Here is a 72,089-nt window from a genome sequence, read left to right on the forward strand (position 1 = left end):
CAGCAGGAAGAACAGACTAATCATTTTAAGAGTTTGGCGGCATCCCGCGAGGAGGCCGTTGGTGCTGCTTCCAAAGAAGTGATTCTTCTATCTTCGTTGTTATCCAAGCCCACCAGCGGACGACAGTTATTATGCATAAGGCTCGGTGTCAATTGGCTGAGGAGACAAACAAGATGCTGGAGAAGATTGAGCTTGGCCTTAAGACCGAGCATGGCCTCGTGAAGAGCTATCCGCGTCGTCCAGTACCTGCCTCCTTGCCTGGCTCCTCGGGACCCTCATCTGGTGGGAGCGTCCCTTCAACTCTTCGGAACAACCCTGCTGATGGGGCGGCATCATCTAAGTAGAGACCGCGGCATCATTAGCCTTCCGTTAGATTTTGCTAGTATTTTGTAAAAAGAATATTTTTGATGTGTATTCCTTGTATTGGCCTTGCCGCTTTTTGTAACCAACCTTTATGAAATGGATCATTTTTTGATATACCTGCAATATCAGTTTGTTGTTTATTTTAAGCATTGTGAGGAAGGACACTAAAAACAAAAGAAGAGTTTTTTAAGTGTTTGGGTGCGATACCGAAGGGAGGTACCTTCGTGATCGTCTTGAGACCTGTCACCCCGCTGGCGAACCCTTGGCCAGAGGATTCCCAGACGGTGGGGGTCGAGGCAACGTTCTAGGATATGGGGTAAAATATTTACATACACCCATTCCGTCGACCCGTTGCCTTAAGATTGGTTGGGTATCTCTTTCTGCTGGGTGCCTTCTCCCCGGTCTTACACTTATGGACACTGATGGGGAGCCCTGAGAGATTGTAGTTGACTACTTTCCCCAATATTGTTGATAGTTTTGTTTACTCGAATTTCAGAAGCTTGTTTGATTGATAGGTTGAGGCTTGCTACTCCTCGTCCAGAGATAGAAACATGTAGAGCGGTTACGCTGCCTTCTTCTTCTGGTTCTTCACGCAGATGCAAAGCTGCGTTGCACCTATGGGTAGTATGGTTTGAGCCACTTAGCATTCCAAGGATGTCGGAGAACTCGCCTTTCAGATTGCGAAGATGGTAGGAACCGTTCCCGCAATGTCGTGTATTATAAAAGGTCCTCCCCACGTAGGTGCTAGCTTTCCCCATTTCTTTTCTCGTTGATACTGTGGGATTGTTCTTAGCACATACTGCCCCTCTACAAAATTTCGAAGTTTTACCTTTTTGTTGTACTCCCTTGCTAGTCTTCGTTGATAATTTTCCATCTTCTGCAATGCTGCTTCCCTTCTTCCTTCCAGGTCGTCCAATCTCCAACATCATGTCTGTTGTGAGATTTTTCTCCCATGCTTCAGTCTTTGTGGTTGGCATGAGGATCTCTGTTGGGATGACCGCTTCAGCTCCATAAGTGAGGAGAAACGGGGATTCCCCAGTGGCAGATCTTCGTGTTGTCCTGTATGCCCATAACACATTGTGCAACTGTTCACACCATCGCCCCTTATGTTCGTCTAATTGCTTTTTGAGGATAAGGGCGAGGGTCTTGTTAGTGGCTTCCGCTTGTCCGTTGCTTTGAGGGTATATGGGGGTGGATTTGTTCTTCCTTATTTTGAAAGTATCGAAGAGCATGTCTATATTTTTCCCTTGTAGCTGCTTACCATTATCGGACACGATTTCTGCTGGTATGCCGAACCTGCAAATGATTTTGGAATATGAAAGTAAACACATCCACGTCTCTGATCCTGGCTAAGGCTTTAGCTTCCACCCATTTACTGAATAGTCCGTGGCTACTATCAAAAATCGTCTTTTCCCTGATCCCCGATGAAAGGCCCGACGATATCTATGCCCCATTTTGCAAATGGCCACGGGCTACCTACAGAATTTAACGTTGTTGCTGGCGCGTGTATCTTTTTGGCGAAACGCTGACATTCTTCACATCGTCGGGACATTCTTGCGGCATCCTGTATCATTGTGGGCCAGTAATATCCTTGCATTTTTGCTTTGTCGGCTAGTGATCTCATGCCGCTATGATTCCCTGCGTCCATAATGGATGTCGTTTAGAATTCGATGCCCCTCTTTCTGGACAAGCAGCGTAGTAACGGTCCGAGGAAGGATTTCTTGTACAGGATTCCATCCCGAAGGTCATATCTTCCTGCTTTGGAGAGTATTTTCCTGGCTTGTTTATGATCCGCGGGTAAAGTTCCTTCTTGGAGAAACGCATGGATCACCTTTCTCCAATCATCTTCGTTGCTGAAATCTTCGTCTTGATTTGCTCTTGACAGGATGTCTTCTTCGTCAAAATCGTTATGGATGTCTTCTCCTACCTGGTCTTCGATATTTTCTTCCACTGTATCTTGATTGGTAGCGAAGGAGAATTGTGATGCAATCGAAGGCTCGTATACCCTTGTTATCTTAATAGCTTCGACGCTTTTGTCCTTCAGCATGGATGATATATAGCTAGGGCATCCGCGTGCCTGAGATCCCTTCTGCATAAGTGCCGGAACTTGATGTTGGAATTTGTGATGCCAATGTTTGGACCAAGGCCATGTAAGCTGAGAGGGTGTCGTCGTACACATTGTACTCGAGCCCTATTTGCCGTATGACAAGCTGTGAATCACTTGTCAGTCTTACATCGGTTACCCCCATTTCTATTATTAAACGGAGGGCATGTACGACTGCCTCGTATTCGACGATGTTGTTAGTATGCTCTTTGAATTCTAACCTGAGTGCCTGTACGATCCTTTCTCCGGTTGGGGTGGTGATGACGATGCCTATTCCTGCTCCTTCCTTATTTTTGGACCATCGACGAAGACTTCCCATTGTCTTTGACTCGCGGGTTCGAGGATATCCATTGATCCTTGCTTTCTTCCTCGGCTTCTGGTATTCCCTCAATCTCTCTCGTCGTTGTCCAGGGGGAGGTCTGCTAAGAAATCCGCCAAAACTTGGGATTTTCGGGAATGTTGAATTTCATGATGATGTTGAATTGATCCAGGTGGGTGTTCCACTTGGCTATTCTGCCCACTTTTCCTGCGCTTTTAAGAGACTGCTTCCAGTGGTGCTTTGCATGGGACCCGGATGAAGTGAGTTAGGAAGTAGGTTCTCAGCTTTTGAGTAGCCCATACCAATGCTAGGATAAGTTGTTCGATCTTCGTGTAGTTCCTTTCCGCAGAATTGAGGGTCTTACTGACATAAAGATAGGCTGTTCTATCTTCGTATTGGTTTTGACCAACACTGCGCTAACTGCGTCTTCTGTTGCTGCTATGTACAATGCCAAAACCTCATCAGGATCCGGCTTCTGCAGGATCGGAATTGAAGCTAGGTGTTCTTTGATTTTTTGGAAGGCTTCTTCGCATTCTGCGGTCCATTCAAACTTGCTCCCTTTTTTGAGAATATTGAAGAAATGTTTGCATTTGTCCGAGGATCGGGCAATAAATCTGCCCAAGGCTGCTATGGACCCATTGAGCTTCTGCACTTCTTTTAAATTCTTCGGGGATGGCATTTCTACTATGGCCTGAATCTTCACTGGGTCTACCTCAATGCCCCTTTTTGTTACCAGATATCCGAGGAATTTCCCGAGGTGACACCGAAAGTGCATTTCTCTGGATTTACTTTCATGTGATGTTTCCTCATTGCTTCGAAGATATCTCTCAGATCCTGGTGGTGATCTTTGCGCAGCTTACTTTTGACGAGCATATCGTCAACGTAGACTTCTAAGGTACTACCAATCCATGGCCTGAAGATAGCATCGACCATTCTTTGGTATTTCCCCTGCGTTTCGAAGTCCGAAGGGCATTCTAGTGTAGCAATAAAGGCCATGTGGGGTGTAGAACGCTGTGTGGCTGATCTTCTTCTGCCAGGGCTACTTGGTTGTAGCCAGAATGTCCATCCATGAATGACAGTTCTTCATATCCTTCTACTGCTTCACCAGCTGATCTATGCTTGGCAGGGGATAGCTGTCCTTTGGACATGCCTTGTTGAGGTTAGTAAAATCGATGCATATCCTAACCCCTCCATTTTTCTTAGGAACGACGACCATGTTGGAGATCCATGTAGGGTACTTGACTTCCTTGATGAAACCCGCGTCTAGTAGTTTCCGAAGTTCTTTTTCCACTGCCTTATGATACTCTGGTGCAACTTTTCTATTTTCTGCCTGAAGGGGCGTGCCTGGTTTGATGTGCAGCTCGTGTTGGATTACTTTCGGGTCAATCCCCGGCATATCTCCTAGTTTCCAGGCGAATATATCCGCGTATTTTTAAGTAATTTGGTTAGAGAATCTTCTCTTCTTTCGTCCATTATGGTCCCTACTTTGATCATCTTCGGGTTTTCTTCCGTTCCTATGTTGATTTCTTTTACGGGCTCTACTGGCGTGAACACCGGCTTCGGCCCGAGGACTGGGACGTTCTTTGATTGCTATTTGGTATGTTTCTGTCCTTCGTTGGCTGCTGAAGTACCTGTCTCTGTGTTTAGGACATTATCATCTTTGTCAAACCCCTTCCTGTAGTTTCCTTGAGGAACAGGTCTATGGCCTTTCTTTCGCGGCTTCTTTATTTTTAATTCTTCGGGTTTTTCGCTGCTCTTCTTGTTCGTTGTTGATACGATCCTGAGTGGCTTGGCACTCTCTTGCAGAGACCCGATCTCCCTTGATTTCCATCACTCCCTCAGGTGTAGGGAATCTGAGATATTGGTAGTAAGTTGCCGCAACTCCCTTGAGTTTATGTAACCATTTTCGTCCAATAATGGCGTTGTAGGGGGATGGGCGTCAACCACGCTGAATCGTGTTTCTACTTTCATGGGTCGGCGTTAACCTGCAACACGATGTCCCCAATGGCTTCGTGGGTGCTCCGTTGAATCCGTAGATGGTGTAATAAGAGGTCATTAGTTGTTCTTCATGGAGCTTCATTCGTTTGAATGCGTCGTAGAATAGAACGTTCACTGAGCTTCCCCCGTCTATGAGGATCTTTTTAAGGTTACATCCACCACTGGTAGTGTGAGGACAGGGGGTCGTTATGGTCTTCCATATCTTCTTCGATATCTTCAGCATCGAAGATAATAGGTGAGTCCATCCACTCTTCGTGCTCGTCCACCTCTACCCCATCGATCTTATACAATTCTCATCGGTCCTCGAACTGCTTCCGTAACCTCTTTCCTATTGTGCTGTAAGTGAGGGCCCTGCGGCTTCAGAACACGAGATGGTGTGATTGTGCGGTTTCCTCTGGAAGTTGGACTGGCTTGGTTCGTTTGGATCTATCCTCGGCAATATCCTTTCGTATGTAATGTTTGAGCTCGCCAGCATCAATCAATTTTTGGATCATTATTTTGAGGTTTTTACATTTTTCGGTCTGGTGTCCGTTGAAGCAGTGATATTCACAGTAATCTTTAGACTTCTCAGTTCTTGGGGGCTGTTTTCCCTTAGACCATGGCCACTCCATTTTCCCTTCCTTTGATCTCTCGCAGGATCCGAGCATAGCTAGCATTGAGCTTCGTGTAAACTTGATCTTCGAATTTTCGATCGTCTTTTCGTCGTTCATCCCTTCGTTCCTTCCTATCTTCGTGAGGCCGTTCCACTGAGCAATTCCTTTTGGCCCCATTGGTTTGTTCTGCGGAATTGGTACGGTGAGACCTCTGCGGGTACGCCCTCGGGTTTTCACGCTGGATTTCTTCAAGACGAGCGTGCTTTTCAATAATTATTCGAAGATCTCCCTCTGTCTTAGGCACGCTTCCATGAATCTCAACAAATAGTGGACTCATTCGGTCTAATCCCCACTTGTAGCAGTTGATACTTACCACTGGGTCCACACTTCCTATGGCTTGGCAGATCTTGTGCCATCTGTTAGTGTATTCCCTCGTGGTTTCCTTGTAGCCAATTGCCAGCGAAAAGAGCTTATCCATTCCGGTGTTAACAACCTTGTTGTACATGTAAGTTCTTAAGAACTTTTCTGCGAGTTGGTCGTAGGAGTGGATGGAGTCTGGCAGCAGATTATCAAACCAAGACAATGCCGATCCCTTCAGGCTTGATGGGAAGTATCTACAGAGTACGGCGTCTTTCTGAATCCATCTAGCTAGGACACGGTTATAATACCGAATATGTGCAGCGGGATCGCTGGATCCGTCATAGCATTCGAACGTCGGGACAGGGCACTTCAGCGGAATAGGGGTGTTGGCCAGGCGATGAGTTAGGGGCGTGGAGTTAGCCTCTCTCATGACCTCTTCTAACCTTCCCTCGCCTTGTCTACTTTTTAATTGCCTGATCTCTGCCATCATCTCATCACGCAGCTCTTCCATCGCGCGGTGGTGCCCTACGCTCTTCTGCTCATGATAGTCTGACTCTCCGTCATTATAATCCGGGTCGGATGCGCTACTTCCCCTATCCGCGTCTCCATTAGCTGCCACGATGACTCTTCGGTCTCGATTTGGTTCTGGTGCCTTTGAATTTGCTTCATCAAGTTGTTGGCTGGTCTTCGTGCTTTGGGAAATCCGGTCTTTTAAATCTTGGTTTTCTCTGGCCAGCAGAGCTACTACATCTGCGTAAACCTGCTGGCTCTTCTTCAATTCTTCAAGCTCAGCCATCAATCGATGTGATTGGTTTGACCCCTGATTGAGAGTCCCATCTTGTGCTACTACGGCCATGGTGCCACCTTCTTCTACGGTTTGCACTAAGGGGGGTAGAGGTTCATCTTCGATTGTTGGCATTTCCAGATCGGGCCGAGTGCCCATCTGCGGTGTTAAAGCCGCCGGCACAGTTTGATTCTGATCGTTTGTTGATGGCATTCCGAAGGTTGGCGGGTGCGCGGTTGATGTGTTCCGGATTCATCCACCCTTTCTTTTGGTTGGTGAAATTGATTCGTAGAAAGAGTTTTGCTGGCTTCCGCAGCCTTTGGGGTTTCCGCTGCCGTACTGTACTTTGTTGCCGCTGCTCTGAGGGCCGCGGCTGCAACGGAGTTAGCGTTCATAGGTGAAGTGATCTCCGCAGTATCCTGCCTCTGACTAGTCATTTTTGATTTGTCTCCTTTATGCTTGCTCCGGGTGATGACCGGGGTTGTCCTTGGTGCTTCCTTTGACGAGGCTTTGGATTTTCCTGCTTCCTGCATCTTTTCCATCGTGGGTCCGTTTGTCGTTTTCTTTCTGCACAAGGGAATTTCAAACAGCGAGAAACAGAAATGTCCGTGCGGATCGGGTTAGTTTGCGAAATACCTTACTCCAAGACAGGGAAAAACTGCCCGAGGGCCACGTGAAAGGATCCCTTTGAAAATGCACGTAGATCTTTTTGAAAATTTTCGAAAACCCACCGGAAAGACAGGTCCGTACGAGATCTAAAAAAATGTAAATCCATGGATCTAAGCAATAAATCTTTTAACCAGCTTAAATTGCTTTGAATATGGTAAAGTTTAACAAAAGGTAAATACTGCTAGAGCTAATGAAGCAGAGCAATCATGTGCTAGTTTAAGATGAAATCACAGGATAAGATAAATCTTTTACCGGGACGAAGTCCCTGTTTCTAGCGCCAAATTATGAACACGTAAATCATGAAGGCATCTATATGTTCACTAACAATGTTTGCACTCTAGGTACATACTCGCACTGATGATACGATTGCATTGATTCCTTGGCTCAAAACCTTCGGGTTTATCATAGCCTCATCTAATAATATCGCGAGAGGCGTTTACGCAGGGGAAGATAAATAAAACGAAGTATAAAAGTAAAACTCATGGAACATTCGGCGAATATAAAGTGCTGGAATGTAAATAAGACTGGGATTTACGTGGTTCAGCACTAAGGCCTACATCCACGGGGTTGTTTCACTATGTACTTGATGATTACAGAGATAGTCGAGTGACTTTGGAGTTTACATAGATCTGTATATTGTAAAGGACAAACTTACACTCATAGTCCTTATCTCTCTCCTTCTCTCCCTCCTTTTTCCGATCCCCTCACTCTTGGTGGAGAGGGGGTATTTATAGGGCTAGAGTGTGGGACCCATTTCTGAGGGCCGTTGGAACCTTATCTTCTTGTGCTTTGTGTCCATCACGCGTAGGTCTTTGTTCATTGCTTGATCACGCACATTCATCCTCGTTCGTTCCACGGGCTGGTCGACACGTACACTGCTCAGAGTGTTTAATGCGGGTGGTTGAGGCGCCTGTTCGTGTCAGACAAGTGTCTTCTGCCCCTGTCACGTCCATGTCAGTCGACCTTTTCTTCACCGTTGATCTTGGCTTCTTTTGGGGATGAGATAAAGTAACTCTTCGGGAGTTATTTGGTGCTCCGCAGTACATCGTGTTTTTGATACATCTCTTATCTTCTTCCCTTGGATTTGTTCGAGCAAAGATCCGACGTCCACGAGATGGGCTTCTTGGATGTGGGCGTGTGTCATCATGTTTTGATGGCTTGGTCCGCATGCTCTCCACGTGTCTTCCTACATACACGTGTTTAATGGTGAAATATGTACACACACGGGTCACAAAGCCTGTAGCCTTATACATGTTCGACGTTTTTAGGATCCTACCCCCAAGAGTCGAGGGGATTTTTTTTTACTTAAGGAGATTTTCTTGCCGGGGAATACAGATCTTATCTCGTGCATGCCAGTACACATACAATTGGGCAAGCAAGATATACAGTTTTCAAATAAATGATATAGAATAAGACAAACATAGATAGTTCACTTTCAACAACAAGGAAAAACAATTTCCCAATAGATGATAATTTTGCACCTTTAGATGTTCAAACACCAATAACGTTTGGTAACAACTATCTCAAAAGTCTTGTTACCAAGAAAGGCTTCTTCATTCCGATCAAGTATTATTCGACGATGGATCTACAGATTCACAAGTACGCACTTATGGTAACAACCTAAGTACATTGTGCTGATTCATTTGTTGTCATAATTAAGGTGGGTGATATCAATTCACTTATAGAGTCTAAAAGAGAAACCGGAAAGAGTTATAGTAACAAAGATAATTAAACGACTATTAAAAATCTCTTCGTTTTGAACCATTGAGTTTATTCAAAATATTTTATTTTTCTTTCGAGCAAACATAATTGAAAGGCAATAGGAGGGGACAAAACTACAATCTTCAGGTAATCTAATTCTTTAAATCAGGCGACAGAAGCATGAAGTTTAGTTGCATAAAAAAAATGTTTCATGGAACCTCCTGAAGAGGGTTACACCCTCTTTTGCTGTGATAGAGCCTCTTTTGGAAATCCTGAAAATATAGGATTTGGTGTTGTTGTAAGGAATAACATCATTCGGGTGATTGGTATAATGTCTGGAGGTATTGGTATAGCCACTAACTGTTTGGCTGAAGTATATGCAGTATTATGTGCTCTTGAATGGGTTGTTCTTCTGAAAATCAGCAAAGTGATAATTAGATCAGACTTCAAGCCAGTGACTGGCGAATTCAACAGAGGATTTGTGTCATGGTATATTAAAATATGATAGTTGAAGGCGATTCAGAAATTAGACGAGGTTAAATTTGAACATTGTTTTAGAGAAATTACTTTTCTGCAGATGAATTAGCTAAGAGGGGAGCAATATTAAATGCAGGTGAAACATTAATTCATATGGGAGACCTCTATTTTTGAACCATATAGAGATTCCAAATATAGATTATTATAGGTTCCATCAGTAAATAAGTAGTTTCATATGTTTTGGCCTGACTTTGTTGTATTTTTAGTATGTTTTGAGTTGTCCTGTATCCCATAACGGTCCTGGTGTTTTAGCTTTCTTTTAATAAAATTTTTGTGATTCATCAAAAAATAAATAAATAATAATTGTGAATTATGTTAGTTGATTTTGTGGTTTCCATGTTTAATTTTCCTTCAAAATTTAGGAAGTTATGAAAAGATTGTGCGTATCTCACATTATTGTCGTTTGAATAAGTATCTGATTGAATCAATCATGTTTTCAGTGATTTTAGTTTTGAGTCTAAAATGTAGTTTCAAATACAATGAAAATAACTACTACCGACAAATGTACTAAGCAGCTTTCCGTGAGTTTGCACTAAAGAAAACCGACAAAATAGGTCTTAAAGAAAATTGGTAACGATAATGATATACACAACAAATAGAGCGGTCAGAGGCTCTGAGTGTCATATACATAGCTATGTGGATCAAGTAGTTAATAATTTCAGGAAGGCTATTTATAGACCAATCGTTTTGCTTCTCGAGACAAACTTAATATTGTTCCCCTGCAATGAGTTTAAGAACTTTGAGGGAAAATGATGGTGTGATTTCATCGACATGTTATGTTAGCTGTTATACCTGTGCATAATCTGTAGGCCCACAAATTGTTGTGTGTTATGGTTATGTACGAGTGCCATTAACATGTACTCTTCGTTCGTGCCTAGTATAAATATATGTTATGAAAATTATTATCATTTATGCGAGATTTATTTGTTTGTTTCTCTTAGTCAAGGATCCTCTCAGTAACCTGTGACCGCTAGGTTAACTACCACCTTCTTTGTTCATTACTGTCTTGGGACTGAATCTGACTAGGCTGAAGTCAGGTTGTTTTTTTCTTTTCATTTTTCTGATGCTAAACTCGAATTCTAACTAAACTTATACATGTAAATCAGAGGTATCTTGATCTAGGTACAAATTTATACCTAATTTGTTGGGCACATGTCTGAACTGGGTTCAAAAAATAATTAAAATTTTACTACAGTAGTATAATTCATACTCCACATGTTAATAACGTTAACTCTTATAATATCTAGCACTACAAACATGTATTAGACCCCTTAAGCCCTTTTCCCTTGCGCTCTCTCAAACAAAACCCTTTTTCCAACACAGTTTAGGGACTACTGAGATAAATAGACCCTCACTGCCTGCAACTCTAGCTTTCACACATAATCAAGTATGAAAGGGCCATTTCGTTTATTGGCAATTGATTTTGAGTTGGAACTTGAAATCCCAAACATCTAATAAATATGAACAATTATGCTATTCTCTCAGCCTTTCATGATGCTTTACCTTTTGTTTCACTTGCTTTAGGGTTATTTATAATTTTAATACTAGTTTTGGAGATTCGATGCTAGATATATTATTTTCATTTTGATTTGGATATTGTGAATCTTCATGTAGCTTTGTCCATTTGGGTTGTTGTCTGTGATATGTTTGGATTCTCAAGAAGGGTGATAATCATCGATAAACTTCTTTTCTGACTGGTTGAAAAGTTCCGACGAGTTTTCGAAGAGTTTCTGTTTTACCAACTACAAAATATTTGGATTTATTTCGGCCTTTTGGAGAGGGTTTATTTAGACCTAATTTATAAAGATCTCTACTTAAATAAATCACGCTTCACCGATCCATTCTCTCACTATGTAGCGAATTTATTGTTCGACGACCCAATCACTGCTACTAGATTCATTATAAAAATGAAAATTACTTAGCGTTGTACATTCTTGTGTTGTTGTAGTTGCTGCTCTGATGTAACTTTCCTATTTTCCCCGGTTATCTTTAATAAATAAGTAAAACACAAGGATATTCAACACTAAATTACTTCAAAAAAAACATGGTGTAAGTTTAGAATGTGAGCCAATTTGAGGGACTCATGTGTTTCCAAGAGGCTGGAGCCCAGCCACGTCCTTGTCATAGTGGTATGTTCCTTAGTCAAGGGTTATGGGAGTTGAGAATCTCTTTCAAAATGAAACACTTGATCAAATTTGGTCATACTATGGGTAGAGGGAAACCCCCTTTCACCCCAAACTCAATCACCTTACCTTTCAGTTGAAGGGGTGAGTGAAAGTCTTCACTACACGGCAAACAATTTGCCTTATGAAACAAAAATGAAAAAAACGACAAACAGTTTGCTTTATGAAACTAAAATGAGAAAAAACGACAACAGTGTGCCTTACTTAACTAAAATGAGAAAAAAATGGCAAACAGTTTGCCTTATGAAACTAAAATGAGAAAATAAAGGAAAACAGTTTGCCTTATGAAAATAAATGAAAAAGATAAAGGCAAACAGTTTTCCTTACGAAATTAAAATAATAAAAAAAGAACGCGCGATTGGGGGATATAAAAACAATTGGGGGATATAGATTACCTCCCCCAACCAGTAGTGTCTGTTGAGGGGTGATTTTTGGGTATGAAAATACTTAAATACCCTTTGGTTAATCAAAAAACATTATGAAAAGACCATAATACCCTTTATACTAAAACTTAAAATCAAAATCCAAATTCATATATCCCCTATTCTCTAAAAACTGTACCGGCAATCTTAGGGTTATGTTTTGATATTTTTTTTCTTCCATCTTCTTCTTCATCCGTTTTCAAAAATTTCTTCGTCGATTAACCTACCCGAATCATAACAATGCCTCCACGAAAGAAACCAAATGCCCTATCGAAATCAAACTCGATTGCTCAACATAAATTACAGGAAAGGCTTGCTTTGATTGCTCAAGAGCAAGAAGAAGAGGAAGCAGCCAACTCGGACAATCAACCTCTCGTAAACATGGCTTCTGTGAGAAGGTAAGTGATTTTGAACTACTTTATGAGTGTTTAAATCGATTTATAGCAATGGGTTTAGGTTAGAATACAAACCCTAACTCAAACAATTGAGTTTCGGTGAGTACCAACATTGAAATTTGTATGAATACCATGCTGGTACTCAATTATGACATTCAATCTAGAATGAAAGAAGTGTCGGTATTGGGTTACGACATTGATTTTAATATGAATAAAATGTCGTTTTCAAACTCAGAGTCTCCTGAAGCTGAATGTTCTATACCGGCATTCAAATTAAGTTGAATACTATGCCGGTATTGGGTTACGGCATTACTTTTAAATTGTTCGTGTATGCCAGTAGTACAGTTTTAGTATCCAAGAACATTCTAGGAATTATCGGCATTGGTTTGAGTTAGCATTCTGTGCCGGTACATGGTTACGACATGGAGTGAATTATTAGGTGTGTGCCGATAGTGTTCATTTTGTATCCAGGAACAATCTAAAATACTACCGGCATTGTCGATATTTATTGTACATTGCCGGAACTGTTGGTCCCGGCACTGTGATTCTATGCCGGTACTAAGAATGAAATTGTGTTGTCTTGTATTCATTTCGTGTGTATTTTGATATAGGAAAAAAGCCAAGGACAATATCTTTAACTAGCATAATGGTTGCTTTAAAAAAAACACACTCCCAAAACAAAAAGGTATTCAAAATTGGTCTTTGCTTGATACCTGCCCTTTGCATCATTGAGTTTTTTTTGGCACTCCATCACATGGAAACTAAGGGTCCATCCAGTCTTTACAACACCATGAAAGAAATGAGGGTCTAGGAGTAGGAGTCTCATACATTTTCAAAATCATCATACAAAAAAAAGAAAGTTGAACTGTTCAAGAGATGTTTCTTCTTGTGTCAGATATTCCAAACCCTAATTCATAATCTTCTTTTCTTTTCGCTTTCAAATTCTTCTTTTGTTATAATCTAAAATACAAGACGACAATAAAAGCTAAAAGAGGGAAGGCCTATAACTCGAAAAACGTTAACAAAGACCCAACTTTGAAAAGCAAAAAGAAGTTACAAGGGTAATTTTGTAACTCCAAGTAGCTCTATATTCCCTCCCTCCCTCTTTTCTTTTCTTTCTTCCTCATACAGAAACAGAATCACTGTAGTAGTTAGTAGAGTACAGTACACTCTGTAGTAAGTGAAGATGTTTTGAGTTTCAGAGAGAGAGTTTTGGAAAAGAGAGAGTGTGGGTTTCATCAACCAGAGATAATGGTGTCTGAAAACCCCTTTTCTTCTTTCAATCGATCGAGTACAACTCCTAAATTCTGCAATACCTTTAATAACAGGTGATTACATTTTCAAATTCCAGTTCAAGTATGAAATTTGTTTTAGGTATATGATTTTTTCAGTTCAAAATTGAATTTTGTTGATTTCTCTCTGTTAATGTAATTAGTTAGTTTGTTTCTACTTGTGGAATGTTTAGATTAAAGCAGTTTATGAAGTTTTTAAAGGTTAATTCATAGTAAACTGAGAAAAATCAGTGAGTTTTTTTGGTTATCATCAAGGTAGAGAGTGATGAGAGTTTCAAATGTTTTACTTTTGTTCTTTTCTTCTGAACCCAAGTCCTAACAACTTCTGACTTTCTGGGTTGGTACTGACGTTTGAATTTGTTAGTGAATTTATTTCATTAAACGATCTTGATTTCAATTTCTGTTATCACAATTAATTTATTTGTCTGTTTATTTATTAATATTATAACTATTTTGAAATTTTGTATCGATTTTCTGTAAACCCTGTGCAGTTGTGATTCCATTCCTCCTCCTTTATTCCATGTGCATTCTTAAAATTTTAAGCCAAGAATGGCTTAAAATTTTAAGCCAAGAAGAGAATAGTTTCTAATTAGTACTTAATTCAGTTTCAGTCAATTAGGTTTCAATTTGACTCAGCAAATGTATTTGATGAAACCATTGTGCAGGATATTTTTGGATGTTGCTGGCGACATTACGATCGTTGTTGATGGAGAGTCTTTTTTACTGCACAAAGTAAGGACTGATTTCTTATCTCCTAAACATTTATAAAATGCATATGGAATGTGTGTGTTGTTGTGTATTGGGTTGTTTTCTCCTTTTCCGTGCAGTCTTGTTTTGGTTCCCTTGTGCGAATTAGTAATTGGAATATATATGTATGATTGTTTCCTTCTGCTTGTGAGTTTTCACTACGCATGATGCAATTGAGAATTGAGGGCCTATCCTTCAATTCCATTTCCTAGTAGCATGACCCAGATGAACTCCTGTTTCCATAATTGATGTTTCAATATCTTCTTGTCATTTCTCCGCTGTTTAGTGTGGGTAATCACTATATGTTTGAGTTTGTATGGTGGTGCCCTGTTGAATTTACTTTACTTAAGTATGTCCTGTATTAGCTTCTGAATTGTGTGCACTTAGAACACTTTTTTAATTGTCACATGCTTGGTTCCTAGCAAAAACTGATTAAGCTCTGAATATCGGTGTTCACTATGCTGAAGTTCCCGTTAGTCTCTCGAAGTGGGAAGATTCGGAAAAAGGTTGCAGACTCAAGAGACTCAAACCTCACCAAGTTGGAGCTCCTGAACTTACCAGGTGGACCCCAGACATTTGAACTCGCAGCAAAGTTTTGTTATGGGACAAATTTTGAGATCACTCCAGAAAATGTTGCCAACCTTAGATGCGCTGCAGAATACCTGGAAATGTCTGACGATTACTGGGAAGAAAACCTCATTAGCCGAGCAGAGATATATCTTAAGGAAATCGTGGTTCAAAGTCTTGAAAAATCTGTGGAGGTTTTATCCACCTGTGAGGCTCTACTGCCTACAGCCGAGGAGGTAGGAATCGTGACCAAGTGTGTAGATGCAATTGCCATAAATGCTAGCAAGGAGCAGCTAGTTTCAGGTTTGTCTCACTTAAATTCTGACGGTTCTGGGAAACTAAATATGGATTGCACCGAGTGGTGGGTTGAGGACCTCTCAGTTTTAAGGATCGATTTCTATCAGAGAGTAATTGCTGCCATGAGAAGAACAGGTGTTCGAGCAGATAGCATTACCGCATGCTTGATGCACTACGCCCAAACATCTCAAGTGGGCATTGGAAAACGCGAGATTTGGGATCCTTCACGGATAAAACTTGATTCCACTATGGCAGAGGATGAACAGAGGGTTATAGTGGAGACCCTTGTAAGTCTTCTGCCAACAGATAAAAGTACATCTATTCCAACAAGTTTTCTGTTTGGGATGCTCAGATTGGCTAACCTAGTGGGTGTAAATAATGCCTGTAGACTTGAGCTTGAGAGGAGGATTGCTTATTTGTTAGAGATGGTTTCCCTTGATGATCTGCTTATCCCTTCAACACAGACTGGTGATTGTATCTTTGATGTTGATACTGTTCATCGATTACTAGTGAATTTCCTGCAGCGCATTGAAGAGGAAGAACCTGAAGACTCGTTACAGTATGGTTATGAGTCTGAGGGTCTCGGATCTACTAGCCATGCTTCTGTGTTGAAAGTTGGAGGGCTAATTGAAGCTTATCTAGCTGAAATTGCACCGGACCCATGTCTGAATCTGAAGAAATTCACCAATATCATTGAGATCTTGCCTGACTATGCCCGTGTTATCGATGATGGACTTTACAGAGCTATTGACATATATTTAAAGGTACTTCTCTAAGCCTCTGCATTGCTTACGAACTTGATTTTGTGGATACAATCAATCTCTTAGCCAGATGCCCTAGTTTTATACTGAGACTCAAAAGACAAATGTACATCTATAAACAGACACAGCTTTAGTTTGCTAATGCTTTGGTCTTTTCTTTTCATTTGCTGACTCCAGCTTAGCCATTTGTGTCTCTTACCTAATAAAATAAAGACTTCTAAATGTTGGTTTATGATTTTGTAAATTGCTATCTCAGGCACATCCTGCGCTAACTGAAAATGAATCTAAGAAATTGTGCAAGTACATAGACTGCCAAAAGCTCTCTCAAGAAGCTAGCAACCATGTGGCACAGAACGATCGTCTACCAGTTCAGATGGCAGTCCGGGTTCTCTACTTTGAGCAGCTCCGCCTGAAAAATTCCTTCTCCGGGAGCTCTGGAGATGGGTTCCTATCACAGAGAATCAGCAGTGGAGTTCCAAGTGCTGCCATGTCTCCAAGAGATAACTATGCTTCTTTGAGGAGGGAAAACAGAGAACTAAAGCTCGAAGTATCAAGAATGCGGGTAAGGTTAAGTGAGCTGGAGAAGGAACAAGGTTTCATGAAGCAAGGAATGATGGAGAAACCAGGACATGGGAAGACATTCTTAACGTCAATTTCAAAAGGAATTGGACGCATTGGTATATTTGGTGGTCCAACTGGAGGGAAACCACAAAAAGCTGGTAGGAAATCTCGGGATCAGAAGTTAAAAAAGGAAGACGAAGAAGGCACTCACTTTCATAAGTATATTTCTGTTGCATTGCAGGAAGCAAGAGTCTTGTAGCTGAAAATGCTTAGTGACTAGTGGAGAAGAATCAAAGTTGGGACAATCTATAGGTGTTTGATTATGTTAGTACATGTTTAACACGGGAGAACAGAACCCAGCATCCTGTTGGACTACACTTGCTCAGAGATTCTATGGATGGGGGATGTCTAAGTGGGACACCAGAAGAAGGTAATTTTGTTCCCAAGTGAATGATAGTGCGCGAAAATCAGACATGTTCTGTACAGTCCAAGTATATAATGGCAAGTATAAGCTCAATAGGAAACCTGAATCCAGATGTGAATCCGTCCAAGAGTTTCTGAGACAAGGTCAGTATAAAATCCCAAAATTCAAAAGTGATTGAAATTCGTTGTGTCAATTTACTTATGTCATATGTTACTCAGATACTGATCGTTTATAACGTGTATTTATATATGTATTGCCTGTAATACTAGATCTAATATTATAAGTTTCTGGCGACCTTTTCTTTTACGTATTCTGGTTCTAAAAACATAACTAGAGTAACACACTTGGAACCAGGGTTCAGGGGTTGGAATCCCTTATTGATAAGCAAATACTTAAAGCTGTCGAGCATCTTACTGAAGCATTTATTGGTTCAGGTATCTAAGCAAGAACAATTTTGAACGACAAAAACACAAAACAGATCACCTTACTTGAAAGAAACCACATTTATGAATGCAAAAGCTCAAGATAGAAATAGGCATAACATGAGAATCGGTAAGACCATCCAAGATTTTCTCGGGCATTTGAGACCAAAATTGCTATCCGTCATCTCAAAATATGGAAATGGACTGCTTGATACTTATGCACTAGCACTTGCAAAAAGATGCTTTCGGATCTGAAAAATGAGGTAAAGAGGGGTTAACGTGCTGATCTACCATAAGTCAGTGTCGTCATAATCACACAAGAATCAAAATGATTGCTGTTTTGTACTCAGTTTAACAAACAAAGAAGATATGGTGATATTAGTAGGATATTAAGAGTGGTAAAGAGAATGATTTGCACAAATACCTCTGGTAATTTCTTTCTGAAACAGACGTCCAATCTTGCATCAAGTGTGTTCTCCATCACTATTTTCCCATCTTCTGACGCTAATACCACTCCTCCAGAGCTGTAAATCCATAAAAAGCAATGAATAAAATGTATGAGCCTTAGAAAGAGAAATTAGTTAAGAGAAAATAAATACAGAACTTGCATAGAACGAATTGAAGATCAGATAAGCAAAAATACGGCTTGTGCAAAATGTAAGTGAGACGTTAAGAAAAGAAACCCGATTTTGGTTTGGACTAGGAAACCAAAGACCCTCCAATTGATGTTCCCAAAGGGGCTGAGGTTGATCAATATACTCGGCTAGGGTAACAAGATATGCTTGTTCTTCTTTTTAAAGAGAGCATATCAACCTCAAAATTCTCAACATTATGGTCATTTATGCTGAGACTAGGAATTAACTCTCTTGCTAAAATTCTAAAGCATGACAATCAAGGCAAAAAGTAAAACATTACCAGTAGGTACCATGAGAATCCTTTTTGGATGGTGGTGGTGGAAGATATACACCATCAATAGTAACCTTAGGGGCTTGAACTTTGGCTTTCTCTGCATACTCTTGTGTTGCTTTCTCCAAAGTGGACTGTACGAGTGCACGGTCAACTTCTCTGCACCGAAGCAACACTGCTGGCTCTTTCAAACGAAGCAAGCTCTGGAAATTCAAAATGAAGTTGTTAAGACACATTTCTTAATGATTAAAGTCAGACAATGTTTAGTAGAATAAAGAGACGAACTAAGATGTTACGGAACAAGAATTACTTGAACAATCAAGTCCTTGAGAAGCTTGGAGTATGCATTCTTGTTATCAGAGACGCGTAAAAGATCTTTGCTAGCAGAATCCTTCATTCCATTCACCAAGTCATCTTGTGCTTGCAGAACCTTTATACGCGATGCATTCAGCTGCATGGAATACTCACTGTCCAAAATCCCATCATTAACAACATAGGAGAAACACAAACAAGCAAAAAAGATTCAGAGGGAAGGTAATGCACGTGAATATTTACCAATACTCACATTTTCTTACGGACTTCGACTTGCTTTGCCTTACGTTCATACTCTTGCCTAATCTTTTTCTTTTCAGCTTCAACTAGTTGGAGCTTTTCAATGTTGAATTCCTACCAAACATAAAAAGGTAAAATGTCTATACAAATTTACCCGAAACCAATATAAACCTAACCACTTTACCACTCTATTAAACAAAAGATTAGCATACGTGTGAATACAGGAAATCAAAAAGCAAAATAATGTCTGCTCAAATGAATTCGTTTTTCCAAGATTGATCAATCTAATTTTCATACGTAAACTTTTTAATAATAACAAATTGGGAAAAATATTAATCATATTAGGGTGAGGGTGAAACCTAAATGCCTCTAAATTATCACATTTCGAGATGAATTTTCCATACGTAAAAATAATCATAGAATACAAAATTGAGATACAATACTAATCAGTAAAAAGAGTTTTTTTTACTGTGAGAGAACCTCTTCAGCAGAAACAGAGATCTCATCTGCTTTCTCTTCAGCTTCTTGTCTAATAAATCTAACCATCTGCTGGATCTGCTTAGTAACATCTGCATCGTTCATTTTTTTCTCTTCTTCTTCTCTGAAATGATTCTCTTTTTCCGATCCTTGTCTTTTCACTTTTTCTTGTTTAAAATTCAAATCATATAGCACAGTCTCCGGTTTTTACTGCAACAACATTTAATGCTGTACAAATGTGGAATTAGTCTTACTTCCACGCGTCAATAATTCCTTCGTCATTAAGGCTTTCGCGGATTCACTGTCTAAAATGAAACGATTCGAGAGAAAAAATTACTCGAAAGCGCACGTGGATGTTGTGTGATGACGGATTCGTCCTTATATCATGATCCCATTCCTATGGTATCACAAACATCTACTAAACCCATTTCAAATTCATTTCAGGGTTCAAACAAATTAGCTGTATATCTGATTTTTCCAGTCTCTTCAGCAGTTCAGTCGAATAAATCCAACAATCTGTTCATCTTCATTCATTTGTTTCATCTTCTTTTGATTACTGAACTGTCTCTGATACTTACTGCACCAAAAATTAATGTTAAACTCTTAGGTATTTGGAAATCACATTATTTAAGTAGAGAAAGAAGAGAGAAAAAATCATAACCAAAGTTCAGAAGCAAAAAAAAAAAAAATCCCCAAATCTCTAGGGTTTTTGTTGAAGAAGATTGTTCACTTCAGTGAAAGATCAAAATGGAGAAAAGAAATTCTAAGGCTTTTAGCAAAGAAGAGTATGAACTTTGGGTAGAAACTAGGAAGCAGAAGAACAAAGATTTCTTGCCAACTTACGAAGCTGTACAGACCCTTATTCAAGAAGAGAGTACAACCATTGATAACTTCAAGCAGATTCTTGATGAGGTTGAACGATTGCATGAGTTGGCTGCTACTGCAACAGAACAGGTACTCGACGCCAAAGCTCTCTCGGATTTTGTTAATAAACTTTTAGTGTCGATTAAATCTTCCGGAAATAAAGAAATTAGTCCTGCTTCCTTTATTACTGGTTTGCTTACAAAGTATGGAGATAAAAATGGTTCAAAACCATTCAACTGGAGTGCTCTTGGGGAGAATGTGGTTGGTATTTGTAATAATGTCTCTAGATCTTGCTGCACTATGGTTGGACCTATGGATGTTGAGATGAAAACTAAGAAAGTGGTTTCAGCAAAACGTAAGAGATCTGCTGCTGATGTTGAGCACCCAGAAGAATTGAAAAATGCTGCAACAGAAGAGGACTCAGCAACAGACAAAAATGTTGCTACAATGTTCAACATTATGAAGAGCAGGAAGAAACCTGAAAAGGTTGAAAACCTTATAATGAATAAAGATTCTTATGCACAAACAGGAGAAAATCTGTTTGCTCTTTTCATTTCTGGTGAAAGATGGGAGAGCGGAAGTGAAATTTGATAGTAATGGCCATCAGGTGGTTTCGCTAAGAAATGTGCCTCACCCTGATAACTAAAATCGGGGGAGGTTAATGGCAACTGCAAGATGAAACTTAGCTTATATAAAGACAACTCTCTTTATTGATGTTTAGAAAATCTCTCAAAACTAAACACAAGCTCTAATCTTGCTCATTTGATCAACCACAACTTTGGTGATCATATATATATAGAACTATGAATTCCTTTTCCTAGTCCTATTACCTTATTACATGTCTTTCCTTTTCTTAGAATTAGATGACTTCTAATTCCCTTAGGATTACATCAATTTCCTAATCTTGTCCTAACCAGCTTGTTAGTGACTTCTATGTTGAAGTTTAACCAACATTCTCCCCGTTAAGCTTCAACCTTACCCGTGACATATCTTGTACTCCAATCAATTATCTCATTTCTTCAAACTTGATCCGAGCTAATGCCTTTGTCAATATATCTGCTTTCTGCTCAGTTCCTGGCATGTGTTCAACGTTGATGATCTCCTTCTCGATACATTCTCGTATGAAATGATCCCTTTTGTGAATGTGTTTCGTCTTCCCATGAAACACTGGATTTTTAGTGAGTGCAATTGCAGACTTATTATCAATCTTGATGAGAACTTTTCCAGGTTATCTTTCTTTGATTTCACCCAACAGTTCTTGAAGCCATATTGATTATTTAGCTGCTTCTGTTGCGGCCATAAACTCAGCTTCACAGGATGAGAGGGCTACAGTGTCTTGCTTCTGTGAACACCATGTAATAGGTGCTTCTCCTTGATAAAATATATGACCAGTTGTACTTTTTCCATCATCTTGGTCAATATTATGACTGTTGTCACTATACCCAACAATTCTTTTTGATCCTCCTCGACCATACTTCAATCCACAGCTGATTGTTCCTCTTAGATATCTCAATATCTGCTTTATTACATCACCATGAGACTTGCGTGGACTCTGCATATAACGGCTTGCTACTCCCACAGAGAAAGCCAAGTCTGGTCTTGTGTGTAACAAGTATCTAAGGCATCCAACATTTCTTCTATAACTCGTTGGATCAATCTCAGCTTCTTCTTGTGCCTTTGAAACTTTAAGTCCAAACTCCATTGGTATCTTAGTTGGATTACAAGTTTCAAGTCCTGCTTCTTTCAGAATTCTCCTTGCATAAGCTTCTTGTTTAAATCCAATCTACTCCTTGATGGACTTCTATGCCAAGGTAATAAGTGAGTTTTCCGAGGTCTGACATCTCAAACTTTGATGACATTTCTCACTTGAACTCATTGATCACCTTAAGGGAGTTGCCAGTCAAAAATAGATCATCTATATAGACTGCAATCACAAGAAGCGTTCCCTTTTCTTCTCTTCTGTATACTGATGTTTCTTTAGAGCACTTAACAAATCTGATTTCTCTTAAGATTTGATCTAACTTTGTATTCCAGGCTCGAGGAGCTTGTCTTAGACCATATAGAGCTTTTGATAACTTATAAACCTTATGCTCTTGTCCTTTTACTTCAAAACCTTCTGGTTGTTCAACATACACATTTTCTCGCAATTCACCATGTAAGAATGCTGTCTTAACGTCTAAGTGGTGAATTTCCCATGAGTTTGATGCTGCTTCTGCTATTAAGAGACGAATTGTCTCTAGTCTAGAAACTGGTGCGAAAACTTCGTCAAAGTCTATGCCTGATTCTTGAACGTATCCTAGCTACAAGTCTTTCCTTATATTTGTTAATAGTTCCATCAACATTTCTTTTAACCTTGAAGATCCACTTGAGGCCAATCACTTTTACCTCACCTGGCTTATCAACTAGAAACCAAGTCTTGTTTCTGTTGATTGAAATAATTTCTTTTCTACATGCTTGTGTCCATTTAGTCGAGACCTTTGCTTCCTGAAAATTCCTTGGTTCATCATTAACAGAAAGTAGCATAATCTCACATTCTTCTGCAGCTTGAAGAACATAATCCTCCAGATACCGTGGCTTTTGTATCTGTCTTGTTGATTTTCGCAGTGGAATGGGTTGAGTTATTTCATCGATCTCTTCTTCTTCTTCTTCTTCTACTTCTTCGTTATTCTCAGTGTTTTCATTATTCTCTTCTTCTTCTTGATTAACATCATTGTTTCCATTGGTATTGATGATTATGGGTCCTTCGCCTTCATCAATTACTTGACCCCATCTCATGTGAAACATTCCTGGATCCCTACTTGGTCCATCATTAGTTTCTTTCCAGTTCCAGTTTGCTTTTTCATCGAATACCACATCTCGACTCACTATTATTCTTTTCGTTGTTGGATTGAATAATCTGTAAGCTTTGGATCCAGGCTCAATTCCTAGATTCACAAGAGTCTGAGATCGATCATCCAGTTTCTTAAGAGTTGCAGAATCAACTTTTGCGTATGCTTTGCAACCAAACACTCTTAAATGATCTATGTTTGGTTTTCTCTTTCGCAAGCTTTCATATGGAGTCATGTCTTTCAGAGATTTCGTAGGTATCCTGTTTATTAGGTATGTGGAGTGTCGTACATCTTCTCCCCATAGATAATTAGGTACCTGCATAGCCTTTAAAGAACTTCTTGTCATCTCCATTAGAGTTCTGTTTCTCCTCTCCACCACTCTGTTTTGTTGTGGTGTAAATGGTGCTGTGATTTGCCTTTTGATTCCATTTGACTCACAAAACTTGTTGAACTCTAAGGAAGTGAACTCTCCTCCTCTATCAGTTCTAAGCATTTTCACTTCCTCTTTTAACTCTTTTTCTATCAGATTTCTGAAAGCTTTGAATCTGTCAAATGCTTCACTCTTTTCTTTCATAAGAATAGACCACATATATCTTGAGAAGTCATCTATAATAACAAATATGTATTTTTTATTTGCAAGGGTTTGTGGTGTAATAGGACCACATAAATCAGCATGAAGAAGCTCTAAAGGCTTTGAGGCTCTGAATGTTGTTGCTTTTGGAAAACCTTGACGCGTTTGTTTCCCAACTAAACATGATTCACAGATCCTTGATTCATCGTTTATCTGTGGTAGCCCTCGAACCATCTTGTTCTGAGACATTGCCGTTAAAGTTCTAAAGCTTATGTGTCCTAATCTTGCATGCCACTTCCATGTCTGATCTTCCAGTCTCATATTCAGACACAATGGCCTTCCAATCATGAGACTTATCTTGTAGAGTCTATTCTGTGAACGTGAGACTCTAACTAAAAGTCTTCCACTTGGGTCATGAACTGTTAGATAATCTTGTCGCATTCTAACATCACATCCAACTTCTGTAGTTTGTCCTACACTTAGAATATTGCTTTGTAAGTTTGGGATGAAGTAGATGTTTGTGACAAGTTTTTGTTCTCCGGTCTTGCTCTGAAATAGAATTGATCCTTTCCCTTCAATTTCTACAGAAGATCCATCCCCAAACTTCACTTGTCCTTTGATTTTCTCATTGAGTTCAGAAAAGTAGTGTCTCTTACCAGTCATGTGATTGCTGGCTCCATTATCTAAATACCAGATTCCTTCTTCTCCATCCTTTGATTCGTAGTTCTTTGGTATTAGTTTCTCTTCGTTTAAGAATACAACTTCGTGCATGAAAAGAGCTGTATCTGCTTCCCTTGTTTCATTCTTGTTTGCTTCTTCCATCTTTTGTATTCTTTCAGGGCATACAGAGGAGAAGTGTCCTGGTTTATCACATTTTTAACAAATAATGTTTGATCTATCCTTCTTTTCTTTCTATTGGTTTTGATCATTCTGACTTGTTGTTCTATCTTGTGAGTTAAACCTTCCTCTCCTTCCTCGGCCTCTGTTTCCTCTACCATCTCTTCCACGACCTCTTCCTCTTGTCGCAGAGTTTTGTTGGTAAGAGTTTGTGTACAAGAGTTTTCCTTGAGTTTCTCCATTGTTTTCTTCATCAAGGATTCTTTCTTCATATGGTTTCAATCTTCCAATTATATCTTCATAGCTAGTCTTCTTTAAATCTAAGACTTGTTCGAGAGAAACTATGATATGAATATACTTGGATCTTGGTAAATTATTGAGAAACTTCTTTACCAGTTTATCTTCATCAATGGATTGTCCAAGTGACGCCGCTTTTGAGGCTATCTCTGATAGCTTTCCTGCAAAGCTATCAATAGTATCAGTGTCTTTCATCTTCATTCTTTCAAATTCAGACATTAAGGTTTGCAGACGGGCTTCTATAACTCGATCAGCTCCGAGATTACGTGCCTTTATTGCATCCCAAATTTTCTTTGAAGTTTCCTGTTCACCAACTTGTAGAACAAGACATTCTGGTATTGCTTGAAAGAGTAATCCAATGGCAACATTGTTTTTGTCTGGGTCCAATGTATCAGGATCAATTGTTTCCCAAACTTTGTAGATTTTCATAAGTACCTTCATTCTCATGGCCCATACTGTATAGTTTGTGGCGTTGAGGATTGGAACTTGTATTGATGGTGGCGTGAACTGTTTTGCACCCACAATGGTGGTTTCGTTTTTCATGGCTCGGAAAGAAGCTCTGATACCAATTAATGACAACTGCAAGATGAAACTTAGCTTATATAAAGACAACTCTCTTTATTGATGTTTAGAAAATCTCTCAAAACTAAACACAAGCTCTAATCTTGCTCATATGATCAACCACAACTTTGGTGATCATATATATATATAGAACTATGAATTCCTTTTCCTAATCCTATTATCTTATTACATGTCTTTCCTTTTCTTAGAACTAGATGACTTCTAATTCCCTTAGGATTACATCAATTTCCTAATCTTGTCCTAACCAGCTTGTTAGTGACTTCTATGTTGAAGTTTAACCAACAGAGGTTCAGTATAGCCATTTTGTTTTCAGGCTGGACTTCAAGGATTGGGACAAAATGAGACATTTAGTTGCTGATGCGGATGAGGTTATGCCTCATCGTCGGAACCCGGCTGAAACTGAGAGTGCTCCTCCTTGCAAGTAACCATAACTGTGGGTAACTGATAGAATGGCTTAGAGGGTGTTTTGGTAGTCTTTTGCACAGCTAATTTTAAAGTCAACACGTAATTAGATTTCAGGCTGTTATATGATTGTAAAGGTTTTATAGAAAATGAGGTCTTAAGGGATAGAAAGTGTTAAGAAGGATGGGTTTATGGTCCATATGTTATGTAAAGTCACGTTACAAATTTGATAATGAAAAACTAATTATTAACTGCGTTGTCTTTTCCATTTTGTTGTTTCTGCACCTAGCTTTCTGTTGTCTGAAACTGTTAAGCCTTTTCATATTGCCATTTGCCTCTCATGTATTACAGACATTTTCAAGCAGTTGGTAGTAAAATGTGGGAAGGGATCATGTATAACAGTGTAGGGGGTAGTAGAATGTGGGGGAAGCCGGGAAGGGTTTGAACATTTTGTGTTTGGCATATCAAATTGCATTTTGGACCTTGTTCAGGTATTTTAGCATTTGAATTTTGAAGCAAACTGCCCGATAAAAATGTGGTTTCAACAGTCTTCTTTGAAATTGCCGAACTCAACATCAATGCGTAGTCTGGCTCCGCTCACTGCACAAATAGTTTGTTGGATACGTACTGCCTGACTGAAGTAGCAATGGCAGTAAGGAGTCAGCATGCCATGATGATGCCAACTCAGGGAACTTGCGAGCAGATTGTGTGAAAGTTTAGTTGGTCAGGTTTTCCGAGAAGCAAACTTGGCAAGTTGTTGCACTGGTGTTTCCTCAAATAGCCAACAGAGTGAACCATGATTGAGGGTGACCTAGCAGTGGACCAGATAAAGTCAGGTGAAAGAAAAAGGAAAGATACCGAGTATCCACAAAAAACACACTATAAGGTACTTTTGGTAGTTTATACAAATATGAAAAATAAAAAATGTATACTTCTCTATATGATACAATTGCCTGTGTTTTATACTAACAATGCCAGCCATGTATGTTGATTTTTTTACAGGTCACTGTGGAATAATTCTTTAAGCGGTTCTGTGCCTTCTACACTTCGGGTGAAATATAAATTTCAGCTCTGGTACAACATTTACACTGTAAGATCTAGATAACATAATCAGTTCTTCCGTAAGTCTTAGGTCTTTATCATTTTTTGAATTCGAAATAATGTCATGTTTCTGGATAGGCTCGCATGCTTTGTGTGTGATTTAATGTGAATGCGTGATGCTGCAATCCTGTGTGTTCTATCAAGATTGAGACATTCACGAAACGTTTATTCCCTAACACTTCTAGTGATACTGATCCACCTAAACATGCTACTGGTGTGCTTCTGCGAATCAATCTAACACTTCTAGTGATACTGATCCACCTAAATATGCTACTGGTATGCTTTGGCGACTCAATCTACCAAAAAATGTCGTCACTTTGGGGTATGCCTCTCTGGGGTATGCTACCTTTTTTTTATGGGTTTACGTTGATGCTTGCTTTTAGTCCAAGTGATGTTTCTCCTGGAAAATAGTGAGTGAAAAAGGTTCTCTTGGAGCAGCACCCGGTGGTGCCAAGGGTTCGGATAAGAAACTGAAATTTGGTTACTGTCAGTGCCATGTATTATGCCTACATCAAATGTTTCCTTTTATGTAATTGTAAGGTATCCAATATCACACCTCGAGCCGAAATATGTATTTGGGAATGTTTGACTTAGTTCATAATCAGTTTCTTAGTCCCATAATCACTGTGCTTGATGTCCTGTTATTAGTAGATGTAGTTGCAGGAAATCCTACACTACACCCCTCACAAGATTTCATTAACATTCAACTCATTTTAGATGAACAATCTTAATTTTATTGATGAATCTTTGAACAATCTTACAAGAAAAGATAAAAGAATCAAGAATAACCAATGTTCTCGATTTTCTCTCTCCTATTTACTTGCTTTTCACTCAGAAAAAGATCTCCTCTTTCCTTTACAACTGAACGACTATTTATAGGAAATTACATAGTGGATGACAGCTAATCTGTCCTTTATTTTCGGATATGGCTTGCGACATTCTCGCAACCTTACAAATGTTAAACTCGCAAACTCTCTATCTTACGCAGGACTATCACATCTTTCTCATGATTTTAGCTGACGTTGTTTATGATGTCATTTCTGAAATTGTTTTGCGACGCTGTTGTGTTGTGTTGCGTTGCTGACAATTTCGCTGAGACATTATCGCTGCGAGATTATGATCCTACATCTTGCCTCTTCTCATATCTTCTCTGCGAAGTAGAGAATGATGTGAGAAATGCCGCAGTTATCCATCATTTCATATTCTGCATTTATCACACGTATCCTTTTTCCCATCTGTATCTTGACACGTCTCTTGTAACTGCTGATTTCTAACCGCTTACATCTTTCCGCATTAATCGTGTTTATCTTCTCGATAAAAAATTTCCTCTATATATACTCTTTCTCACTCTCTTTTTCTCTCTTTTTATTTTCTCTGCAACTTCATCGTTCTTCTGCAAATTCCATTATTGCAACTTTTCTTCTTTCTTCTTCTTTCAATCTTCTTTCTTCTTCTTCATCTCCATATTGTTCCCTCAGTAGATCTTCATCATTTGTAATTTTCTTCGAAATAATCTTCCTGCTAGTGTTTTCCATGGATTCATCAAGGTTAGTTTTCTTTTTTCTTTCTTATGGGTTTTGCTGAAATTAATCTTGCTTACTGCCTTATTTGATGTTGTTTATGTGATTCCCATACTGTTATTATTTCAGCAAAAGCGCCTCTAATAGTAAATTTACGGTTCAGAACCCTAATATTCCCAAACCGCAGCATAAGATTGTTGTACTCAAAAGAAAGTCTGCGAATCAGAAGGTAGTAAGAAACATTATTCTTCTCTAATAACAATATTGCCTATATTTCTTATCTGGATTGTAATTCACAGGGTGATAAGGATGTCAATAGACCTCTCAAGAAATCTCGTCACCTTAAAACTGTTGAAACCTCTGTTTCATTTCACTCACTTATCCCTTCTAAATCTCCTACGACATCTTCGCAAGTTAAACCATTATCTCCAATTCGAGAAAAAGCTGCCTCAGACTTCATTTCTTCAGCTGACCTTTCAATGATTGAAACCCCCATTATTGATCCTTCTGTGAATGAAACTTCTGCTCTCCCTATTGATAATGTTTCTCAACCTTCTATCATTACCAGTTCTCTACCTGAGCCTCTTCCCTTTTCCAAAGAAACTGTGGAAGAAATAGATATTGCTTTCAAAGTTTTGTCTGAAGTCCTGGATGATGGCGAAAAGTCTCCAATTGATCCTGTCAAGTCTGGTATTTGCGAAATTCTGAGTAAGTATTTCGGTTCTGATAGAGCTGCTTCGCAAACAGCTTTGGAAAAAGAGTGTAATGCCCTTCGTCTCGAAAATCAAAAGATTCAGAATGTTTTCCTGGATCGTGACAATCTTCGCAAGAAGAATGATGAATTAAGAGGTATGATTTCCTTATCTGTATCTTCAACTTGCCTTTCTAATGATTTTATCCTTCCCATATTTAATTATCCTTAAAATCCCTCTTTCGCATGTTAAGCCTTAAACTAGAAACGAATAATGGAGATATATCAATTTGAATCTGCTGTTGAAGAAGCCCGCGTTGATAAAGAAATTTTGATGGATCAATATAACCAATTAGATAACCTCCATTCATATGTTGTTGATCATATTACCAATGAAAATACCCAATTAGTTCAGAGGCAAGACTTATTAAGTAATGAAATATCTCGCCTTTCTTACTCTTTAACTAAAGCTAATTTAGGGATGGAAAAAATTTATCAGATGAGAATAAAACCTTATCTCAAGAGAAGCGAACTTGTTTAAACAAGATGGCGATATCTTCGCAACAACTTAGCATTCTTCAGAAAGTATGTGATGACCAAGAACAATCTCTTCGCTCTTTGAGAAATGAACTTAAAGAAGTAACAGAGTCATCTATCGCTGAAAAAGATACACTCATTCAAGGTAGAATAACTTTAAGTGTAAAGGCGAATCAAATTAAAGAACAATATTCCAAATTAGAAGAATCTCATTCTTCTCTTGCGAAGAAAAACGCCTTTCTTATTTCTAAAGAGAAAAATCTTCAGTCTCGACTTAAAGGTTTAGTTGGAGATAAATTTGATGACGCAATGAATCGTTGGGAGAATAGTTGTCTGACCTTGATTCAACACCTTATTTCGCAAAAGGAAGGTAGTCATAATAATTTGACTGCCTTAACTATTTTTCTTTGTCATATCTTTTTGATTCTTCTCTTATCTATTGAAATTTTGTATTCTACCTTTCGCAGAGTCTGAGAAAAATCTTCATTCCTCCATTTCTGTTTTGGAGGCTAAATATGCCAAAATTCGCAAAGAAAATGCATTACTGTCTCTGTCCTTACTGGTTCTCGCGACCGAGCAGAAAGAAGACTTGATTATCTTGCTTACTTTAAGGATATTCAAGATAGGAATCATCAGAGAGCACTTCTTCGTCAAGTTCATCTCCGGCTGAAGTCCTTGTAAATGATATTTTATTGTCTAAATCTCTTCCTCCTACATCAATCGAACCTTTGGAAGTAGATGATGATGAAGTTCCTCGTCCTGCTGAGTGATTATGATTATGAAAGTGGTGCAGAGGATAGTTTTTGGAAGATGGAGAAGAATTCCTTCTAAGGAAGCAACTCTGGTGTTAATGAAAAAAGAAATCTCTTCTGAAGAAGTAATTGCTGGCGATAATCAAGGTGCTAATCAAGGCGAAGATCAGAATCGAAATGAAGGAGAGCTTGGCGATAATGAGAACATTGGCGAAGAACGTCTATTATCTCCTTCTACTGGAATTAATACTGAAGCATGAGCTTCTTATCTAGTTCTATCTTCTTGAATTGTCTCATCTTTATTACTTTTTGCGAATAATATTCTTCAACCAACTTTGGAATCAATTTTCCCTTTTAGTATTTTGCTGGAGAAAGATAATGCCTCTTGTTTATTGATTCCCATACTTGCCTCTCATTATCTTTCTTGCGAAAAATATCTGTTATGAATACTTATAAATATTTTTTTTGTCATGTGGTCTTATTTTGCCTTCCTAATTAAAGGTCTTATTATGCCACCTCTTGTCATTGCGACAAAATCGCAGGACGTCTTGCACTTTCATGCAAAACCCATTGATCTTGCCTTAACTTTTTCTTTTGTATTATGGCCTCTTCAGGAATGTTGCGACAATATGACAGGCCTAAATATTCTTGCGAAAATAAAGCCCCATGATATTGCCGTCTTGCGAAGAAATCGCAGGACGTCTTCACACTTTCATGCGAAAACCCATTGATCTCGTCTTATCTTTTTCTTTTGTATTATTGCCTCTTCAGGATTGTTGCACAAATATGAAAATCCTTAATACCCTTGCGAATAAAAAGCCTCATGACATTTGCGTCTTAAGACACTTATCAGCTCCCTAATGGAGGGTGCCACCCTTATCTTCCCCCTGGTTGCCCCTTCAAGGAGGCGTACTTCTACCATACAAGGTTAGCTCCTCCCATTCAGTCTTAACAACGACCAGTTATTTTCGCAGCCTCTTATCCCTTTTACCTATAGGGATTATGGTTACGAGACTGCACCCTAAGTGGGGTTTTCTTCGGGCCGAGTGCAGTATAATCCAAGACTTGTCAAGAATGGCAAGGTACGCTTCAAACGCCCCTGGCACTCTTGACTCAACCGTGTACCTCGACGCCTTGATCAGATTCTGCACTCCTTGGGAGAGTCCTTATTACCTTAGTCTCCCAACTTAATTCATATGCTTAAGCCGAGAATCCAAGGTGCCTCTCCCGGATGGGCTTTATTGACCCCAAATCTTCATGACTCAGGTTCCGGTGGCGGTGTAGCCTTTCCCTAAGCCATGCAACAGGTACCCCCTTATATGACATACTTTAGGTCTTACATTTGCCTCTTGCGAAATTTTATTCGCGAACTAGGGTGTACGCCATAAAGGTTCGCCTCTTTCTTTTATGTCATTGTTCTATGATTATCTCTGCGAAATTTTCGCACATCATGATCTTATTTTGATATGAATAATCTCACAATTATTCTTTCATAATCCATAACTTCTCAAAGCTTCTTACGGATAATATCTTTTTAAGTACAACCTGTTCCATGGTCTGTCAAGTCTATGACCAACATCTCTACCTTCTGGATCCATTAATTTATAAGCTCCTGTTCCAACTGTCTCCTTAATGATGTAAGGTCCATCCCATTTTTTCGCTAATTTTCCACCATTTTCTCGCTGATATATTGGTGTCTCTCGCAGAACTAAATCTCCTGGTTGGAATTCGCGTACTTTGACACGTTTATTATATTCTCGGGATAATCTTCGCTGATAATTCTCCATATGTTGTAAAGCTCTTTCTCTTTTTTCTTCTAATTCATCAAGTTTGTTTAAGATCAAACCCGCACTAAGATTTTTCTCCCAAGCTTCTCTCTTTGTTGTCGGAATAACAACTTTTGTTGGTAACACCGCTTCAACTCCGTATGTTAAACAAAAAGGTGACATTCCAGTAGCTTCTCTTCTAGTTGTATTATAAGCCCATACTGCATTATGTACTTGTTCGCACCATGTTCAATCATGTCCTTCCAATTTCTTCTTTAATATATCTGCAATTGTTTTGTTTGTTGCCTCTACCTTCCCATTAGCTTGTGGATACAAAGGAGTAGACTTTCCACATTTTATCTTAAATGCATTAAGTAACATTTCTATGTTTTGTCCTTCAAACTGTTTCCCATTATCAGATACCAACTGCGCAGGAATTCCAAATCTGCAAATGATATTTTCGAATATGAATATAAAGATATCTTTGTCGCGAATATGATGTACTGCCTTCACTTCTGTCCATTTTGTGAAATAATCGGTTGCGACTATTAAGTATCTTTTTTGTCTAGAACCTGGTAAAAATGGCCCCACAATATCTAAGCCCCATTTTCCAAAAGGACACACACTGGTTGAAGATGACAATGGTGCTCCAGGTGCATGTATTTTCTTTTCATGTCGTTGACAATCTTCGCAACGTCTTGATATTTTTTTTTGCATCTTCGTGCATGTATGGCCAGTAATAGCCTTGCATTTTTCTCTGTGCGCCAAATATCTTCCTCCGCTATGATTTCCAGCATCCTCACTATGTAACATTTTTAGCACTTTTTCTCCTTCCTCTCGTGTCAAACATCTGAGTGATGGTCCATTAAAGGATTTTCGGTATAGCAGCCCATCTCTTAATTCATAATTCGTTGCGCGGATTTTTAACTTGTGTGTTTCCAATCTATTTCTTGGTGTTTCTCCTTTCGCCAAATATGCATGAAGTTTTGTTCTCCAATCTGCGATATTGTTTGTTTGTTCTTCTTCTTCTTCATTGTTTATTATCATCACGTCCACTTCTTCTTCTTTATTGATTGATGATGACAGAAGTGTTTGCATTTTTATGCATCTCGCAGTTGGATCTGTCATCATGCTTGAGATGAAAGCAAAAGCGTCTGCGAGTCTGTTATCCTTCCTTGAAATGTGCCTCCATTTTATTTTTGGGATTTTCGCTGACAATTCAACGAGCTTCTTATATTTATTCAAGGATGGTTCATTTGTAGTGTACTCTCCCTTTATTTGGAGAATAACTAGCTACGAATCACTAGTGATCCTGGCATTTTCTAGTTTCATTTCTATTGCGAATTTTAAGGCATGTATCACAGCTTCATATTCCGTTTCATTATTAGTGGATGCGAATTCCAATGTGAATGAAAAAGCTATCTTCACTCCTTCTGGCGAAATTAAAACAATTCCAACTCCATTGCCTTCTCCATTTGATGATCCATCTACCAATATCTCTCATCTATTTGGTTCTGTTAATAAATCTTTTGGATCTCCGTGTTCTTCTTCTATATCCATCATTTCTTCTACCGCTTCATCTTCTTCTAAAGGAAATTCTGCCAAGAAATCTGCAACAACTTGTGATTTTGGTGAAGACAAAATTTCATATTTAATATCAAAGTGTCCTACTTGTGCATTCCATCTCTCCACTCTTCCTGATCTTTTAGAATTCTTCATCACTGATTCAATTGGTACTTTTGTTAATACCTTTATCTTGTGCGCTTGAAAATATATGTGGAGCTTAAATGATGCATAAACTAATGCTAAGATTAACTTCTCAATCTTTGAGTAATTCTTCTCGGCAGTATTAAAAGTTTTTCTAATGTAATAGATGGGTTTCTCCACTCCTGCGTCTATTCGCAATAACACAACACTTAATGCATGCGACGTCGTCGCAAGATAGATCAATAATTCTTCTCATGATTCTGCCTTTTGTAAAATAGTTGTATTCATAAGATGTTTTTTGATCCCTTGAAAAGCTTTTTCGCATTCATCAGTCCATTTAAATTTCTCCCCCTTCTTGAGTATATCGAAAAAATATTTGCATTTGTCTGATGATCGCGAAATGAATCTCCCCAAGGAAGCTAAAAGTCCATTCAACTTCTGTACATCTTTTATTGTTGCGGGTGTTGGCATGTCATGATCTGCTTGCACTTTTTCTGGATCAACCTGTATTCCTTCCTTTGATACAATGTAGCCTAAAATTTTTCCCGATGCAACTCCAATAGTACACTTCTCAGGATTCAGTTTAATGTTATACTGCCGAATTTGTTCAAAAATCTCCCTCGGGTCCTGTACATGGGCTTTGGCTTCTTTACTCTTTACTAACATGTCATCCACGTATACTTTTAATGTTTTGTGTATCCATTTCGCGAACACCTTCTCTACCATTCTTTGATATGTTGCTCCTGCATTTCGCAAACCAAATGGCATTTTTGTGTAATAATATAAACCTCTTGGAGCGAAGAAAGAAGTATGTTCTTGATCTTCTTCAGCGAGAGGGATTTAGTTATATCCTTTGTACCCATCTAAAGACGATACCCTATCATTTCCCGCTGCGGATTCCACCATTTGAGGAATATCTGGTAATGGAAAACTATCTTTAGGACAAGCTTTGTTTAAATCAGTGAAATTTATACAAATCCTTATTCCTTTGTTTTTCTTTGGGACAATGACCATATTCGCTATCCATTCTGGGTATTTAGCTTCTCTTATGATTCCTGTATCGAGCATTTTCTGTAGTTCTTCTTCTATTTGGGAATGGTAAGTTGTTGCGATTTTTCTTATTCTTTGTTTAAATGGTATCACATTCTTATTAATCTCCAACTTGTGACATGCAATTGATGGATCTATTCCCGGTATTTCATCCATGCTTCCTGCGAAAACGTCTTTATATTCTCGCAAAAGGTTAACAGTTCTTTCTTCTTCTTCTACATCCATCTTGGTTCCAATTCTCAATATTAGAGGTTCTTTTATAGTCCCAACGTTTAATTATTTTGTTGGTTCTGCGGCAGTGTAACTGGACTTGGATTCTCTCATTGGTGTTGGTTCTTTTATTGTTTTCACAGGTCCTTCTCCATCTTCCGAAATTTCGCTGGGTATTCCTTTGCCTTCTTTTTCCCTTATCATGTATACTCTAAATTCTTCTTCTTTCTTTGCCTCCTTTTCCAACTTTCTGCGAAATTGTTTTCTTTTTGCTTGTCCTTCATAATGCTTTACTTCAATTTGATGACATAATTTCTCATTGTCAACATCTCCTCTGATTTCACCTATTCCATTTGGTGTGGGGAATTTAATACATTGATGCAATGCTGATACTACAACCTTTATCGCATGTATCCATGGTCTTCCTAACAACATATTATATGGCGATTCCATATCCACCACGTATAGTGTCACGTGTGTTTCGATCTGTCCTAGTTGAATTCGTACTACTATTTCTCCTTTAGCTTTTGTTGTGGATTTTCCGAAGCCATGAACTAGATATGTTGAATTGGACATTTCTTCATCTTTAAATCTCATTCCCCTGAACGCATGATAGAATACTATATCCACTGAACTTCCTGTATCGACTAAAGTTCTGTTCAATATCCATTCTTCCGTGGATTCTGTTGTTGTTCCCTTCTCTTTTCGCATAATAGGCATTGTAATAACCAATGGAGATGTGTGGTTCAAATTTTCTTTTGGTATTTTTGCCGCCATGAATGTGATTTTTTGCTTTTCCAAATCTTTCAAGGGTGATGTCTTTTCTACTGCCATAACCTTCCTTCCTTCAAAATTTCGTTTATGTATTCTTCCTTTGATGTTTTCATGGAATTCATTAATCATTGTTTTTGTTATCATATTACACTCCAATCTTTTGTCATCTTCATTGACTCTAATCATTTTTCTTTTAACTGGTTCACTGATTTATTTAATCACTTTCTTGATTTGAACAATTTCAACAACAATCTTCAACTTTCGATCTTCATCTCCCTGTTTCTAGCGCCATTATGTAGTTGCAGGAAATCTTACACTACACCCCTCACAAGATTTCATTAACATTCAACTCATTTTAGATGAACAATCTTAATTTTATTGATGAATCTTTGAACAATCTTACAAGAAAAGATAAAGGAATCAAGAATAACCACTGCTCTCGATTTTCTCTCTCCTATTTACTTGCTTTTCACTCAGAAAAAGATCTCCTCTTTCCTTTACAACTGAACGACTATTTATAGGAAATTACATAGTGGATGACAGCTAATCTGTCCTTTATTTTCGGATATGGCTTGCGACATTCTCGCAACCTTACAAATGTTAATCTCGCAAACTCTCTATCTTTCGCAGGACTATCACATCTTTCTCATGATTTTAGCTGACGTTGTTTATTATGTCATTTCAGAAATTGTTCTGCGACGCTGTTGTGTTGTGTTGCTGACAATTTCGCTGAGACATTATCGCTGCGAGATTATGATCCTACAGTAGAGATCATGAACTGGCTTTCATACCCAATGATCTTTCTATTGTGGATATGGATATTCTTGAAATGTGCCACTGCTGAATACTTCTATGTAGCACCTAAGAGATTCTGTAAACCTTTTATGTGAAAGTTTAGTTGGTAAGGTTTTGCTGGATCAGAACTTCGTATTGTGTGGCATTGCATAGTCTGCTCACTGCACAAATAATTTGTTGGGTGCTACTACCTGCTGAAGTAACTACCGCAGAAAGTAGGAATCAGCATGCCATGAAGATGCTCACTCAGGGAAATTCAATTCAAGTCTCTATCAATGAAAGGAAAAGCTGAACTAAAGAGGCAGCAAGAGGCAGAGGGGGCAGATGAGCTTTTGCTTAATTTCCCCAGTCTCGGTAAGCCTTTTGCCCGTGGCAGTGATAGTAGTTTATCCCTGTCCTTCATACCGGTTTGTCCGGTGCAGTTATTAGTATGTGGCTGAAGGCGGGTTTTGCTCATTCGTAAAGAGTCAAATTTCTCCATCTCACACCAGTCATCTTATGGTGCTTATATGTTTATTCTTATCAATATACCAACTTACAACACGTTTGTTTTTTCCTCTATATAGGTAGAGTGTTCTATATAGAAGTTTACCTCTATATCTATATAAATATCACTATATAATCTCTCTTAAAATCATGTTTGTTTGATCACTATCTAACAACTCTATATTGTGTACCCAATTTTATATATTTCTCATTTTACCCTTATAATATTCAAAAAATCCATGAATATCCATTACAACCAAAGATGTTCAAAAATTCCAAAAGGAAAAAAATGTATTAGAAAATACAACCAAAGATGTTCACTTTTTCTGAAACGGAGCGAAAGTATAACTTTTTTCTGAAACGGGGTAAAAATATCACTTTTTCTGAAACGGATCAAAAATATCACTTTATCTGAAACGGGCGAAAGTATCACTTTATCTGAAACGGGCGAAAGTATCACTTTTTCTGAAACGGAAAAAAAAAATCACCTTTTCTGAAACAGGGCAAAAATCACTTTTTCTGAAACGGGGCAAAAACATAACTTTTTCTGAAACAGAACGAAAATATCACTTTTTCTGAAACGGGGCAAAAATTTCACTTTTTCTGAAACAGGGCAAAAATATCACTTTTTCTGAAACATGGAAAAAATCACTTTTTCTGAAACGGAGCAAAAATATCACTTTTTCTGAAACGGTGCGAAAGTATCACTTTTTCTGAAGCATGCGAAAGTATCACTTTTTTTGAAACGGGGCGAAAATATCACTTTTTCTGAAACGGCGTGAAAGTATCACTTTTTCTGAAACGGGGGAAGTATCACTTTTTCTGAAACGGGGCTAAAGTGTCACTTTTTATGCAACGGAGCAAAATATCACTTTTTTCTGAAACAGCGCGAAAATATCCCTTTTTCTAAAACGGGCGAAAGTATCACTTTTCTTGAAACATGTAAAATTTTAGATTTTAAATTAAGGAATTATTTTTGGACATTATAAGTTTGTTCGAGGATATATTAGTCATTTGAAGGTTTAATAGAGGTAGAAGCTCAAAGATAGCACCTCATTGGTGCTATTTGATTTCCTCTATATAGATAGAGATTTGCCTCTATCTTTGTAGAGGTAGTGGAAAAAACAAACACCAAATAAATGGGACCCACCACTATATAGAGGCTAATAGAGGTTAGCCTCTACATAGAGGAAAAAACAAACATGATGTGAGTGAATCTATCAACTGTAAACAAATTCTCTTAAAAAGAAAAATACAAATAGGTGAAGCCAAATAATTGTTTGATGCACAACATATCAGGCCCTGAGCTGAACTTGGATTATAATTTATTTGGATTTGCCTTCACCAACATAAAGATAGAACTGTGAATTTTAATGGTTACCCCTAGTAGAATATAGCAGCTCTCAGAGTGCCCTTACTTTGAACTGTGTTTTTTACATTACCAAGTGATGTCTACATTCTTCCTCTATTTCTGTCAACTTCCACTGGCGCTGAACCAAGTGATGGGTGTGCTTAGAGCAACTGCAATGGACGAGTAAACCCAAATTTTCAGTCGAGTGGGCTGGCGTAGTGGGACGGACCATCGATCAAAATTTGATCAAAGAGTAAAATCCAGACCAAATTTGGTCTGCGATCAAGACCAAATCCAAATATAGTCGGGCGTTGATATAATCTCCGCTACACATCGGGCGTTGATATAATCTCCGCCATTCATCGGGCGTTGATATAATGTCCGCTACACAAGGGACGTTGATATAATGTACGCCTGAAACGGGGCGTTGATATAATGTACGCCCGATGGGGCGTTGGTAAAGACAACGCGCGAAATGGGGCGTTCATATACTTAACGCCCCACTTTCACAATTTATAAAACTTGCATGGGGCGGGCTTTATACCTCCGCCCCATTTTTTTTTTTGTTTTTTTTGTTTTTTTTTTTGTTTCTGAAGCGTATACTATACCAACGCCCCACTCGCGCGTTATCTTTACCAACGCCCATTCGGACGTTATCTTTACCAACGCCTGATCCCAGGCGTAATGTTTATCAACGCGCGACCAAATATACTCTTTTCCCACTACGCCACATGACGGACTAAACCCAAATTTTGTCTTTTTTTTTTAGTCTTTGGTCTTTGGTTATACTCGCACCACTGTGGACGCTCTTAGGCACTCCATAGGGCTTATCAACTGGGTATACTATTTTCCATTCACATGTCAGATTGCGTGTGTGACCCACCTGATCTGATCCATCTCAAAGCCTAGTAAAACAAAGTGAGAATGTGACCAAGTAAGAAAAGACTCGAATCCCCTTCCTTAATTGTAAGTGACTGCAAGAAGAAAAAGGAATGGAAGATTCACATGAATTGTTTTACAATGAAGAGTAGGAAATGAGGTTGCAGGCCACCGGCATGGACCAGATTTCATTTTCATGTTCCAATAAAACAAAACTATGTATGCATTGATACGTAGTAGTCCTAGCAATGAGCAATCACTATTGAACTAGTACCAACAAAATACGGACCACTTTATTTGGTTTGTGTGGAAATATATGCTTGGTTGGTTGGGTTACTCCAAAGAACTCTATTATTATTATTGGTGGCTATTGGCAATTGAAACTTGAAAGGTTGATCAATAAACTCAATTTCTAATTGCCGAATTCAACATGTTCTTTTTTTTTCTTTTTTGGGTAACTAGCCGAGAACCGAAATTTGGAACATGGAGTTGGCTGGGAAGTTATGGTCACACAAAAATAAGACTGAAAAATATGCATTACTATTAGTCAAAAATAAGAATATCTGGCGTACAATTACTACATAACTAGACCGAGTTCACTATATTCCGAGGTCGAATGTCTATGATTTTCTCCTAGGACAGTGCAAGGGTATATTATTAAAAGGCGCCCACTCATTCGTTTTTGATAAGTACCGATAATCCTTGTAAATTTTTAATTCAAATCATAGACATCACCACCAAATGGCTTTATTATTCTATTTAGAGCGAAAGATAAAATGCTCTCAGTAAAAAGTCTTCAACGGTAACTTTAAATTGAGACTGAGAGTGACCAAATTGTGGTCAAAACATATCCTCTCAAGGTCCATATCTTGGATGATTCTTGATTTTCTGTAGATAATCTTTGCTCATAATCTGAAAAAAATGAAATAACAGATGTAAATATGCGATTGCTTAGGATAGTATTAATTGCTGGGCCCAACTGGGTCTACCATGATGTTCATTTCCAAGTAAGGTCTGAAACAGCTAATTCTTGTCTGCAATGAGTTTTCTGACGTGGTTTTAAGACGTCCAGAATATTTTGGTTCACCGAATTAGTTTGACAAAGTCTGAACCACAAAAATATCGAGTGGCAGAGACATGCTGCAGGGGTTGGCTGGGGTACAAAGTGCTTGGATCACGTCGGTTCCTATCTTTACAGTTGAAGCCAACAGAAAACGACATTCAAAAAAGGTGTTCCTGCGTTTCCTCAATTCTTCTCTCTCTCACCCTTTATGTCAGTAAAGGAATGGTGAGCCAATGCACATCTTTGGAGCCGACTAGGATTGCTCGACTGCTCGGTTTAAGTCACATCCAAATCATATCTAAATGTGCTTAATGGCTAAGTTCAGTGTTCCACTTGGTAGTGTATGAGTATGCTGTCATCTAAATGTGTTTAACACTTGAGATCATCTGAGCCGAGTAGCCTGGCTAAAAGATGGCTCCAAGTTTTTACTACTAGAATCACAAAGTGGTAACCCTTTTTACCAGCAAGTGGGAGGATTGCATGTACAATATTATCCTAAAAAGTTAGGGAGAGAATGTCACTAAAAATAAGAACAATTAGAGTCTGATGCCTATATATATATATATATATCTAGAGGGAGAGGGAGAGATATCTAAAACCGGATAGCTAACACCAATATTCATTCAATTACCTCTCTCTCTCTCTCTCTCTCTCTCTCTTTCTCTCCGAGTCTCTTCTTCATAATCCAGTTTATATATGGCATCTAATTTTGTCAAGAACAATAAGAATACTGGTAGAATTTCTTCAACAATGGAGAGAACTGGCCAATGGTAATTGGCTCAGCATAAACAGTATAATCATACAGTTTTTAGTTTCTTTCCTTTCCATTTAACTGATGTTCTTTCTTTGCAACTATCTTGCAGGGTTTTCTCACAAGAAATCCCAACCGATATCATCGTTGAAGTCGGGGAAGCAAATTTTTCCCTCCATAAGGTACTTAATATTGCCTTTGCTAGCTCTAACTTCTGGTAGTAGTAAATCAGTTACTTAATCATACTCATAGTACTTATTTTTTTTCGTATTCAATTTGTAATTTCCAGTTTATGCTTGTTGAGAAAAGTGGATATATCCGAAGAATGATAATGGAAACCGACGAACCAGATTTAAGTAGAATCAATCTTTCCGATATACCAGGAGGTCCTGAAATATTTGAAAAGGCTGCAAGATTCTGCTACAGTGTCAATTTTGAGATTACGGTTCATAATGCTGCGGCACTTCGTTGTGCAGCGGAATATCTTGAAATGTCTGAACAATATTATGAAGGTAATTTAATTGGGAGGACGGAGGATTTTCTATCTCAGGTGGTATCTATGGGACTTCCAAGTGTTGTTGCAGTGTTGAAATCTTGTGAAAATCTTCTTCCCATGGCTGAACAACTACAAATCGTAAAAAGATGCGTCGATGTCACAACTTCTAAGGTAATTTTGTGTGTTCCATGTTCCGGTGAATCCGGTCGATCAGCATACACTTCTATTAGTAGTGATTTATTGTTTCAATATCATTTGAAACTTGGCTTAACATGGCATTGTGGTTGCACTTGCAGGTGCATAACGAAGCAAAATTTCCTAGTCGTTCACCTGCAAATTGGTGGACAGAAGAACTTACCATTCTAGACATAAATTCATTTAAAAGAATCATTTGCTCTTTGAAAGCTCGTGGAACAAAAACTCATTTGATATCTAGTGTTTTGATAACGTATGCCGACAAAGCATTGCGAGATCTAGTTCGCGACCATTCTGGTACAGGAATAGCCATGTTGTCAGATGCTAGTAACAGTGAAGTCAGAAACCAACAGAAGAATCTTTTGGAATCCATTACATCCCTTTTACCACCGGAGAAGTCTGCACTTCCCGTCAATTTCTTGTGTTGTCTTCTAAGGTCCGCAATTTATTTGAACGCGACGACTAATTGCAAGAATGAACTGGAAAAGAGAATTTCTAATAATTTGGAAAATGCTACTGTGGATGATCTGTTGATTTTATCATTTACTTATGATGGAGAGAAAATCTTTGATTTGGAAAGTGTAAGAAGGATAATTGCAGGATTTGTTGAGATTGAGAAAAGTGTATCGGTTTTTAACGTTACTAACTTGGAGGAGACTTGTTCAGCAGCCATGGAAAGAGTTGCCAAGACGATTGACGCATTTCTTGGTGAGATTGGGATGTATGCGGAACTGAGTATTTCCAAGTTCAACGGGATTGCAAATTTGGTACCAAGGACTGCACGAAAGATCGACGATGATCTTTACCGCGCTGTTGATATTTACTTGAAGGTGAGCTTTTCTACAATTTTTTACTGCAATAAAGATATAGTACACCAGTAAACCATTTACAGCTCTAATACAAAATATTGTACACTAACATGGCGGTTTTACGTTTCAGGCTCACCCAAATTTAGATGAGATTGAAAGAGAAAAGGTTTGCAGTGTGATGGACCCGCTGAAGCTATCCCACAATGCCCGGCTCCACGCTTCGCAAAACAAACGATTGCCGGTTCAGATTGTGCTTCACGCTTTATATTACGATCAGCTCAAGCTAAGGAGTGGTACTGTTGAGGATAGGAGCATAAAGAATGACGCTGCATCAACTAGAATTCAGTTGGAAGCCGATGTGTCCCTAATGAAAGAAAATGAGACCTTAAGATCGGAACTTATGAAAATGAAGATGTACATTTCTGATATTCAAAAGGGTCCCGGGCCTTCTTCAACATCTAAGAGTGTCCAAAAGAAACCAAAGTTCTTCTCGTCCGTGTCGAAAACTTTCGGAAAGTTGAATCCGTTCCGTCATGGATCCAAAGATACATTGAATATTGATGATGGTTCCGACGAGGCACCCAAGCCTAGGAGAAGAAGGTTCTCGATTTCGTAATCTCAATCGGAGGGATCGGCTCAAGTTTTATATGTTACAAAATGTTTTGGAAAAATAAAAAAAGACGGTTGAAATTAATTTGTTAAATTATGAAGTTATTACTAGAGTTGTATCGTGGATTTGAGCGTGATTTTGTACAGTTTCTTGATTTTTTCTTTCTTTTTTTGTAACACTTGTTGTTCTTGATCTGTGAAAAAACATTGTTCTCACTGCCTTTTCTCTATGGTTTGCCCTGTATTTGAACAACCACGTCTATTAGCGGATTGTCCAAGTGAATCTAAACTACAAATACTATAAGACATGGAAAGCAAAAATGAACAAGTGAATCGCTAAATATTGACAAACCTCAACCAAAACAAAAATTCTACCTGAAAATTGAAAACCTCAACCGAAACAAAAATTCTTCACTAACAGTAAATATTTGTTAGTCTTTTTCTTTTGTATTTTAAAGAGGATAAAAGTGAATATAAACAAGAAAAGGTGCCAAGATGGCACGTATGCCAAAAAAAAAAAATAGGTGGCCTAGCAAGCCAATCGTGTCACCATGGGAAAATGGTGCAACAGTAGACTATTTGTCGAGCGATGGTGTTTAAAGCACCAGCGATAAAGACTTTACCGTTGGCGATTTTAATTATACCGCTTGATGGAAAAGCTATCTGCAACTGTGCTTTTTCTGTTGCCTATAAATAAGTGGTTTTCAACTTCATTTTTACACCAGAATTTTTAATCAATTTTTTTCTATAATTCTCTCTTTCACAATTTTTAAAACTTTCTTAAAATTTTTCAAACGGCAGAATTTCAAACCCAACTTAATTCGGCAATTCAGCTTGATTTTTCTGAAGTAGTACTTGATGTTGTTAACAAAATATGTCATAGTTATAAAGAAATAGGTAAAAAACAAAGTTTTTAAGTTTTGAATACTAACCCACTCAAAACTGCAGTTACAGAGCTCAAGGCAAAGCAAATTTGAAAGTTACTCAAAATACTAGTCACAAAAACAAAGAAAACTTTGTTATGAGTGCATTGATTGGAAGTTATGTGAAACGAAAATGGAAAAATAAGATGAAAAAGATTGTCCAAGAACTTTTATTAAAGTTTTTATTTTGAATTATTATCGTCTAGTTTATATCTTGTAAAATGGCGCAGTATTATTAATTAATTTGAGGTTCATATCTTGTAAAAAAACGCACTTGTTAGGCCTATTCTGCACGTGTCAGACACCATGATTTGTCACTTTTGCACCCACTATGGGTATGGAAAAATGGAAAACGTATGTGCCAAAGTGTCAAATATACCACTTAGGCACACACGATGGAGTTTCTAGCGAGCGATAGAGACTCCATAGCTCGAGGGTCAGTCAGACGCCACCGCTAGTCTTTCCATCACTCGCTTCTTAGAACAACGCAATGTTTTTCATCCAACGGTCAGGAATTTCCCCTCCTATAAATACTCAACTTCAAATTCATTTCAACTCACACCAGAAGTTTTAAATCTCTCTAGAATTTCTCAATCTCACACATCTTCCATACTTTTTATCACTCTTCCAATTAGTTAAAAGAGCATGGTTGAGTTCATCGAAAACCAACATGCTGCCAAAATCAAACAATTGCTAATTGAGCCAATGTGCAAAGTCGAATAAGTATGCGAATACGAAAATTTACAACTGCAGAAGATGAATGTATCTGTAGGAATTATGTTTTTTTTTTACTGAGACTCTCTTCATTGCAGATGCGTTCCAAACCCAAACATTTTTCGGAAAGGATATTTGGGAAATTTCAAGAACAAACAATGAACCTTAACAATCGTGATGTACATGGGTTATGACATCGCTTCACTGTAATCTATAAGGAAATTATTAAGTATGTTGTTTTAGTATTGCAAGTGGGTCGAAACACGAGGGATGGTGAAACCATGATGGACATTAAACAAAGGTGACAAAGGAAAAGTCTTCTAATATGGAAGTTGCTTTGAGATTTTAAAAGTGTTGCCTAAATATAATCCAATATTTATATTTTAGTTTCTTAATTGTCAATTAAGTCTAAGTATTAATTTTAATATTTGTCTTACTTAATTAGTTAAAATTAAAATGTAAGACTGAATTAAGAATACAATATAAGTTTAATTAGTTAAAATACGAGTGGAAATTTCAAAATTATTAAACTTCGAATTAATTGTTAATAGTCATGTTACAAGACATAAAACTAGACAATAATATAAATTTAAAAATAAAAATCAGGGGACAATGTTCATCATCTTGTTTATCTTCTTAATTTCACATAACTTTCAATCAATGCGCTCATTAACCGGAGTTTCCTTTGTTTATCTTCTTCTTTGGATTCAAATTTGCTTTGCCTTGAACTCTACTTTGCCTTTTCTTAGATGCAGGTTTGAGCTTGTTAATATCCAAAACTTGAAGACTTATTTGTTTTTTACCTATTTCTTTATAACTATCACATATCTTCTTAACAACACCTTCAAGCACTATTCCAGAAAAATCAAGTTGGGTTTGAAATTCTGCCATCTGAGAAATTTTGAAATGATTTAGATCGAGAGAAATACAAAAAAATTTGGTGTAGATTTTTAGTTTGAAAATTACCTATTTATAGGCAACAAGGAACAACCTTTGGTACTAGACTTTGCATCGAGCGATATTCTGAAAAACGTCAAAGATCTATCACTGACGATATTGTTAATATCGTTCAATAGAAGAAATGTCGCTCAGCTGTTTTCCCATAGTGGCACAACTGATTTTCCATGCCACTTGGTATGGCAAACAAAATTATTCGACTTGGTGCATAGGAATATGCCTTAATGAATATAAATAACTCGAGAAGTAAATTAAGTTTATATTCTTAATTTAGACTTACATTTAACTAATCAAAAAAAAAATTACATAGAGATTAAAAAATATTCTTAAACAACCGCTTAAGTTGACAATTAAGAAATTAAAACATAAAATCTGGATTATATTTGGGAAACACTGTTAATATCTCATAACAACTTCCATATTAGAAGTCTTTTACGTTGATGTGGAGCCACACCGCCCGACACCTTTATTCAAGGTCCGCCACAGTAACATCATTCCTTATTTTTCGACCCTCTTGCATTACCGAAGCAACATACGAATTAACTTCCTTATTGATTACATTGAAACAAGCACGTTCAATGTGGAGGTTCATTGTTTTTTCTTGAAATTTCAGACATATGTTTTCCCAAAATGGCAGGACTCAGAGTGCACCAATGATAGGACGTTCATTAAAAAAAACATAGAACCTATAAATACATTCATCTTCGGAAAAAGTAAAATTTTCACTTCGCCTTCTTATTTGATTTTGCACATTGGCTTGGTTAACGCCTCTTTGATCTCGGCAAGCATGTTGGTTTTCTATGAACTCAGTCATGTTTATATTTTGAAAAATTAGAAGAGTTTCTTAAATACATAGAAAAATTTAGAAGAGATTGAGAAATTCTAGAGAGATTTAGAAATTCTGGTGTGAGTTGAAATGAGTTGAAAGGTGGGTATTTATAGAGGGAGGGATTTATGACCTCTGGATGGGGAGCGAGTGAGCCATAACCATATTAACGAGCGATATAAACACTATCATTATGTTGTACTGGCCTTCGTGCGCTTCTTTGACCATCGAGCGATGGTGACTCTATCGCTGGTTAGTCAGTCCCTCGCACCTATCTAATGGTATATTTGGAACTTAGGCAGTTACGTTTGCCGTACCTGTAATGGATGCAAAAATAGCGTTCTTGTAAAAACATGACATAACTTATGTCGCTTTAGCTAATGGCACCTTGAATACCATAAACTCAAATTGATACAAGAGTCGTGTTCATAGCATCCATGTATTTGCACAGCCAAGTACTACTTCATATTGAGTTGAAGTCAATTTAATTCAACTTGAAATATCTGAATCATAATTTTTCCTCTCAAGGATGATGATTAGAGGTGAGTGGCAGTCTCTATTCACTGAGAATCAAATGTGAACAGTCATAAGATCGACCCATCTGGAAGTGACCTGCCAATCTTATAACGAAATCATCATGGGATGTGTGGTCTTCATCCAACTGTAATTTTTTTATTTGTGTATTGTGGTGTTATCCTTCATACATTGGCTTTATAAGGAGGACCATGGATTGGTGAATTAAGGCACAAGTTAACTATAATTAGGTTCATGTAGACCTACAACCGAGTGTTTGATCCTTCCCAACCCATCCTAACTTACTTCGTACTTAAGGAGGCTCCCTCCTATATGGAGCAAATGATTCAATCAAATAAAAATTAAAACACTTCGTGTTAGCAAAAGGAAAGCTTCCACGACTAAACATATGCTTATCGACAATCCTATAAACTTCCATCAGAAAATGTGGGTTTAATTTCTTCTAGAATTTATAAAATACATCAGGATATCTTCTGAAAAAAGTCCGGAACAAAAAAAAAAAGTGAAACAAATTTATTACAGTTACTTGAAAATATTTATATATAACAAAGTAATTCATGCAACTCATGCAATCTCTAAATGTATAGACTTTTTTTTAGTGTTAGATTTAGAAACATGATTTCATTCATCATAAGAGCTACTGAATATACATATCATTACACACATTTCATGATATCACATAATATATATAATAATCACTGTTAACAAGTTCATGTTATACTCAAGACTGTACCAGCCATAAATCTGCATCTCAAACTTTAACTCATTTTGTTTTAACACCTTTAGTGATCCACATTTTACTGGTAAGTTTAAGTTAAACTTCAAAGAGCTAATCAAAGTGCATAATAATTACTAGATTACCTTCTTTCTTATAATTAATCAAAAAAGTTTCTTTCAACCCTCAAAATTGTAACCTTAGAGAATTTAACCAACAATACATAAACCTAAATTGTTTAGCCAACAATATAGAATAATGGTAGAAACGATCCTTACCTATTACTGGGATACATGGTAGAACCGATCTCAATTTTTATCAAGGAAGTTAATCCGATTTATATTTGTGATAATATATGGAATATCAATTCAAAATTTCCAAAGAAATCCTAAAATTATTTTGAATGTAAATTCACAAAAAGAGAAATTAAACGAACCGCATATTTCCTCGGATTTTGAAGATCATCCGCACTGTGATTTCTTACATAACTTAATAATAAAAAAGGATATTATTAGCTTCCTTCTCTGGAATATCATTCTGCAGGTATTTTGACAAACCACTCCTCCAATCAGTGATAACGATTTGATTAATATTTGTCTTTAAATATTGCTCTACTGGAATACAGTGTCCCTTCCATACTTCAAGATACTTAAGACTTCATATAGGAAACCGAAAATCTTTGTAACATCCCAAAAAATGGGATGTCTTAGAAGATTTTCGAGGTTATTTTTATAATATAATATGTATACAATTTATCTCCAGATTTAGAAAAACGATCAATCAAATCCATTGCTTCGAGACAATAGAAGGGTTGGCCAAAAACATATTCCACGATTTTTCCCGCAGCAAAATAATTTGTAAAAATGATAACGATTTTACAGATTTAACTCTAGTATGAAACATATAAATGAATATACATGACACCAAAAGAAATTTTGTTACCATCAAGGATGCTATTATATTTGGTTTTCCCACCATTCCAGTTAATTTAGCACATTCAACTTTAAATTCGGATTGCAGAGACTTTGAAGGGTCTTTAAGTTGTTTGCCGTATACAAGAGCAATATTTTCAGGGAGAAGACACCCATGGCACAGAAGTAAACTCCTCAACTTTGGTAGCAGTGTTGTTGATTTCTAAATAGTTCTTCCATTGGATGATTAATTTTTTCCCCCTTCTTCGGATCCCAAAACTTAATTTCCCCGATGCATAGGTTTACAAAAATCAATTTCTGCATTTAGCAGTTTCATTTATGAGAATTGAGAATGACAACTCATCACCTATATCTTTTGAATTTGGAATTTGATTTTTACTTGATTTTGTTTCTAATGTAGTGTAGGGGTCTTTTAACGGCTAGAATTTCTAACTTTTTTGTCATTTCTCTATTTTTGATGTGTTTGCTTCCACTACTAGTTCCCAATGTTTTATTTTATTTTTCATATAATTTTTTACAAACGGATATTATCTTTTTTAATATAAGTGTTCTTTAGTTTATGGTATAAAGTTTCATTTTTATGATGTAATCATGAAAAAATCTAAAACTACATATGTAGTATCTTAATATAATTATTTTGCTTTTTAATGTTAATTTAATTATAAAACTATGTCTCATGTGTTTAAAAGAAAAAATAACTAAAAAAACAATTGATTTGAAATAAAAATAATAATATTATTAGATATGAGTAAATATTAATAAGAGAGAAAAATGAGACCTTTGAATCAAAAAAAAGAGAAAAATGAGACATTTCCTTCGTATATTTTTATGCTTGGTATGTTTAAGAGGAAAAAAAATATGATTCCCTAATAAATAGTGGAACTGTTTTGATGAACTCATACGTACTCACTATTGGTGAATGAAGATCAAACGACTGATTTTGATTTAAACTCATTCGTAAAAACACGTAAAACTTTGTGATAACCCATTTTGAAATTCATAACAAAGTACTAGAAAACTCTCTCCAACAAAATGAACCACTGGAACCATTTTAGTGAGAAAAACATAGGGCCAATGTTTCCTTATATAGAAATTTTATTGGTATGGACGTGAAGACCGATAAAATTTCCGAACCGTATTACTCGGGCAACACTATATTAACCTCTTTCAATTTGGTAAGACCTAATTAAGTTGGTCCAAATTTTTACAATCTTTATAAATCTCGCTAACTATTATTCTCCATATTTATTTGTGTTGTTGTCCAAATCTTTTGACCAGTCTAACCTAACTTTTTGTAGAAGCTATTTCTCTTCCTTACACATGGATCGTCAAAATTATTAAAGTGGAGAGTCATAAGTGATTCGCACAAAAAAAATATAGTGTCCCTTCCGAATATTGACATGGTTTTCACGCCTATATTATATATTATTAACTGGCTAGGTGATTCATACCGAAATAGCACAAAAACGCTCTAACCATTTAAGAATCACTCTACCATCCGAATCACAATTTTTCTTCTCGATTACACGGTCACTTTCCAATTTTATTATTTTATGATGAAATTTTTCAAATTAGTTTGTGATCTGCTTCACATTTTTTTCCATGTATGTAATCCATGTATGCATATCGGTCCAGATATTGATAACAGTCTGACCGAAGAAAAGAATGTTGGCTTGGTGTCTGCTAAAGTTAAATGTCTTATTGAAGACATTGTAATAGAATCTCCTTTATCTACAAAATAAACATTACTTCTCGGAAGTTTGTTAACAGTCAAACATTTAATATTTGGTCAAAGGTAACATTATGTATACGAAACTAATGTTGTCATGAGTTTGTAATTTTAATTGATGTAACATGCTTGATTTCATTAAGAGATTATTTTAAATATTTATCTAGGGATTATCCGATCAAAAATTCCATAACCATTAAAAATGGAGATTCGGTTGTCCGAAGTAATGTTTCTTCCGAATATAAGCATATGTTACTTTTGTATAAAGTATGTAAGCCTAAACTTGTCAAAACATGACATAGCTTATTCAATTTATCTAATAGCACCTTGAATACCACAAACTCAAATTGATACAAGAGTCGTGTTCACAACATCCATGTCTTTGTACTTCCAAGTACTACTTCATATTGAGTTGAAGTCAATTTCATTCAACCCGACATATTCGAATCATAATTTTTCCTCTCAAGGATGATGATTAGAGGTGAGGCAGTCTCTATTCACTGAGAATCGAATGTGATCAGTCATAAGATCGAACCATCTGGAAGTGACCTGCCAATCATATAGCAAAATCATCATAGGATGTGTGGTCTTCATCCAACTGTATTTTTTTTTTATGTACTATGGTGTTATCCTTCATCCATTGGCTTTAGAAGGAGGAGACCATAGATTGGTGAATTAAGGCGCAAGTTAATTATAGTCAGTTTATCTTACTACATAATGTAGTGAGATCAGAAAAAGACGTGCCCTTGGAAAAGAGTTGTTGTTATTGTGTTATCAAGATTTAGTTTAGATATCTATTTTTATCTCCGAAAACACTTATGAAATATATGCTCGTATTAGACATTTTAGTATACCATCGAATCTCTCATTATGGTACGGTAAATCACAACGAATATCCTATACATACAACTAAACATCTCCCGTTTTGGTAATGAAACCTATACCCCCGAAAAAAATCGTTATACAATACATAATATGAGTGAAATATGTACCCATTTTCTTATCCAAATACATCACTCGAATTATGATTTTATCTCATCATATAATTTTTATTTAATAAGTCAACCTCCTAAATTGTCCTCCTTCACAAGTTTTTAACATCTTCAATGGCGGTCAACACCTTGGTTATTCTCCGCGTGTTGAAAAGCACCTCTTCTAAAGCACCAGTTTCCAATGATAAAAGGTTGCCAAAATCATTTCATATTTCACCGCCCTTGTGGAGGGAGGGATGTATATTTGACGGTAACCGGTGTTTAGTTGAGTGTCACTATCATATACACGATTTGGAGGTTTTTATTTTTAAATCAAGCGAAATTACATTGTATTAATACACGATTTGGAAGTTTTATTTGTAAATCGAGCGAATTTACATTATATTAATTATTGAGGTTACGTTTAATAAGAAGTCCATCAAGTACAATTGTCATTTTGTTATCCAAACAAGTACGTTCTATGAGCCTACTTTTTTTTGGAACTAAGCAAGTACATGAATACATTAAATGTAGGTTCATATGGATTCAAAAATGGTTAACTTTTGTTTAGGGTGTACTATGTGAATAGATGTTGGGAATACTTAATAACAGTAAATCATTTAAAATTCTTATATTTTCTTTCTTTTATTTTCTCGATATTTCTTAGAAAATGGTTGCTTTGGTTACAAAGTTCTTGTTGTTTCAGATAAGCGCTTTGATATTGTAAGGAGAGACTGTTTCATTGATGTTCTTCTAAAATGCAGTCACTTCGATAACAACATATTCAATTTGATTAATCCAAGATACTCTTGCAGTGTGTTTCAAGAATGTAGGGGATTTTAGGCTATAAATGATGAGTCCAAATTTGTGCACCCCTATATACCGGGGTGCACGTTCCGGCTCCCTTGATTGGTCATCAAAATCTTATAAACCACCTTTTTTTCTGCTATACTTTTATGTTTCCTTATTTATATTTTACTAAAATTAGGTTAAAAACTAAATATAATAAAGTCATAAATCCACAAATTACTAAATCTTCTTTATGAACACCGCATTCTTTTCTTCCTATGCAACTCTAAGTTATACCTAGTTTTATGTAATTGCTTTGCTTTCTTAAGTTGTATTCTTTTTCATTTTTTGATACTCCACAAGCACTGGAAACTGATCTTGGACCTCCTCTCATACAAATAATTGATATTCTTAATTAGTGGATTTGCAGAAATTTTGGTAAATGATTCTTAGATTTTGGACATGTTAACATTCCGACTGTTCATAAGTTTTGTGATTGAGGTGGTATACTTGCATACATTTGGATTCTCAGCTCGTTGTCTTCTCGATTTCTTTAAGTAACATATGGAACTTAATTTTTTTATTAGAAGTAAAACAGAATCAAACCCCATATTCAAAACTTCAAAATAACACCCTAAGATTTTGAGAAGTTTTAAAATTGTTAAAGCCCTAAAGCTACGAAGAAGTTGAGGATAAATCAAAAAATATCACCAGGCAATCATATATACTTGATTTGTGCTTCTGATCTTTAAAATTACTTTTGTTAACGATCCTTTTTTAGAAATTGTTAGAGCATGCCTCAGTTGAAACCAACAAGCGTTGGTATGTCAAGTTTGGTTGTCATATTTTAGTGAATCAAAACTCATGTTAAGAGTCGCTTGATTATGTACTAGAGTCAACTTCGTACAGGTTATCTTGAAAGTATTAGGATATGAGACATTACAAGTATTTCGAAGTCTTGAAGATGTGAAGAAGCAAGGAGCTACAACGACAACAATCATCCTTCCACTTGTGGTTAGTGATATTTGACTTGAACTGTTTCATTCCCTAACGTATCTTTCAAGCCGTGCATATTGAAAACATAACTGCGAAGCATATTTGAACTCTAGATAGACATAGTATTAAGGAATACAATACGAGGTTTATTGCTTAACCATTAAACTTTGTAGATAAGACATCGCCATAATCATTTGAATGCTATTGTGATTATGTATGGGTATGAGGTGAGGATTTCATCCTAGGGAACACTGTTTATATGTGTTCTAAGGAAGTAAGTTCATAAACTTGTTTGTGAACCGAAAAGGAAATTGCCAGGTGTTATTGGTTTGTTATTAATTGCATATCTTATGAACAACCAGTATGTGTGATTGAGTATAACCTCTCACAACTTGTTTGTGTTCTTGGTAGAACTATTCACAAAGGCCTGACTTATGTATTGGTACGACTTTTATTAGTGAAACCGATCTTAAGTAATCACCTGAGATGGTATGATCGGGTTTGTCTTTTGTCTGACCAAATATGGTAAAGGGGAACCGATCCTAATAAGAGGTGCAATACATCACAAAGGGGAACCGATCCTTGTATGGGGTGCAGCAAGGTTTATAGCAGAAAGGGGAACCGATCCTATGGACATGTGCAACACATTTTTAGGAAAAGGGGAACCGATCCTATGGACATGTGCAACACATATAAGTTAGATACCATATATATGTGGGGAACCGATCCTAGTACCTAGTCAACCGACTTTTGGAAATCTAGTGTGACTATGCACAGTACTCACATGGAGGCAGAACTGAAACTTGTTTTGGTAGAACCGTTAAACCCATGATTGTGATTGAATGTTGGTTTGATCAATCTCATAGTTCTTGAAAGTCAGATGAACCAATTCTAAACTTGTTTGGAAGTGTGGCAAATCGGCTTCAAGGTTGTAAGTGTGAAAGAGAACTTACAAAGTAAGGATGTCGACATACTTTGAACATGTGTTGTGAATGTTTATTTCTTTAATTGTTCAAAGATATTCCTTAACGGCTAAGGGAAGAGAATCCCAGGATCGAAACATAAGTAAGTTAAGAATCTTTTAATTAAGGTTATTAATTTCATTTTGTAGGGAAATTCCAGAATTAGTAATGTGCATTTACTAATTAGATTTTCCGAGAGATTTCGATCATTATTTTTGGACAGAGCATTTCTAGGAATTATGAAAACCGAATTTGTGCTTTAATGAATATCTTGAGAATATTTTCGATTTTGGAAATTCCTTGGTGTCCAAACTTCCTTGTCTATAAATAAGTTTGCCTTTCTAGCAAACTAATCCTTCGTAACAACATACTCCCTCTTTTGTTGTTGTTACTGGTGTAGCCGCCTATTCAGAGAGGAGAGTAACCTAATTAGTCGAAATATCTTACGGACGCTCAGTTTAAAGTCTTCTTTGGGATTGATAAACTCTAGCGTGTACCGTTGGTGGGAAACTAGATAATTGCGGTTTATCTTTTGTTTTCGATTGATTTGACTGACTACCGGTGGTTGAAATCTGATTGCACCTAGTTTGTTTATTCTTGAGAATATTCTCTTCTGATATAAGATTCACTCAAACTAGTTCAGAGTTCCGACAGGGATCTTTAGATTGTTGTTAGTTCTAAAGACGATCTTGTGATAATTTATTGTTAACAGACTCTGTTCTGTGCGTGATTGATCACAAGAGATTCAAGTGATTGTGTGCAGGTTTTTATTGAAGATTTAAGAAGATTTGAAGATCTGACTTGGGTTTTATAATCTTTGGTGTGCAAAATACTTGTTTTGGTAAAAGAGGATCCAATTAATAATCGGTTTATCCTTGTGGTAGATTCGATTGATTAATTGAGTAGATCGGCATCAACACAATTCTTTGAATTAAGAGTGTTGTTGGCTTAATCTTAAACGATTACATCGATAATTGGACATAAGATATATCTAAGGACCTCGCGAAGGAGTTTATGTTAAGATAAACGGAAGAGACTTTGTCCGACTCATATCACTTGGTTGAATAGAGTTGATACCAAACAGATTTGTTGTTCCTTTACTGTTTGGAATACGAACCAAAGGAATTATTCCAAGTACGTGACTTATTTATAAGTTGGAGGCGTGGGAATACAGACGGAACTAGGTGAACTATAGGTTTAGTTGCTTGGTCTCAACTATACGAAGTTGGTGTAATTTTGTGTAGCGGCTTAATCCTGAGAGTATTCAATTCTGGACAAGGTCCCGGGGTTTTTCTGCATTTGCGGTTTCCTCGTTAACAAAATCTTGCTGTGTCATTTACTTTTATTTTCCGCATTATAATTGTTTTATTATAATTAAAGTAAATTACACAAACGTTAATTCCTATTTGCTTGATAAGCAATCCTATTGTGTTTGGTTAAGTGATAGACGCATTTTTGTGTCTAATTTGTCCTCAATGTTTCGTATTGTTGGTACTCGATTTCGTACTTATTATTTTGTTTTATGTGTTTGTAGGCATTTTTGGGAAATAAACATTTTTGGAAAATTCAGCTCGAAAAGTTGATTTTGGCACCCGGGGGACACATGTTATTCGGACTCCCCTGCTTTGGATAAGGGGCACCTCAATTCATAAGGGGCACCCTAATTGGACATCTGTTATTTACACTCCACGGACGGATAGGGGGTGACCCTTTCTTCTTCAGTTCAAATTTCTGTTTTTGGCGGGAAAAGCAACTCTCAACCTGCTGAAATTAGGGTTGGCGATTTGAGCTTGTTACAGTGAGATTCAATGGCTGATTTTTGTTGGGTCGGATCAATTCAGCTAAACAGGGATGATATGGGCTTTAGAATCGGCTAAATTTGGATGGATAATCCGTTCGAAGCAAGACCAGTTGTTGGAATATTCCGTGATTTTATGTTTTGGTTTTAGGAAGATTTTTTTCGGGTTTGGACATAGGATTGACTCATATCAACCTGTCTGAGCAAAACAGGCTTGGCAATGGCATGGTTTCGAAGAAAAATGAACTGTGTCACGGATTGAAGAAGAACAGAGACACGAGAGTATCGAGTGGTCTGTTGTGCTTTCCCGTATGTCTTGTGTGGCTTGGAGAAGTTATCATGTGGCTGCAAGGAGTTTTACTCCACCAGAGACCTTTTATCAACGTGTTTGGACGATACAGGCGTGTGGAGGAGTTAAAATATGGAATAAAATCCCGTATCTTGCATGGAAGTAACAGAAATTATTCTTGATTGATTGCCGAGATTATTTGGAGTTATGAGAATTCATTCTCGGTCCAAATGGTATATTTAGGTGGTTGGGATCACAGAAGAAAAGGATGGAGAGTTAGGGGTAGAAAGTAGCGAGCACAGAAGGCTGCAAAGAGTTGTAGTCGGAGTTCCTGCACTTTCAAGCGAGGAAGAAGAAGACGAAGAATAGATCACTGTTTGTGTAGTACCTGTCATCTTTTCTTTGTAACAGCAATTGTAACAGAAGATTCTGAATGCCCTTTCACCGTTGCAAATCTCTGCTCCATTATAATTCTTCAATAGAAACACATTTTTGAGCAATGAATTATATTTTGAGCGTGTTTTTCACTATGTGGAGCTAGACCCATCACTGGGACAACGGAGGAAGCAACTTTTCATGATTGTGGTAAATGAATTGATTCTTTTATTGACTTTTTGCATAGATTTAATTGATTTATGATTTCTATTAATTACTTGTTATTTTGTCTGATGTCGCATGCTTGGTTTAAATTACTTTTGATGCGTCATGCTTACGACTTACAAATAATGTTTTATGAAATCTATTTTTGGCAAAGAATTAGAGTCACAACTTCTTTTGTTTGAGATACACTGTCTAGAGTTAATGATTGAACCACAAGAATATGAAAAGTAGTAAAATCCTGCGTCTCAGTGCCTCTTCATCTTGTCACCACATTTGTATATATTTTCCTTATTTTCGTTTATTAAAACTTAAAATCAATCCAACAAAGTCCGAGTGAATGACAACCTTTACCATTATCTAAAATTCGATCAATTTTTGGCGCCGCCGCGGATTCGTTTTTAGGTTTTATTTTATTTGTTCTTTTTTACGCGTTTTGGTATTTTTGTTTGCTTTCAGATTTGGAGCTAAGCTAAAGAAAAGGGGAGAAAGTGTTGAAAAGAAAGGCAAAGCCCAAAAATGAAAGAAAAGAGAAATCCAAAAGGAGTGAAGAAGAAGATTTTGTAAATAATTTTATTTATTTTTTTAGAAACTGTAATTAAGTTTTTATTTTTGTAATCTTTTTTTTTTGGACCTTTTTTTTTCTTTTTGGACATTGGACATTAATTTTTTTTTTAAACCCTACGGAAGGGTAGTTTCAAATATAAACTGCACAGGGAAGGACGACGATTACGATATCGCCTCGGCCCCTCGGGTTCGTACATGACATAGGAGTTGTGGCCCGAGTCGACTTCAACAGTTCATCCCCCGTCTGGAACGGGAGGTAAGAATTATAAACACCCGCGAATCCCCTGTCAGCGGGTTTACTGGATGATTTTGTATGCATATATGTTGAGGAATCGAATACGACTATTTTAATTTCCTAGTAAAGGGCAAGGCCTGGCCATACAAGATAAGGGTTCGGATTTCATTATCGTTCTCTTCTTGCCCGCCTTAGGAAAACGAAACCAAACGCGAACCTAAGCCTAAAATTTTAACTAGAACGAGACCGATAGGGTAACGAGCTTAATAGGAAAGTCATTCGAAAAATATTGGTTACTCTTTTAAGCATACTTCGAAGTTCATGATGGTTTCTGTGAGTTGAATGCGTGACTGCGCCGCCTTGTAATGCGGTGAGGCCTTGGGTATCAAAGCTCCACGCAGCTTCCCTCGCCTCTATTCAACTTACTTTGACTCGGATTGATTCCAGAGGGGTTTGCTTAATTTGTAATGAATTCCCTTTCGAAGGATTAGAAGCTGGTCTAGAAACAATCTAAGTGGAGCCATCATGCTTTTTGTTTGCTAGATAAAATAGGCTTGTTGTGGTCGAGTCAGCCTTCTTTGTGCTTGTTTAGAATCCCCTTGCAGTTAGGATGTCGAACTGGTATAGCCAATACAATGATTATCCAACCGAGCAACATGGACATTACTCTTTTTATGATCATAGTATGAATAGTGGTTGGGCACGCCAACCTTTTCAAGATTTTGGATCATACCATGGTGAGCCCAATTACTATCCTCATGCGCATCAGTCTTACGAGCAAGAAGATTATAATACTAGTTATTCTTATTTAGAGGATACAATCAAACTTTTGAAAAGTAGTCCTTTTTATGATCCTTTGGTTCCTATTCCTTCTCTAGAAGAGTCTCTTAGGAATTTAGCTGAGTCATCACGTAAGTTAGCTGAATCGACATACAAATTAGAGGAGGTGAACAACGTAGTTATGGATGAAAGAACTACAGCAACGACTGAATCTTCTTTGGAATATCTCCTCCATAGGTTAAGTAAAAACTTAGATCCAACCCTTAGGGACCTTTATTTAGAAGAGACCCTTGAGAGGATAGCTGAAACGACACGTAGACTTGAGTTAGATACGAACGAAAGTATTGCTCGAAATGATTTGAATTGCCAATGTAGTGTATCCAATAATACCCTTGAAAATGAGTTTAGTTATTTGCATAATCAAGATATCGAGGTTAAATTTGGTGACACTCCTTGTGTAGATGAGGTTCAGCCATTTTCATGTTATTATAATGATGATTATGATGTGGACAATGTTGATGAAGAATCTGAAGTATTTAGGCATGGTAATCAGGAATTTTTTACTCCTAATGAACTTTATGGTGATAGTGTTATTTCTGGTTCAAATCCCGATAATTTTAATGATTATTCATCTATTCAAAAGGACGAGGATTTGATTAGAGATACCACTTCATTACATGATGTAGTATTTCCTTTTGATTACGAAGTCGATAATGGTCTAGAGGAACAAGATTATTCTGAGAATACCGTTTTAGAGTCTAGCAATTTAGAAACAATGGTCTTAGACAAAGAAAATGAACTCGTAGAGCTATTAAATATGAGTGAGGATGCGTCACTTTAGTATAACCTAGAAGAAGCAATTGACTATTTTCAGGATTCCAACGATCTAGAAATTAGGGAAATTGTAGCTAGTCTATCTAGAAATACCCAAAAATCTAAGTTTGGGGGTGATTATCATTCTCCTTGTGCCATACCTTTAGCTCTTACAAAGATCCCTCACTTGGGACTTGAAATTTATGCCTCAACCATCTTACAAGATTATCTTCATACTCTTTTTCCTGAACCTAGTTGTGTCCGTAAGAGAGCTCAGTTGTTAGAAACCCATCCTCTGGTTGATGTGGTTAACCCAGGCTATGATACCAAGATTGACTTTATTTTCCCACCAAAAACTTTTCCTCCAATTGTGGGAACATACGATTTTCAGATGTGTCGGTTATTAAGTTTCGAGACTAAACCTAATTACTTTAGGAGAACAGGGTCGACACATTTGCTTAAGGATGACCACCTCTTTCTTTGTGGTCAGCTGGGTGAGTCAAATCTAATTGACTTAGAGGATCCCCAATTATTCAGGTTGTTGTTATGTGCTTCTAAGTTCTTAGTTGAGTTTTTCCAGACTCTAATACATGAACCGGATCTTAGCTTTGAGGAAATCCAACCGATGAAAACCTTTTATTTAGACCCTTTTATAGAACCTGAACCACATCTAGATGTAGTTGTCTTAAGCAAGGGTATGTTCGTTATCTTCTTGGTTTGTTGCAGTTTCCTCTTCTTGTGGGTAACACTTTTTGATCCAGATGACCCAAAATTATTTCGGCTACTGCTATACGATTCTACGAGGTGACTAATTCTTCCAATGTCTGGCTGAAGACTTTAAACTTAGCACTTCTTGGGAGGCAACCCATTTTCATGCGACACGATAATATTCTTCCTTATTTCTTTTCCCTCAAGTGGTAATAGTTTCTCCTTGTTCATGTTTTTAATTTTATATTTAGAACATTGAGGACAATGTTAGATTTAAGTTTGGGGGTAAGGGAGAAACTTCTAGCGTCACATAGTATCCGGTTAGCTAATACTGTTTCTCGCCGAAAAGATAGAAATTGGAATTGATAGGGATAACATTCTATTGAGACATTAGAGAAAAAGACATTGAGATCTTTGAAATTCAGGAGAGAACTTGTTCTTTTTATAGGGTAACCGTGATGGACCTAACCATCCATGATGGAAAGGCAAGTAGGCCAGGAAATGCCAGAAAGACAAAGCAACCTCACAGTGTAGTCTTAGTTACTGGATTACGACTCTCTCTCAGTAGAAACTTATCATCATCAACAAGCGGAGCGACATCAAAATCTATGAAGAAAGTTGAAGACGTTTAAGGTTTAGAAGCAACAATAGAAAAGAATAATTCAAAAATCAAAGTTGAAGACTTAGTTACAAGAAGTTATAAGAGAAAATGATATAAGTTGTTGAAGTTCATGATACCAAGACATCAAAAGTTGCGAAGATCCAAGTTCTAAAGTCCTTCTCTCATGGCCATTTAAATTTTTATCTTGTTATTTTTGTGTTGAAAAAAAAAATGAATGAAAAAAAAATGAAAAAATGAAAAAATGAAAGAAAAAAAAAATGAAAGGAAAAAAATTGAAAAATGAAAAAATCATCGTTACGTTTTGTTCAATAAGGCCATAGGGAAGTAGAAATCTATAAGGAAGTTTCAAGCATGAAATTAAGGAGAAAAGTTAAATTGTCAAGGTTCTACGAGGTTCGAGAGTTTATCATCAACAGTTGAAGCCAAAGAAGACGTTGTTTCTACTGAGTACTATGATAGAGTCGAAGAGAGATGCATTTTGGTTGCTTTGTTAGTCCGCTTTCCATCTGACACAAGATCTTTCTAGCACTGGTTCAACTCATCACACGTAATTAGTCCAGCTGTGTAGCAAATGTCCCTCTCATCTTTATATCTATCCTAATCTTATCTAGATGTAAAGCGGATGCATCTTACAATGTTTATCTAGCTGTGTAGCGGATATCTCTTTATCTAGCAGTGTTGCCGATGTGTCTCCCCTTTTCTTCAGTCAGCTTTAGAGCTGACACCTTTAATTTCTCTGGCATTATAGTTACTTGGAGATAGGTTGAGAATATGTATGTCCTCATAGCTCTTTGGATACTTGTGACCAATTAGAAGTCTTGGTTTTGTGGGTACACCTCTGGTAAACCCTCCCGAGATTAACTCGGTTTTATTTTTTATTAGTTTTGCTCGAGGACTAGCAAATAATAAGTTTGGGGGTATTTGATAGACGCATTTTTGTGTCTAATTTGTCCTCAATGTTTCGTATTGCTGGTACTCAATTTCGTACTTATTATTTTGTTTTATGTGTTTGTAGACATTTTTGGGAAATAAATTTTGGAAAATTCGGCTCGAAAAGTTGATTTTGGCACCCGGAGGACACATGTTATTCGGACTCCCCTGCTTTGGATAGGGGGCACCTCAATTTATAAGGGGCACCCAAATTGGACAACTGCTATTTACACTCCACAGACGGATAGGGGCAACCCGTTCTTCTTCAGTTCAAATTTCTGTTTTTGGCGGGAAAAGCAACTCTCAACCTGCTGGAATTAGGGTTGGCTATTTGAACTTGTTACAGTGAGATTCAATGGCTGATTTTTGTTGGGTCGGATCAATTCAGCTAAACAAGGATGATATGGGCTTTAGAATCGGCTAAATTTGGATACATAATCCGTTCGAAGCAAGACCAGTTGTTGGAATATTCCGTGATTTTCTATTTTGGTTTTGGGAAGATTTTGGTCGGGTTTGGACACATGATTGGACTCATATCAACCTATCTGAGAAAAACAGGCTTGGCAATGGCATGGTTTCGAAGAAAAATGAACTGTGTCACGGATTGAAGAAGAACAAAGACGCGAGAGTATCGAGTGGTCTGTTGTGCTTTCCCGTACGTCTTGTGTGGCTTGGAGAAGTTATCACGTGGCTGCAAGGAGTTTTACTCCACCAGATACCTTTTATCAACGTGTTTGGACGATACAGGCGTGTGGAGGAGTTAAAATATGGAACAAAATCTCGTATCTTGCATGGAAGTAAAAGAAATTATTCTTGATTGATTGCCGAGATTATTTGGAGTTATGAGAATTCATTCTCGGTCCAAATGGTATATATAGGTGGTTGGGATCACAGAATAAAAGGATGGAGAGTTAGGGGTAGAAAGTAGCGAGCACAGAAGGCTGCAGAGAGAAGAAGAAGACGAAAAATAGATCACTGTTTGTGTAGTACCTGTCATCTTTTCTTTATAACAGCAATTGTAACAGAAGATTCTGTAACGCCATTTCACCGTTGCAAATCTCTGCTCCATTATAATTCTTCAATAGAAACACATTTTTGAGCAATGAATTATATTTTGAGCGTGTTTTTCACTATGTGGAGCTAGACCCATCACTGGGACAACGGAGGAAGCAACTTTTAATGATTGTGGTAAATGAATTAATTCTTTTATTGACTTTTGCATAGATTTAATTGCTTTATGATTTCTATTAATTGCTTCTTATTTTGTCTGATGTCGCATGCTTGGTTTAAATTACTTTTGATGCGTCATGCTTACAACTTACAAATAATGTTTTATGAAATCTATTTTTGGCAAAGAATTAGAGTCACAACTTGTTTTGTTAGAGCTACATTGTCTAGATTTAATGATTGAACCATAAGAATATGAAAAGTAGTGAAATCCTGCGTCTCAGTGCCTCTTCATCTTGTCACCATATTTGTATATATTTTCCTTATTTTCGTTTATTAAAACTTAAAATCAATCCAACAAAGTCCGAGTGAACGACAACCTTTACCACTATCTAAAATTCGATCATTAAATCCGAACCTTTGTATCAAGTAAACATACTTCGTTGTTGTATTGTCTCGATCTCGTATCCATAGACGATCACACGAAGTGTGAACCGATTAGTTGTATTGTCTCGACTCAGTCCATAGACAATCACTTTCGGAGAAAGGACTTATAGGTAGGAAAAGTTTTAGCTTGAGGTATATTTGGGTACCCTCACCTTTTCAGAAATCAAATATTAATGGATATGTAGTTTGAGTTTCATAAAAAAAATTAGTTTTGGTGGTGAAGAAACAATATTGGTTATGAGATTATTTAGGTTAAATTAAAAGATCGTGCATTCTTCTCACATACAAGAAGTATCTAATAACGGTGAAGAGACTTGGAAGTGTGTCAACCTGTTGGTAGAGATGATAGAAATGTTGGGAGATTCATGAAATTATTATTATTATTTTTTTAATTTCCAAACCAGGAAATACGAAAGAAATACTTCTGTTTATGAGGGTGGTTTTGAGAGATGTTGGCAACGAATCAGGAGAGCCGGAACGTGCACCCCGGTTTATGAGGGGTGCACAAATTTGGACTCATTGATGATGAATGATAGTATAAATGTTGACGGAAAATGTGTCAGTTTGATTCAACTCGAGGACAGGTACAAGTGTGTTAAAGAAAGGGTTGAATACTATGTGCCTACTGCGGATGAGGGCATGTCTTCTATTTGATCGCATTTAGGTACTTCATGTTTCATCTTTGATTTTAATGTACAATGTGACGGTTATATTATATAGATGTTGTATGGATTTTTTATTTTGTCAATATTTTCTATTTATATTTTGTTATTGATGTTTGTTTGATTTTGTGTTCCTGTATTTCTAATATTTTTCTTTGCCATTATCTTGTTTTATTGTTGACTGCTTAGAAAATTGAAAAAATGCCACGAATAAAAATAGATAAGAAAATATGTGCCAACACAATGAAGATTTCGTAAGTCAAACATATTAAGTGTACAAACACCACGACGCTAGTTTTTTCAATCTGTTTATTTAATATGTTCGCATCATATATACTAATATAAATTTGCTAAAAAAATAACTAATTTAAATTGGTATCAATTATATTCATTATGTGTTAAAATGGACAATCTCGACATCATGTTTTGGAAGTGACCATTATTCAATGGTTAAAGAATATAAGGATTCAGATGTTTAGATTAGTAGTAACAACGAACGTGAATCTATTTCTTTATTACTCCACCAAAGACACTTATACATGCATAATTATAAGTTTCAAAATATTTTTTTACCGTTCAACGGTCATCTTCTCCCTCCGGCTACTCTTTTATGTCTCCCCCTATTTATTCACCAGTGACGTTATCAACATAACTTGTGTTAGAGCATTGCTCGGTCGAACTCGCATGCGTTGTTATCTCAAGCATGTTTGTCAATGTTAGTGATCAAAACTATAAGTGTTGATTTTTAGCCTATATAGCTAAAGGTCTCGGACTAGGATAGAAAGTATAGTTGAGCTCAAGACTCCATGGCGATCATCATACAAGACGAAGGACTACTCAAGGAACTGGTGGATCTTCATCGACTAAAAGGTATGTGGAGACTTGAACTTATTTGTCACTCAAAAGTCTATCTACTCTATCTCCTATTCTTGGAAAAAAGTCGTTTTGATATATAGACTTTCATTATACAGATTTGCTATTTCGAACCGAGTGTAACTCGCCTATCTATTTCTCGAAATATGTGTTGGTAAGCTTTCGCTTTTGCCAAATTCATCTTTACCTAGTAACGAATGTCATGTTATGTTTCAATCACTTTGGAAATTGCTCTGACGAAAAAAGGTCTATGAATAACGGCTATATAACGTCCTCTGAGAATGTTTCAATGATTGAAATGAGAGTTTAGATTACATAACCATTGGTAGGATATAAGCATTGTTGTGGAAACACATATATGTATAAGTCCTTATTCCTTGAACCAAAGTTTGCGAACTTTGTTTATCAGGAGAAACGGAATGTAGCGTGAGCCAATTCCGCGAACTGACAGAAGTTCTCGACCCGAGAATTTCTGCTGGAGTTTGTGAACTCCTTCCGTGAGATTAAGTCCGCGAACCCAGTCCGCGAACTTGAGCAGGTTATATCTAAAATCGGTTTTTCTTGCACTCATGTTTATATAAACTAAGGAATGCTTTTGCAAACCGTGGCTATTAAGTTCATGAACCGATTCGAGTGAATCAAACCGTTTTTGCTTCGATTGTGTCTTGTGTAGTTACATAAGATCTAAGAAATTGAACAAATCTATAACTAGTTCATTTGAGTCATTTGAACTACTTATGGTGAAGAAGAATATGGTGGATATGAAAGTGATCATATGGCTAACCATTTGGTCAACTATTGTTGAACCAACAAATGTTAATGTTTGGGAACGACTACATAAACTCAAAATTGCACATTTCATTTGTATGTAACAAGCTAAGTTTTCGATCCAACGGTTGAGAAATATTTGCTTGTATCTAATAAGATTTTCATCTAACGGTGAATATTGAATGCTTTGTTACCAAGCTAACATTGATTGCTAACCCTGATTTGAAAGACTATATAAAGGAAAACTCTAACAACTGGGAAACCTAATCCCCACAACTTATGTGTGATACTAGTTGCATAGCTAGAGTCGATTCTCCTTTAACCTTTGGTTTCTTATTCTAAAACCAGGTTAATGACTTAAAGACTTCATTGGGATCGTGAAGCCAGACTGATACTACTTTTCTTGTAGTTGTGTGATCTGATCCTGCATCTTCTATCGTTATGAGTACAATTGTAATAATTGGCTCGAGATTTATATCTCCGATAGGTAAGATAGAAAAGTAATCACAAACACTTCGTCTCATCGTTTGTGATTCCACGATATCTTTTTTCCTTGTGTGGATTAGGATTATTGTGAGGTGATTGATAATACTAGGTTGTTCTTCGGGAATATAAGTCAGGTTTATCAATTGGTTCCTTTTCACCTAGATTTATCAAAAGACGGAACAAAACTCGTAGGTATATTCGTGGGAGACGAATTTATCTATTACCGTAGACTTTCTGTGTGATACAGATTTGTTTATAAAAGTCTTCGACTTTTGGTCGTAGCAACTCTTAGTTGTGGGTGAGATCAGCTAAGGGAATCAAGTACGTAGCATCATGCTGGGATCAGAGACGTAGGAGCATAACTGTACCTTGGATCAGTGTGAGATTGATTGGGGTTCAACTACAGTCCAGACCGAAGTTAGTTTGGAGTAGGATAGTTTCTGTAGCGGCTTAATACAATGTGTGTTCAATCTGGACTAGGTCCCGGGGTTTTTCTGCATTTGCGGTTTCCTCGTTAACAAAATTCTGGTGTCTGTGTTATTTCTTTTCCGCATTATATTTTGTTGTATAATTGAAATATTAAAGGTTGTGCGTTGTTCAATCAATTAGAATATCCGACCTTTTGATTGTTGATTTAAATTGATTGACACTTGGATATTGGTCTTTGGTACCATCCAAGTTATCTCTCTAGTATTTGATAAACACTCGCAAATTTCTATTTGTTTGAGTATATATCAAATCGAGAGATTGAGATATAAACTCTTTGATATACTTTTTATCTAGATTGAGTCTGACTGTCTAGTTGATTCTCTAGAAAGTATATTGGAGTTTGTTCATACAGATTGCTAAGCGAAATATTGGGTGTGGTTGTTGTACCCCCACTTTTTCAATTGGTATCAGAGCAGGCAAACACGTTTAAGACCTTACAAGTTTGTGTTTGTGGCAATATGATTCTATGGACAAGAGTACTATCTCTAATAACGCAACATCAGTTCGGAGACTCTCGGGTGAGCTTCAAAGTCCTGAAACTTCTGAGAAAAATTCTATCTTCTGTTCCTTGACTGAATCTGCATTCGACTGGGAAAAATCTCTTGATGAGAAGTTGGATGAACTGTCAGATGACAGTGATTCAGAGGAAGGACAAAGTATCGATGAAGAAGTCTCTTAATATATCAATCTGTTTGACCATGCTTTGAAAGAAAATAAGTTAACAACTTGTTTGAGTAAGTATATGACTCCTCTTTGTCAAGAAAACAGAAAATTGAGAAAACTCTTTCAAGGATATGATGGAGGATATAATCTCCTAAAATCTATCGTTAAAGATCGTGAAGAAGATGTACGCACAAAAAGGTCTGAATGTGATAATCTTCTCCGAAATCTCTTTATGTTGAAAGAAACACTTGCAGAAGCTGAAGCAAGATATGGCCCTCAACAAAAAAGTTTTGATGACAAAGAGCTCAGTCATCTTGCCAAAGAAAAATCCTTGGAGACTGACCTTGCAGCTTCTCTTGATAAAGTAAAATCACTAGAAGAGAGTCTGAGAAAATTCAATTCTAGCTCTACAAAATTGTCTTATATGATTGGAGCATGTAAAGAACAACGCAATACACGTGGTCTGGGATATAAATGTATAGACGCTCCAAAGACTAGTAAGATCAATTTTGTTAAAGTTGTTGATAATTCTTCATGTGAAAAAACATTCGCAGATGGTGATATGGCTAAAAACAAGGATTATACTTCTTCCAAATCTACTCACACGAGAACGGTTAAGAATAATTCCTTTAACTGCTATTACTGTGGGAATAAAGGACATTCTGAGCGAAGATGTTTTTTTCGTTTGAGGAATGAAAAACTTCACAACATGCTTGCATGGATGTCTAAAGAAGTCATCAAACCTGTTTCTCACATTGTTGGAGTAAAAGGCACTTTCGACAATCAAGAAAACTACTATGATAAGTCTTTTCTTAATCATGCATTTTAAACGAAAAAGTGGTAAAAGGAAGAACGGCAAAAGAGTAACCGACTTCTTAAATTACTCTGAAAAGAGGAAAAGACATAATAGAAAGAAAGAAAAGCCGTGTTTCTTGTCAATTCCTGAAGAAGGCCGCAAATCCAAGAGTTCAGATTGCTTACATATCAATAATCGAGTCTCAGAACTTAAGTTAAGCATAAACAAACTTAAACGGGGCATCAAAAAAACAGGGAAAACAATTGACTCAGGTACTCCTAGTTCCTCTCTTAATAAGACTCCTTCAACTTTGTCATGTGATTTGTCTCTAAATCCTTCTGAAGGAGAAAAAGAAGAAGTCAAAATTGATGAGCAAAATGCTCATATTAATACACCATGACTGCTCACTACATCATCCCTCTTTTAATTTAAGAAGGATGCTCATGGTTCTCAAGAAGTGTCTTGACAAGTGTTGTCAAGGTTGTGTATATTCTTTTCTTTCCCTGTTAATCTTTAAAATCTGTTGAGCTTCGCTCCAGTTCTTTCTCTTGTAGATAATCATGATTCTTCATCCTTGAGAAAATTTCCTAATTGCGTGTACTTCCTTCAAATAGTTGGTTCTCAACTATTAGTCTTGACTTTTGAACTTCATTCTCCTTCCCTTTGGTCATATCTTAAGGCCGTGACCACCAGTGCACGCCTGGCCCACACGAACGTGTACAAGTTCTCCTAGGGTTTTTCCATGGAACTTATTTATATACTTGGGTATCATCCCTTGTTACACTGTTCTGAAAGGTCAAAAGTTTCTACCAATCTTTGGTGTGCACAATGAATGGAGGAAACGAAGATGATGAAGCCAAGAACGGGAAAACTGTCGAGTTTCATGAGAATCCTGTTTTCATAACATGCCTTCATGCCATTGATCATGAAAACAAACTACCGGTTCAGATTTCATCACAGCTGGTAGGAAATCTACTTCAAGATTTTGAATTCGTTCGTGAACAACTCAGAATCGCAACAAGGAATCTTGAGTTTTTGAAAAACGAACTGAAGAAAGCAACTGATGAGCTCGTCCATGTTCAATCTCTGGTTGCTAACCGGATCTAGTGTTTTTCAGATCATGTTCTCTATAGGAGTTTATTTTCCTAGTAAATCTTCTATTTTCTTTTTTTTATTAGAAGAATAACTAGAGTTTGGAATAACCATTATTGTGATTACACATAGCTATGTCCAACATTTTCATCTTCATGTTTTTAGATTTATTGGTTTAAATTCTAAATTTGTTTGGAAGATGATTTTTGCAGTATTAATCTTTATGGTTTTATATATTGCAATATTGTTATGGGATTTGTGTGTTTACGTCCGTGAACTATGACTATCCCATATCTTGTCAAAAGTAAAGTCTTTCGTATGTCGATATGCATGTATTGATAAAAGAATGAATAGACTTTTGACAAATACAAAAGTTAAGCCTATTATGTCAATTATTGATGTAAGATAGGTTAAAATCTTTTGTTTTCAAGTATTATGTCTATTGAATGTCGTTATGTGAATAGTGATGAAAAATAGAGTGAATCCTTGTGTATTCCGCAGTAATTGATCTTCCCTGATCCATATTTTATGTATTACTGTGAGGCTCCGTAAAGTGTCTTATGTTGAGCGTTGAACGACCAAGTTGATTATTTTCATGATTATCTATGTTGTTGTTCCATAAGGTACTTTATGTCGAGCATATTCAACTAAATTAATCATCTTGTTTGGTTATTTAGTTGTTGCTCCGTAAGTTTTCTTATATAGAGCACGACCAATTAAATTGATTACTTTTGTGATTAGTTTGATTGTGTATTTCGATTAGATTAATTATGGGTTCTCTTGTGATTAATCTAATTGTATATTTTGAGTCTCCATAAGTTCACTTATGTTGAGCATTTGTCGATTAAATTAATCATGGATTCTCTTATGGTTAGTTTAATTGAATATTTTGGATTCAAATTCATACTTGTATGTGATTTGTTATGTCCAAAGAAATTCTTATTTTCCTTCGAAATTAAGGTCGCTCTTGTTGTTCTCTCGGAAATGACATTTTATGGGGGAGAGTTCTTTTGAACTTACGCTTAATTGCCAAATCTTTGTGGGGAATGCGGCTGTGGAATATTATAGGGGTTATCTTGTATCTTTACAAACTCCTTGATGAATGCATTTAGCTTCGGATTTATGATTGCATCTAAATAAGATGATATATTTTTTGCTTTCTTTTGGTCAAGAAATGTCTCTTTAGGAAATTTCATTAGGATCCCGTTCTTGTACCTTTGCCAATTTTATTGACAAAAGTGGGGAGAATTAATATGTAGTTCACACTACAAATACATATGGTTTTCGGATCATTATGTAAGGGGGAGTGGTTTCCATGTGAGATGGAGTATTGACTAAGGGGGAGTGATACATGATGTAATTTCGAAAGTTATAGTGATAGTGGTAAAAGGGGTTCTTTTCGAACTTGTGAGGTAACTTTTTTTTTAGATTTAATTCAGTTGTACGAAAAATAATAAAATAGCAAGTGATTGGAGATCCTTATGAGGAGTGTAGAAGCCAAAATAATCGATAGAAAATTTGACAGAAACTGCTCCTGCTGCTGCTGTGAAGAACAGGAATCGACCACGGTTCCTTCAACCCATTCGCAACAGTTTCTTAATCTTCGCAATAGTTTCTTCAACCAATTAGCAACAACATATTAGACCACAGAGCCTTAATTTCCGTCACCAATTGTTTAAATGATTAAAGATTTTTCGTGGGTTGTAGTTGTAGTGATAAGGGGTATCGTTCAAACTCGAACTTGTGAAGGTAACTTTTTTCTAGATTTAAATAAATAAAATTATATGCACAATATTAACAAAATATGGGAGAGAATTTTTACTGGGGATCAGGATTCCACCATCCACCAAAATTTATGTGATTCAATAACAATTCTTATCATGCAATTCTAAACAATATAACTCCAATCAAAGGAAATTGTGATTCTAATCATTGCCTAAATTAGATTTTGAAAACATCCATTGTTAATCGCGAGCATGAAGTATCAAAAGCATTTACTAAGCATACTTCATCAAGAGAAAACACAATTGATTAATAAAAATCATTTACTCCATATTTATTCGGTGCAATTAATCATAAAAGAGTTGCATAAATAAATTTAAATAAATTTTACCACATAACTTTTGAAAGAACGGCTTCCTCCGTCACCCCTGGGATTGGATTTAGCTACTCATGATGAAAAACCTCTCAAAATGATTCATTGATGCTCAAAAGTTGTTTACAATCAAGAGAAAATGTAAATATAATCGGGTTTGGAACGCATATAAACGTTACACACTGCCGTTACAAGAGCGACAGAAATGAAAAGCTGTTCCCTGGTTGAATGCGACCAACAGCTGAGTGTCGCAGACGCTAGCAAAGAACGACTGCTGCTGCAAGTCTGTTCTTCCCGTTCTTCCTTTCTCGCACCAGCAGAAACTTTCTCTCTGGATGTTTTTTTTCTTTGATTCTCTCGACTCCAAACTCTCCCCCAAAAGTCTCCAACCCTTCCAAGCTCTTTTGCCTTGTATTTATAGTGTTTTAGGACCAAAATATCCGACCATTACTTGCGTATATTCTCCATTTAATCCGTCATTGCTCGATCCCCATATTTAACAATAATTTCCATTTTTGGCTTCTACACACGTAAAATTTGATTCTGCACGCTCTAGTTAACCTTCCCCACGCCTCCAAAGTCATCGAACTTCTCCAAAACACTCCATGCATGGCAAACACACAATCAAACTCGTGTTACGGGACATGTTGCTCTGTTTTGAGCTCGTCAAACCAGGATTTCCAGCCAATTCCGATCGAATCCGATGCCCACAATGTGTTCTTTAAGCTATATGACATCTTCCAACCAAGTTTGAGCCATTGAATCGCACCACAACACCTTCATTTTGTCGATTTAAATTCTGCCAGT

At 37.1% G+C, this 72,089-nt stretch overlaps 4 protein-coding genes across 4 annotated transcripts; 3 read left to right on the plus strand and 1 right to left on the minus strand.

The window, feature by feature from the left end:
- Window positions 1–13,570: 13,570 nt before the first annotated feature.
- Window positions 13,571–17,383, plus strand: LOC113311107 (BTB/POZ domain-containing protein At3g08570-like). Its single transcript, XM_026559957.1, has 4 exons — window positions 13,571–13,756; window positions 14,386–14,452; window positions 14,935–16,095; window positions 16,349–17,383. Exons 1-4 carry the CDS (start codon window positions 13,680–13,682, stop codon window positions 16,910–16,912), a joined length of 1,869 nt encoding a protein of 622 aa, XP_026415742.1. The 5' UTR covers window positions 13,571–13,679; the 3' UTR covers window positions 16,913–17,383.
- Window positions 17,384–17,466: 83 nt separating this feature from the next.
- Window positions 17,467–19,578, minus strand: LOC113311108 (V-type proton ATPase subunit E-like). The gene is made up of 6 exons (XM_026559958.1): window positions 19,438–19,578; window positions 18,971–19,071; window positions 18,716–18,872; window positions 18,415–18,608; window positions 17,924–18,023; window positions 17,467–17,750 (listed from the first exon to the last, which is right to left on the minus strand). Exons 1-6 carry the CDS (start codon window positions 19,537–19,539, stop codon window positions 17,715–17,717), a joined length of 690 nt encoding a protein of 229 aa, XP_026415743.1. The 5' UTR covers window positions 19,540–19,578; the 3' UTR covers window positions 17,467–17,714.
- A 603-nt stretch (window positions 19,579–20,181) lies between these two features.
- Window positions 20,182–20,889, plus strand: LOC113312377 (non-structural maintenance of chromosomes element 4 homolog B-like). Its single transcript, XM_026561129.1, has one exon. The coding sequence runs from the start codon at window positions 20,182–20,184 to the stop codon at window positions 20,887–20,889; it is 708 nt and encodes a 235-aa protein (XP_026416914.1).
- A 20,186-nt stretch (window positions 20,890–41,075) lies between these two features.
- Window positions 41,076–43,585, plus strand: LOC113310361 (root phototropism protein 2-like). The gene is made up of 5 exons (XM_026559010.1): window positions 41,076–41,267; window positions 41,361–41,430; window positions 41,538–41,915; window positions 42,041–42,769; window positions 42,879–43,585. Exons 1-5 carry the CDS (start codon window positions 41,194–41,196, stop codon window positions 43,362–43,364), a joined length of 1,737 nt encoding a protein of 578 aa, XP_026414795.1. The 5' UTR covers window positions 41,076–41,193; the 3' UTR covers window positions 43,365–43,585.
- The last annotated feature ends 28,504 nt before the right edge of the window (window positions 43,586–72,089 follow it).

This window comes from Papaver somniferum, chromosome 9, assembly GCF_003573695.1.
Source record: "Papaver somniferum cultivar HN1 chromosome 9, ASM357369v1, whole genome shotgun sequence".
Taxonomy (NCBI): Eukaryota; Viridiplantae; Streptophyta; class Magnoliopsida; order Ranunculales; family Papaveraceae; genus Papaver; species Papaver somniferum.

Coding starts and splice junctions, on each gene's coding strand:
- LOC113311107 (XM_026559957.1), top strand. CDS start 13,680: ATGGTGTCTGAAAACCCCTTTTCTTCTTTCAATCGATCGAGTACAACT. Junction 13,757..14,385: donor TGCAATACCTTTAATAACAG/GTGATTACATTT, acceptor ACCATTGTGCAG/GATATTTTTGGATGTTGCTG. Junction 16,096..16,348: donor CTATTGACATATATTTAAAG/GTACTTCTCTAA, acceptor TTGCTATCTCAG/GCACATCCTGCGCTAACTGA.
- LOC113311108 (XM_026559958.1), bottom strand. CDS start 19,539: ATGAACGATGCAGATGTTACTAAGCAGATCCAGCAGATGGTTAGATTT. Junction 18,609..18,715: donor TCAAGGACTTGATTGTTCAA/GTAATTCTTGTT, acceptor TTGAATTTCCAG/AGCTTGCTTCGTTTGAAAGA. Junction 18,024..18,414: donor GATTCTCATGGTACCTACTG/GTAATGTTTTAC, acceptor ATGGATTTACAG/CTCTGGAGGAGTGGTATTAG.
- LOC113312377 (XM_026561129.1), top strand. CDS start 20,182: ATGGAGAAAAGAAATTCTAAGGCTTTTAGCAAAGAAGAGTATGAACTT.
- LOC113310361 (XM_026559010.1), top strand. CDS start 41,194: ATGGCATCTAATTTTGTCAAGAACAATAAGAATACTGGTAGAATTTCT. Junction 41,431..41,537: donor CAAATTTTTCCCTCCATAAG/GTACTTAATATT, acceptor TGTAATTTCCAG/TTTATGCTTGTTGAGAAAAG. Junction 41,916..42,040: donor TCGATGTCACAACTTCTAAG/GTAATTTTGTGT, acceptor TTGCACTTGCAG/GTGCATAACGAAGCAAAATT.